The 72,089-nt window shown below is 33.5% G+C and overlaps 3 protein-coding genes across 4 annotated transcripts in view; all 3 read right to left on the bottom strand.

Moving 5' to 3' along the window:
* Nucleotides 1–16,133: 16,133 nt before the first annotated feature.
* On the bottom strand, nt 16,134–18,464 carry LOC133801381 (L-type lectin-domain containing receptor kinase IV.1-like). Its single transcript, XM_062239569.1, has one exon. It carries the CDS (start codon nt 18,428–18,430, stop codon nt 16,361–16,363), a length of 2,070 nt encoding a protein of 689 aa, XP_062095553.1. The 5' UTR covers nt 18,431–18,464; the 3' UTR covers nt 16,134–16,360.
* Nucleotides 18,465–34,633: 16,169 nt separating this feature from the next.
* Nucleotides 34,634–39,267, bottom strand: LOC133800389 (L-type lectin-domain containing receptor kinase IV.1-like). The gene is made up of 2 exons (XM_062238346.1): nt 37,943–39,267; nt 34,634–34,707 (listed from the first exon to the last, which is right to left on the bottom strand). The coding sequence occupies exons 1-2, from the start codon at nt 39,231–39,233 to the stop codon at nt 34,634–34,636; spliced, it is 1,365 nt and encodes a 454-aa protein (XP_062094330.1). The 5' UTR covers nt 39,234–39,267.
* Nucleotides 39,268–66,948: 27,681 nt separating this feature from the next.
* The window catches only part of LOC133801380 (L-type lectin-domain containing receptor kinase IV.1-like), a 22,524-nt gene continuing 17,383 nt past the window's right edge, over nt 66,949–72,089 (bottom strand). Inside the window, exon 2 of one of the 2 annotated variants that reach the window (XM_062239566.1) lies at nt 66,949–67,236. The gene's annotated coding sequence lies outside the window, so the exon portion shown is untranslated. Of the gene's footprint in view, nt 67,237–70,128; nt 70,416–72,089 lie in introns of those variants that run through there. The other variant, XM_062239565.1, reaches the window with a different exon arrangement.

Raw genomic sequence — 72,089 nt, 5'->3', positions numbered from 1 at the left:
CGCCTGTCCAGCTTTCCTTCCAATTTTCGCCATTAGTTTTCTCAGCAATGATAGATCAAGCTCTCAATGAAAGCACCAGAATGTTGACCCAGATTTTGGCCAACTGACACGGAGTCAGAATATGCTTGATGTGAATTAATGGGTTGAGAAGAACGTAATGACAAAAAGTAATAAGAACATGATAGTCTTATAGTGGTTCGGCCCTAGGATTTGGTAATGACCTACGTCCACTTAGACTGTTATTGATATAAGAATCAAATGAGTGATCAAAGAACAAGGGTTCAATGAGTTTCACAAACCTCTGAAGAATAATACAATATTCCAAGGAGAATTACTCTAATCTCGAATAATTCAAAAGCCAAAAGTCCCTTCCTTGAGCTATCTTTTTCTATTTATAGGCTCAAGGGGGATTACAAAAGATTGTTACAGATATTCTCTCCTGAATAATCGGATACTCAGGAGATTGTGTGAGTTAAATTCGGGATTTACAAAGATCTTCACAGTAATGTTACTTTGTATGCGGAACCATCGACCAGACTGGTCGCAGGTAAGACTGGGCTGCTTACTGCTTCTAGTGCGTCCTCTGGTCGATACCCTAGCAGAGTTCTTCCAGGTGTCGGCCACGTGTCCAGAGATCACTTGCCACGTCATCAATGCTAATTTTTTGGATAACAGTACTAAAATTCGTGATTTTGTAATTATTTGAAATATATGAATTTATATAATATAAGTTAGGAGCGTGTGCACTAAATTAGATAATTAGGACAGAAAATTAATTTCTTATTTTTAAATATATAAAATATTTTGCTAATGATTTCTAAATATAAGTTTTACATCTAAAAATAATCTTGAATAGAAATAATTATATGTATGTATTTAATAATCATATCGCTAATTTAAGTAACACTAAAATATATAAAAAAAAATTGTTTTAGCTTTTGTCGATCAAGATTATAAATCATAGTACTAAAATATTAAAAATTGTATTTTTATGGCTCAACAATAACTTTATTACTACTCGAACACCAATTTGATAGTTTATCACGATCTTGCATAAAATGAATATATTATAAAAAATTTTAATCATACCACTAAAGTCTCGAAATGCTAACTTTTAAGGGTCAACATGTAAAATTTGTGACTTTAGTCACTAATCGAATATCAATTTGCTATTGTTTCATGATACCAAATAAAATAGACACATTAGAGAGAAAATTAATCGTATGATTAAGTTCTTGATGATTATGATCCCTAATCGTACCACCAAAGTGTCAAAAAATTGACTTTTAAAGGTCAATAAGTGAAATTAGTGACTTTATTCACAAATTAAACATTGATTTTCTATTTTATCACGAACATGCATAAAATGGACACATTTGAGACAAAATGAACCATATGGATATGCTTTTGTTGATTATGAACATAAATCATACCACTAAAGTGTAAAAAAGAAATTGACTTTTATGAGTATACGAGTACAATTAGTGACTAAAAGCAACTAATAAACATTGATTTTCTATTTTATCGCTGTCTTGAATAAAATAGACACATTAGAGACAAAATCGAATGATTAAGCATTTCATGCACAAAATTAATAATTGTACCACTATATGATCAACAAGTTGACTTTTATGGGTCAACAAGTATGAAATCAACCACCAATTTGTTACATTATCATGATCTTACATAAACTAAACATGTTAGAGAGAAAATCAATATGATTAATAAGCTTTTGATGATCAAGATCACTAAGTGTACCACTAAAATATTATTGATCAACAATTATAATTAGTCACTAATCAAGTACCATTTTGTTAGTTTATCATGATCGTGAATAAAATAGACACATTAGAGACAAAATCAATTGTATGATCAAGCCCTTGATTATCAAGATCACTAATCATCCCACTAAAGTATCAAAAAGTTGACTTTTAATGGTCAACAAGTATAATTAGTAAGTATTATACCCCAAATTTTGAGGCGATTAAGTTCGTCTCTAAATGTAGGCTCGTAGAGATAAAGTTCAAAGGAATAATCTAAATAAATGCATTTATTTAGATGTCATCCAAACTGATGCCACGCCATCTGTCTGGCTCAAAATAAGGAGTTAGCTCGAAAGGAATGGACCGTGCCAAATGTTGACTTCGACAGCTCAAAAGATAGTGGTGTGGATAACACTGCAATTGTTAGCTCGAACTGTGGTGCAGGTTCGAAAGCGTGTATTTCGTTGAACGATAAGCAGTTGTATTTAATTAATAAACGCCTATATTCATGGGCTTAGTTATGTAATTGTTTAATCAACTCTATTCTCATGGGATCTTTTGTATTTCAAATTCAAATTTCATATTGTTGTAAGTTCCCTAAAAATGTGGGAAGGAGTATCAGAATCCAATCTATAAATACTTTGTTTTTTTATTTGTAAAGTACACAGAAATTTCGAACTAAAACTCTGGGAAATTTCATTTAGGCATTAACGTATATTACATTAATAATAGTGACTCGTGGACTAGGCAGATTTAATTATTGTACCACGTAAAAAATCTCTGTATTTTTTCTTTTCTTCTTAATTCTTTGAAAAAGATTAATTGTTCTTATTTATTTTTTTGATTGACGAAAAACATCATCAATAGTGACTACTCGATTTGCTATTTTATCACGATCTTGTATAAAATAGAAAAATTAGAGCAAAATCAATTGTATGGTAAATCTGTTGATGATCAAGATCACTAATCATACCACTAAAGTATCAAAAAGTTGACTTTTATTGACCGACGAGTATGATTAGTGATACTGACATAAAATATACTTATTCGAGAAAAAAATCAATTGTGTATGATGAAAATCTTGATGATCAAGAATACTAACCATACCACTAAAGTATCGGAAAGTGGACTTTTGTCAACATGTGAGATTAATGACTTTAGCCACTATCGAACACCGATTTGCTATTTTATCATGATCTATCATAAAAAAGACATATTAGAGACAATATCAACCATATGATCAAGCTTTTGTGATTGAGATTACTAATTATATACTAAAATATTGAAATGGTGACTTTCATGGGCTAACTATTGAAATTATTAACTCATCAAAAGTGAGGTACAATTATGAAGAAAATGAGAGATCGTAATATTTTCATCAATTTATAATCTCAAAATTAAAATTAAATATTAAATACCATAGTTGTATTACTATTATTATTAAATAAAATGACTATAATAAAAATGATAGTAATAAAATTATGGTTAAATCTATTTTATTGCTTATTTTTTTTTCAAAATCATATTTAATTTTTTATAATAATGTAAAATTAAAACTATATTTGAATTGTTCTTAATTAAATAAAAATATAAAGATTTATTTATCTAAATAAATTTTTTTAAGATTTAATTAATTAAAAAAATACAAAAATTTGATAATATTAAATCTATTGGCAAAATTAATTAATGTTAAACATTCTACAATTTATAAATTTTTTTTAAAAATATAAAAATATAATTAATACTGTTGTCAAATATTTGACAAAAATAATTAATGCTAAACATTCTACTATATATAAATATACGCTAACTCTTTAATCGAGTTCTTAACTCATACTTAACCAAACTATTAAATCAATAAAAAAAATCATAATTTCCTCAACAACCAAGCCTCCAATGTGGTCAACATTTTAATCCTAGGTACCTTATAAGTTATTTCAACTAAATTTAGTATAGTATAGTTAGAATATTTATCAATTAATTTTCTTCATATCACTATCGCAATTGTTTTTCCTTTAATATGCACAAAAAGTATTAAAAAAAATTAGGTGAAAAATATATCAATCACAAAAAAAAAAAAAATTCTCAAACACGATTAATGGTAATTCAATCATCTTAAAATTTAAAAAATAAAACATAATTCAAATTTGTCCAAAGAAATTTAATACAAAACTCATATTCAAAACAAATATAATATATATACGTTTTCGTTACATTTTACTAGTTTTGTGTTACGCAACACAACATTTAAATTACATAGCTCTATACATATTTTTACGTAACTAATATCGTAAATATGTCCCAACTTCATTCTAAATTTACTATACAACCCTCAACTAAATACATTTTTGGGCATTCAATTACACTTTCATCCTTATTTTTTACAATCACATTAAATATTTTTAGTCAACCGGTTCCCATAACCTATTTGAGCAAGTGACAAAAATATTTATTCATATCTCATAATGTGACACATGACCAAAAAAAAGGACCCACATTGAAGGACTTAGCCGTGCGAGGGACTTAAGAATTGGCCTTGATTTAAATAAGTCTAACATAACTTTTTCATTTTCATTTTTTAAATAAATATATAAAATCTATTTTAATGTATTGACAATTTACTTTCCTAATAACTAACATATATAAATTAATGGAAAAAACATCACAACCTAAAAAAAAAGAAAAAAATGAGCAACTGTTATGATTCTATTGGTGTGAAGGGATAGAGAATTTGGGACAACTGATTTTTATTCCCTTTAATCAAGCTATTAATACATACCATATAATTCTTATTATTAAATGGTTTAAGTGACAAGTTTCTTTGCAGAGATTGAAGAAATACTATTTGTTTTGTGTGACTTCATATTAATAAAGAGGAAGTCCATGCTAACTTACGTTATTTATTTTAGGGTTTATATCATTTTGGATCCGGCCTATGTTTTGTTATATTATTTGTTTGGACTCAGTATTTTAATAAATTACTTTTTTGAATTTATGTTTTGTAAAATAATTCAAATAGACCCTTAAACTTAATTTTGATGAACAAAAAATTGAGAATGATTGAGATTTTGTTATGAGTTGCTAGCTTGGTAAATTATTTGTGATTTTAGTTCAATTTTTTTTGATCAAAATCAATTTTAAGGGTTTATTTAAACCATTTTATAAAATAAAGAGTCTAAAAAGTAATTTATCAAAACACTGAGTCCAACACATAGTACAAAATAATATAATCCATTTGTTTTATATATATTTAGTTACTAAAAACTTAATTATATCATAATGCTTGTATTATTAAATGTTACTGCAAGCTGAACAAACACTACACAAAAATCTCAGCTAGAATAAGACGGTAAAAACTGCCAGCCCATTCTCTTCCCATCCCACTTTCACAAAGATTAAATAAAGCTTCAAATTATAAAAGCCACACAAGCATATCCATAATTAATAGCACATGTCAATCGTTGTTGAACAAAAAAAATGAGGTGAAAAAACAGGGCAGCAATAAACATATTTAGTTGTTGCACAAAATGTGTCAACCACAAAAGTTTTCATATATTTTTCAATGAGAAACAAAACAAACCCTATTCATAGTTCGAACAACACTACAAAAATCAGGGCCTATACCGAGAACAAATGTCCTCGGTATAAGCCGTAATGTCCTCGGTATATCTTCTACCGAGACAATGTCGTCGGTATAAAGTTGTCGGTATAGCCGCGTAGGTAAAACAAAACGTCTACCGACGACATTCAAAATGTTCTCGGTATAAGTTTTACCGAGGATAATGTCCTCGGTAGAAAGTGACAAATGTCCTCGGTACAACAAACCCCAATTTCTCATCGTACTGGTATATACCGACATCTTGGTGGTATATACCGAGGACAATGTCCTCGGTATAGACTTGTCCCCAATTTTTTTTTATATTTTTTATTCCCTTATTTATTTATTTTGAATTAAATATAAGAAAATAGAATAAAATTAAAACACTTATATTAAAGATATAAATAAAAACATAAGAGTGTATTCGTTGAATTAAAATAAAGACTTGTCTTAAACATGATAATGTAATAGTCAATTGTAATAAAATTCATACATAAGTCCTACTGAGTCGGTGCTCCAACATCAGGATCATCGGGTGGTGGTGGTGGGGCAGATTGAGATCCCGGGGTGATACAATGAGTCCGGACATGCTCCTCTAACTGTCGAAGACGCTCTCTCATCTCAGACAACTCTTCATCTCTAGTTTGTGAAGGACGAAAATCAAATGGAGTTCGGTCCCTTATGTTAAGGATACGTCCATATCCTTTCTGGTGGCCCCGTCGTTTTCCGAAGACATTTTGTACCAAAGATATGTCTTCATCTTCAGGCGCACTCGAAACTGGTGTGGAACTCTCAATATCAGTTGCCTGTGTCTGCTGTGTGTCGCGGTATGCACGCAATTCCTCCTGTGATACAATGTACAATGTAATTAAAATTTTGAAACAATTAAAATTTTGAAAAATGTTTAAAAAAAACTTAACGTACCCAAGTATTTTTTGCTGTCTCTGTCACCCACCCTGTGCCTGATTTATGGTGAGTATCCATCCAGCTATCCGGGATGGACTCAAGTTGCCCAGTCTCTAAATTGCGCTGTCACGTACATATATTTTTATAAAATTAATAATTAAACGTAAATAAGAAAAATAAACTAAAAAATAATTAATTAACTAACCTTTTTATAGCATAAGGCTGGGATTGACTAAGAACCTCCATAGCTAAGCTCTTTCAGTTTCTTTCTATTTTCCTTGTTGACCACAGAACGTTTCTGCAAAAAGTTATCGTTAGTAATATATTTAATTAAGATAGTTAAGTTTAGCAAGAAATTAATACCGTAATTTCTGGGCTACGGAAAAAATCAATTGCTTTTTGCCACTGCGTATCCGTGCAACCACCATAACGATTTTGTGGCCCATTAATCGTTAAGTGCTCTTTAATATCGTACTTCCAGTCAGAATACTTTTTAGCACACGAAGTATCAATGCCTCTCAAGATCCCAGGCATATGCCCTTCTCCATATCTAGTACGCCCAATATCAAACAAATCATCCTAATTTACAAACATTTATTAGTAAATATCATATATAACATAAAATGAGAATTAACATTTAAATACATAGACTACTTACTTCCAAATGTGCAAGTATTCTTTCTTTCGAGGCATTTGGTACTTTTGACCATTGAGGACAGTCCGGATCTGTGTACTGCCGAACAAGTAATCCGAGCTCTCTTGAGAAATTTGAGCTGTACTCTCCGATCTCTTTATATGTTCTCCCCCGCACATCCCACTCGAGAGGGAGAGGACGCCCCAACTGTTCCCTCTTTTCCCGCGTGTTCAATCCCTTATGGCGTCCACGTTTACTTGGAGGCACTATTGTATGCAAATTCAATATTTTAAAATTAATATGGATTAATTGTTAAATTTTAAGGAGTATATCAATGTGTAAAATATTACCTTGTTCACAATCAGCTGGGATATCTGCCGGTCCACGTGGAGGATCGCATCCTCCACCATCACCCCCGTGAGATTGAGCAATAACATCAGCCATATTTGTCAAATTAATCGATATTAAAATTACATTTATCAGTTAAAAATGACAATATAAAATTATTTATTGTTAAAAATAATTACTTCAACATATTATAAAATTACCACTTAATTATCACTATAATAATCTTCACTATCATCATCGGTTTCTATGTGTTCATCTTCCTCTTCATCATCTTCATATTCAACCTCCTCCTCCTCCTCCTCCTCCTCCACTTCCTCTTCCTCCTCTTCTTCTTCCATTTCCTCCTCCCTCTCCTCCTCAATTGCAACATTATCTATCTCAACAAATTGTAATGGAGCCCCCGTACGTTCAAAGCTGATTTGTGGCAACGGTCCAAGATCAACGAATAATTGGAAATTAGAGGAACTAGTGTCGTGCATAACATCTACTTCTACATCCTCCGCTTGTTCTTCAACTAGTGGGATGTCCCACACATTTCTGTGATGCACTTCTTGGACGACTTTCCAATGAGATTTATTTTTAAGGTCTTCAATGTAGAAAACTTGGTTAGCCTGAGTTGCTAAGATAAATTTATCATCTTTGAAGGCCTCCGAACTGGTTTTGATACTCGTTATGTTTTGCTCAAACTTTAATCCTGAAGACCGATTAGTGTCAAACCATTTGTACTTAAATAATACAACAGAACAACCAGAAAGATAAGACATCACTAAAACTTCTTCCAACTGACCGTAATAAGTACTATTTTCGACACCCGCTACAGAGACTCCACTATTTTGAGTTTTGCGATTCTTGTCCCTGTCATAACACAAAAATCTTACTCCATTTACAACACACCCAGGGTACGACGCAACACGAGTTGAAGAACCGTTTGCTAAAGAGATTAATTCTTCATCTACTTCCAAGGATCCTGTTTGTCGAAGATGATAAATCTTATTATAAAACCAATTAGGAAATTCCTCTCTATGTAATTGGTCTAGGTTTTCAACACCTCTAGTCTGTAGAATTTCCCTATGCTCTCTGCAAAAAACAAAAACAACTAATTTAAGAGCTACTAATAAGTGTTATAATAAACATGCAATGAAATGGTGAACTACTTTAATTACTTACCGAAGATATGGCAAGATCTCATTGCAGTTGTTTAGAATATACCAATCTGCTATTTTCTTCACTTCATCTTCCAAAATTGTCAATGATTTCTTACCAATTGGACGACCCTGAGATCGAAAGACCGACATCTTTTTAAGTGATGGACCAACATCTACATTTCGGTCTGGACGATTGAACTTTGTCTCAACACCTTTCAAGTACATGGAGCAAAATGTTAATGCCTCATCAACCACATATCCTTCTGCTATTGAGCCCTCTGGACGTGCTTTGTTACGGACATAATTCTTCAATTTTTTCATGTACCTTTCAAAAGGATACATCCACCTCATGTGAACCGGTCCTCCAAGTATTGCTTCTTCCGGTAAATGTATTAGTAGATGGACCATGATATTGAAAAAAGCAGGTGGGAAAATATTCTCTAACTTGCAAACAATCTCAACAATTGAAGTTTGGACTTTTTCTAAATCTGAGACTTTTAGAGTTCTCGCACAAATGAGCTTGAAGAAAGTGCATAACTCAATAATAGTTGTACTCATTGATTTCTCTAGGAATGCATGCACACCAACTTGCAAAAGGCGTTGCATAATGATGTGACAATCATGCGATTTCAAACCAGTTATCTTATTGTCATTATCAATCACATTTTTCCTTAGGTTAGATCCAAAATCATCTGGAAACTTCACTGATTTAAGAAATCGACAAAACTTTTGGCGATCTTCAACAGTGAAAGTGAATTTGGCCGCAGGCTTTTGTATCCGACCATTCAACTTCCTCAGCTGTAACTCTGGTCTCAACTTCATCTTCTCCAAGTCTACTCTGGCACTAACTGTGTCTTTGGTCTTATTCTCCAGCCCAACTATTGTGCCTACTAAACTGTCACACACATTTTTCTCAACATGCATAACATCTAGATTGTGTCGCAACATTATGTTGGCCCAATATGGGAGCTCAAAAAATATACTTTTTTTCCGCCAACCAACTTGCTCTTTTGTACGCTTTCTTTTTTGGCCGCCATAACTGACATGCTTACCAGGAAGAGAATCAGGTATAAAACTCAGTTGTGTGAACATTTCTTGCATGGTTAATGGCTGTGGTGGTAATCTCTTTTCAACGACACCATATGTCTTCTTGTCCCTTCTAATGGCATGTTTGATTGGTAAAAAATGTCTATGACCATAAAAAGCAACCTTCTTTTGTAAACGAATAGATGGTGTTGCCACATTGCAAGTAGAGCAAGCATGATAACCTTGAGCAGTCCATCCAGAAAGGCTACTCCTTGCTGGGTAATCGTTTATAGTCCACATCAAAGCTGCCCGAAGAGTGAAGAAACTGCCATCGACTGCATCTCGAGTCTGTACACCAGTCACCCATAATTCTTTTAACTCATCAATCAATGGTCTTAAGAAAACATCAAAATCTTTTCCTGGCGAATGAGGTCCCGGAATTAATAAACTCAACATGAAATTAGTTTCTCTCATGCACAACCATGGTGGCAAGTTATATGTCGTCAACACTACTGGCCACATACTATAAGACAGACTCATATTACCAAAGGGATTGAATCCATCTGCAGCCAATCCAAGCCGCACATTCCTGGGTTCCATTGCAAATGTTGGATTATTTCGGTCAAAGTCCTTCCAAGCTTACCCATCAGCAGGATGACGCAATACACCATCTTCTTTTATACGTTGCTCGTGATGCCATCTCATATGTTGAGCAATGTGCCTCGATGCATATTTTCGCATTAACCTAGGGGTTAAAGGAAAATAACGCATCACTTTATGAGGCACTTTCTTTCCCTTGGTGTTCTTGTCCACCCATCGATCCTCTCCACAAACAGGACATTTGCTTTTTCCAGCATGTTCTTTCCAAAACAGTGCGCAATCATGCTTGCAGACATGGATTGACTCGTAGCCCAATCCAAGTTTCCGCAACAACTTTTTCGCTGCATAGTGCGATTTTGGAAGCTTATTTGGGGCTGGAAATGCATCATGTAACAACTCCAGCATTCCATCAAATATTTTGTTGGGAATTTTTCCCAACGCTTTGAAATGCATTAACTTCACTAGGAAATTCAATGAAGTGTAATTTTGACACCCGGGGAATAATGGAGCCTCGATCTCAGCAAACAAATCGTTATAATGTTGCCCACTCCTGTAGTCAGTTGTAGGTATCTCTTGACCGCGCTCATTCTCCGCTTGCTCGTCATTGTCATTTTGCATAAGATCAGTGAGAACATCCATCATTTCATCTTCATCATTTTGATCTATCTGAGCTCTCATTGGTATTATTTCATCCTCTCCATGCCAATGCCAATTGGTATATTTCCGTAGAAAACCATTTACAAAAAGATGATTTTCTAATACATCAATCGTCTGAAATTCAACGTTGACACACCTCCTACACGGACATTTCACCAATCCCCTTGAGTCAACGCACTGCCGGGCTCTCTGGAGAAAATCCATCACACCCGCCTCATACTCATCGGATAATCGATCTGTCAAATTAATCCAACTCTTGTCGATCGACATTGTATGAATGTAGCACTGCACGGAACACTAATCATCAAACTTACAATCAATTTGTGTGTGTCCTAATTCAGAGAGAGGCAAATGTAAGAGTCTTCAATGACTCACCCTCTCTAAACGGGTCTAAGGCTTCTTGTGATGAACACTAAAAAAATATAATATTATCACTATGTGATAATAACACTATTATATCTTTGGTAATAATTTCTTATTACCAAAGAAAAAAGCAAATATAATTAAATATGTTTTTTTAATGTCTTATGCTTTTTGAAGTTAATTATGTTGTTTTATGATATCTAACTATAATATATTTCAGTGTAAATATTATTAAACTTATTTAAATTTGACATATTAATTTAGTATTTATTAAATTACATATTTTAATTATGCTTTATTGAATAGTTTGATTAATTTAAACAAAATTTCTAAAATTTGTTTAAAATTTATTTAACTACTTTAGGATTAATTTTTATTTTTATTAAAATTTAGTTGCATAATGTTAATGTTAATTTTTTTTAATCTTAATTTTAAAATATATTATTTATATAAAAAAAAATAAATTATTCAAAAATTGAAAAAAAATATTAAAAAAAATACAGAAAAATTAAAAACAACTAACAAATAATATTAAAAACATATTTTTTTAATTTTAATTTTAATAATGATTAAAACTAACAAATATTAAATTTAATTTTTTTAATTTTAATTTTAATAATGGTTTTCTAATAATATATTTGTTAATTTTATTTAATCAGAACTAACACATATTATTTTTTTACATATTAATTTAGTATTTATTAAATTACATATTTTACTTATGCTTTATTGAATAGTTTGATTAATTTAAACAAAATTTCTAAGATTTGTTTAAAATTTATTTAACTACTTTAGGATTTAATTATTACTTAAATTATTTAATTAATGTTTATTTTTATTAAAATTTAGTTGCATAATGTTAATGTTAATTTTTTTAATCTTAATTTTAAAATATATTATTTTACTTATCAATTCACTATTTATTAAATTAGAAATTTTATTGAGTACTTCTACTAATATTCACAATATCTCTAAATTTTACAATTCTAAAAAAATATTAAATATGTTTACTAATATGTTTAATACACATAAAATTCACCAAAACAACATAGAATTTATTTTAAAAAAAATACTAATCAATCATATAACAATTTTCCAATTCCTAATATCATTTTTACTAATACATATTTTGAAAACCTAAAAATAAATACATTCTATCTAATATAATAATTTCATATTTTTATTAAAATTAATATTATATTATTTATATAAAAAAAACATAAATTATTCAAAAATTGAAAAAAAAATTAAAAAAATACAGAAAAATGAAAAAAAAACTTACCAATGCCTTCAATATCTTGCTAGCAATCTCTTTAGTCCAACAAAAACCGAATACCCAACCTTCAAACAAAAATTACAAAATATCATTATACAATTTCATAAATATATATATATATATAATGAATAAATCGTTAGAATTACTTTAAGATTTATTACTTATTTAAATAAAATTTCAGGATTAATGTTTATTTTTATTAAAATTTGGTTGCATAATGTTATTGTTAATTTGATTTAATCATGATTAAAAATATATTATACAACTTATCAATTCACTATTTCTTAAATTATAAATTTTATTGAGTATTTTTAATTCTAAAAAAAAATGGGCAGCATAACGGCTATATTTTCATATATCCCAAAATTTAAAAACCTGCAAATAATACATAAAAAAAATATCTAGTCGCAGAACATACACAAAGCAATACAAATACATTGTAAATGACTATATAATTTATAATTATTACTCTAAATTTTATTAATTATTCAATTTTCTATTTAAAATATCATAATTCTACTAAAAATTAACAACAAAAACAAAGCATCAATATTCATCAACACTAAGAACAAAAAAATTAACAACAACAACAAAATTCAAATTAAATAAACAAAACTCACTCTAATAATCAAAATTTATTAATCAAATCTAATAATCTAAAACTAAAATTATTTAACTCAATCTAAAAAATAAACAATCAAATATTAAATTTTCATATAAACATATATTTATAACTAAAAGTCAAATTATATACCTAAAAAATAAATTATTAAATTAATAAATTTTCATACTAATAAATTAATTATTTATCATAGGATTAAACTAACTAAATCTTAAAACTATATATGTATTTTACAAAAATACTACACAATATATTATTTCCTCTAAATTGGATATCACTAAATTTTTAACTAATTTTCATCACAAATTATTATTTTTACCTATTTTAATTACATAATCAGAAATTATATATATAATATAACAAATAACAATATATTAACAATATTAAACAAATTATAAATAAAACCCTAAATATATTTATGCAAAAAATATAAATAAAACCAAAAAATTACAAAGAAAATGTGAAATACCTCTAAAACCGCTGGTATACAATACAAAACCTGAAAAAAAAATACCACGAAATACTCATTATAAAAAATCAAAACTGAAAAAAAATTTAACAATTTATACAAAAAAAAAAAAACTGAAATATTTGTAAATAATTACCTCAATAAGCCTTATAGCCACTTAAATCGCCTTTGGAAGTGAAACTTTGACCAAAAACAAAGTTTGTGGGGGCCGAAATCCAGGAAAACAGAAATGGGGGGCAGAGAAAACTGGTTTTCGTTTTTTTCCGTTTCAGAGAAATGAGCTCTCTGTTTGGGGAAGATGAAGATTATAAAGACCCTATACCGAGAACATGTTCTCGGTATAGGGTCCTCGGTACACAAACTAAAATGAAATAACCGCGTAAAAAAGGCGGGAGTCTGAATTAACTATACCGAGTACACGTTCTCGATAAAGACCTCGGTAAAGACCCTATACCGAGAATATGTTCTCGGTATAGGGTCATCGGTACACATACTAGAATGAAAAAAACCGCGTAAAGGAGGCGGGTGTGTAAAAGATCTATACCGAGAACTTGTATTCGGTACTATGTTCTCGGTATAGGACGTTTTTTTGTAGTGCAAGCCGTCAGTACTAACAAATAATAATGATCAAATGAAGTATGCAATTGACAATATGAGCACACTTAACCAAGTAAAGTTGTGTAGAGATAGGGAAAACGAAGTTAGGAAGATAAACCTGCCCAAGCACTCAAAAGGGTAGAAGCGGCGGAGGTATCCATCACCACCACCGCCATCGCCACCACCACCCCAGATGCAAATCTTTTTCAGCTCAATATCTTGTTTCACGGAATGTTTCTGTCTTCTCTTATTCAGCTCAATAAAAATAAAAATAACAACTCAAAGAAAAAAGAGATAATTTTAGAGATAGATTAAAACACATGCAAAATGAACCCTATAAAAAAGAGAAGAGTCTTCTTTGGAAGTGTTCAAGCTTGTAATCTTCTTGAGTAATACAGTAAAGAATTCATGCATTTGTTTTCTCTACTATTTCGTTTCACCTTTCAGTCAACTCGTCCTTACATTCTTAAGAAAAACAAAATTCAAAATATTAGATTATAGTTCACGAATTTCTAGCTTTAACATCTTCTAACTAAAAAAAACGAAATATAGTTGCTTTTACATTTTGTCTTATTATGATCATATATAATAATCTATTTTTTTTAGTTATACATTTTCGTCTTATTATGATCATATGTTTGTTGGTGTGTACATATGTGAGAATTGAAGATAAATTTGGAAAATTGATAATATAATACATAAAGCTGAGCTAACTTATTATTAGTTCCTGTCTACTTTCATGGTCGTGATTTCTATTATGCCCTAGCCATTTAGTAGTCTTGCTCACTGTCGGCCTCTCTAATTCATTCATTCATTCATATGTTTAGGGTTTGTTTTTTCAATATGAGCACTTTGATTTTCTTTGTTAATATGAGGCTGATTGGTTGAGCTTTTGAAAATCACTTTTGGGCTTTTGAAATTCTAAAAGTATTTTTGCAGCTAGCTAGTTGTGTTTCTAATATGATTTAACAAAAGTGAAAGCTAAGCCAACAAGCCCTGTGAACGATGAAATACTAAAGACAAGGACCAAGAACAATTTATCAAACAACTGCTCTAATTGAAGCTGATGAATATGTTTTTCTTTTTATTCATGGCAAAGAGCTTAGGATCATAGAAGAAAATCCTCTGATTATAAACTGGGTTACCTCTGTTTTGCCATTTCTCTTTATCTGGCCATGTTTATGAATTTGGATTTATGTGCATGATAAGTTATTTAGGATTTAACCCCTACTCTATATATGATGTAATACAATCCAATAGTAATTGGAATCATCCCAAGTTCCTCTCCATGTACCCACGTTCTGGATTAAGTAGAGATGGCAAAATAAACCCGGCGGATCGGGGCGGGCCGGAGCCCGACCCGATGGGGCGCTCATGATCCGAATATAATCGAGTCAATAATGGGGCAGGTCAAGATCAGACCCGACCCACTAGAATTGATGCGGGCCGGATCACAACTCGACCTGGTTGTTGTTCTTTTTTTTTTGTAATCATCTTTAAAAAAAAATTAATTACTACCACTATTTAGAGAAAATTGATGTTTTACTTTGAAGTATATTAATTTTTTTTATTTTAGTATGCAAGACCCGTATCAAATGCCTTAACAGGGCGGGTCGGGTCGGGGCATAAGCTTAGCGAGGTGGGACCGACCCACTCCATTTACTTAAGCTAAATATAAAACTATATAAATAAATATTTCAATTATATATATATATATATTTATATATATGTTCCTAAATAGATTTCAAGGAAAGACACTGATACCATAATAGATTTCAAAGAAAGAAAGAATTGAATTGAAAGAATGTGTTGTATTAATTAGGCTGATTAAAGAAGGACCAGCTCGAGTTAGTTACAACAGAGTTAATCAGTAGATTTAACAACTTAACAAATTAATACAGCCACTACTAACTAACACATCAACGACTCCTTAACATCATCAGTCAATGAACTTATTTTTATTGAGTTGTATTAATGGGACTACAAAACTATATGTGTGTAAACTCAGTTATAATTATAAGATATTTACGTTTTAGAAGTTAGTTGGGACAAGATGAGGATGAATAAGTACTATAATAAGGCCGGAATTGAAATCAGGGTCAGAACACATATGACATGAATAAAAATAGTTATTTGATCTAGTTTTGTAATTTCCTTTTCTAATTAATGTGTAAAAATAATATTACACAAGACAATACTAAACAAAAATAAAGGTCAATTTGCACTAATTTTGAAAATGTGGCCATGTATATTCTACCATTCGAAAATGGGAAAAAAAAAATTCAAATTTCTCTCTTAAAAAGCTAAAAATATGAAAATGATAAACAAAGGCACAGTTCAGGCGTATGACGCACACTCATCGGCCACAAAAGAGGAGTGATTCGGCCTCAGAAGAAGACGAAGCCTGAGTGAAACCCCTAACAGACGACTGATACGACGCCGTAAAATCACCAGACCCTTCTCTATGCGCGAAGGTCAACCCCGCAGCCGTCAGCCTCAGCGTCGACAAGTCCGGCAAAGGCACATGTCTCTCCAAAAAAGACACCACTTGCTTCATGCTCGGTCTGACCTCCGGTTCCGAATGCGAACACAGTAACCCCAGTTTCAATACCAACTCCACTTCCTCCCCTAATACACTAGAATCTGATTCTATAAGATTCGAATCCATGGCCTCGATAATCCTACCTCTGCTCCAACAAGAGAAAACCCAGTCCACCAAAATCAGCTCCTCCATCTTCGTTCCTCTCCGCTCAATGGGTCGACGTCCGCATGCCACTTCGAGCAAGACAGCTCCGAATGCGAAGACGTCGGAACTTGTTGTGGCCTTTCCGGTTCGGGCATGCTCAGGGGCGAGGTAGCCGATTGTGCCAGCGATTTGGGTTGTTTGTGGATCGCTTTCGTGGTCGTACAGTCTAGCTAAACCAAAGTCTCCTAACCGTCCGTTTAACTCGCCATCAAGTAGGACGTTACTGGCCTTCACGTCACGGTGGATGACGACTTGTTCCCATTGATGGTGGAGGTAGCATAGACCAGAGGCAACTCCCTTTATGACCCTAAATCTTTGGTTCCAATTTAGTGTTGTTTTTGGTTTGTCGTATAGGTATTTTTCTAGGCTGCCATTGGGCATGTACTCGTAGACTAAAAGAAGCTCACCTTTCCGGCGACAATAGCCCAAAAGGGGTACAATATTCCGGTGCCGGAGCCGGCCGAGACTGGCGATTTCAGCAACAAATTCTCTCATACCCTGTTTTGATTCGTGAGCGACTCTTTTCACAGCAATCTCTGTTTTAGAGGGTAATACTCCTTTATACACTATACCAAATCCTCCCCTACCCAATAAATCTTTGTCCTTGAAACCCTCTGTCGCCATATACAAATCTTTGTATTTATACCTATGGGGTCCATATTCGAGTTCCCAATCTTCAATTAGCTCTGCAAATTTTCTCTTTCTTCTGATGAAATAAACTAAACTAAAGATCACTAGAGCTACCAAGCTCGAACAAATCACAGGTAACCCAATTGCCAAAAGCTTTGATATTGGTTCAGGTCCAACCCGAGGAAGCTGTGGGAGTTTGGAGAAGTCGAGCTCTTGAGCTACCCCATTAATCTTAAAGCTCCAACCCAGAACATAATGACTACTAACTACAGTGCCTGTTGCGGAAGAAAAACCTATATACATGGTGTCATTTATGATCGATGAAAGATCTTTGGTCAAAGACAAAAGCGGTTTCTGGGGTTTAACAGCTTCGGCCGGAGCTAAAGTCACGTTCATCTGCTTCTTAACAGCGTCATATTCGACCCATACTTTCATCGGTTTACCACTCATAAGAGATAAGTTCGTAAACCCGCCCCTTTTTTCGTCGAAATAGCTCGCCGATTCAGCTGTAACCGATCTTATATCATTAATGTCAACCCCCACGTGGTTTTTGTCGATGTCTCCGATCTCGCTGTCGTAGACCGTATCGAACTCGACGGCGACAACTTTGTTGGCGGCCTTGTCTTTACTGGCGAACTCGTTAGTAAAGCCAAGATAGTGGCCCCACCGAGCTCCGGGAAGACCTTTTGTCGGAGCGGTCACAAAAGCCATGCCGTGGCCGCCCAGGTCCGCCATCATCGATCTGATGGCAAAGGCGAACGTGGTGGAGAAGGAAGAAATTGTGCCGTTTGGGGTGGCCTTGAAGGTGACTGGATTGGGAAAGAAAGCATGACCCGTTTTGTGTTCCGTGTTGTTTGTGAGCCTGAGGAGGCCATTGGATGTTATTTCAGCAAAGCCGTCGAGGTCCAGGTCACTTGAATTGAATCCATTATTGAATACGAAACTGAGATTACCATGATCATCTTGAGATGAAGCTGGTACTACTGTTATGGTTATGGATAGTAAGAGAAGCAATATCGGAACCTTAGAAAACATGGCTATTATATTCATTCAGTTTTGCCTTGCGATTCTATATATAGATAATTGATGTGTCTTAAAATAACAAATAAAGATAAGTCTATTAGCTTTAAAAATCAACAGTCAGAGATGAACATAACAAATAAAGACATGACTTAGTCCAAATACGTTTATCTATAGAACCAGTAAGATAAGTTGAAAGGCATGAGCCTCTATTCTAGAACACTAAGAACCACCACTTACAATATTCAACAAAAAAAAGACACTAGACACAGTCAGACTGACACTGCCACCAACTTGACACTTAGAAACCAAAGCAATGACAATACCTAAATCACACCGGCATCGCAAACAAGAGTGTTGCTATTTGGCACTTTATGGTGTCCAACACTACATAGAGGTGAAACTCTATAGTTGATTACCAATAGCGATACACTACCTCTTCTTTATGGTGTTGGGTACGAGTGGCAATTCTCGCCCAAATAACCCCTCAACATCTTTATTCACACCACCAACACTCTCAAAGGAATTACCCTTGTTGTTGCAACTCTTGAAAATTCTATCAATGCATTCCAAGCAAGAACAACCAAATAATCAATGCGCGAGGTTGCACCCCAAACAAAACAGAATTTCAATCTCCCCAAATCCACAACAGAGTCACAACGAATAACTAAAATATAGGCTAATCACAACTCTGAAATATGAAAATAAGTAAATCCGTCATCGACCCCTACTTCCAAGATTTCAACACTTTTTTTAATTAATAAATATTCTATTAATATTTTTTATTTCAGAAGCATTTTATTAATAATTTAAATAGTCCAGATTAGTGTAACAAACATTCTCTTTGGCAGATTGGAGACTGAATAGGAATGTTTTAATTTTGGGTATGCATGAAATATTTAAATTCCACCAACTTTTGATAAGCCATAATTAGGGGGCTCTTTTGTAGTTTTGGGTGACTTGTCTTTTATTTGTTTTTTTTTTGGGGGAGCTAGTTCTCATTTCCATGCTATTGACACTCCCAAATTCTTCATAGCACCCAACATCATTGGGTGTTTCTCTGTTGAGTACTTCGAGATCTATAAAAAAAAAACTCTAAAATGTGATTTTATTTTACAGGCTAATTTAAAAAAAAAAAATTATATATCAAGATAGTATCTATATAATTGGAATTAACACATACCATCATTAATTATTAATGCATATCTTCAGTCTCATAAAATTACAAAGAACATCTCGAGAGCCAGTTGGAATGTCTAGGATGATTCAATAGATTACTTCGGTCAATATTCAAAGTCATTAAAAAGGTTTTTCTTTTAAAATTATTCTTGACTTTGTGACAAGTCTTGTATATTTGTCTTCTTGTCAGTATGTATTTTGCTTAAAAAATTATTTACATTTTTGTGACGTAATAATAGTATATTTATGTGTTTTTCAATCATAACAAAGTATTATATCAAGTAGTGTAGTTTCATCGTAATTAATTTTAATACAACAATAATATTATTCTATATTTATTTAAAATTATTCATATATATTTTTAGGTTGTGGTTGACACACTTTTTTTAAGAATAGATTTCTATAATATTTAGGAATAGAAGCTCTTTTTATGGGTGTTTGAGTTTAAAATGCAAAACCGCCTACATTCTAGAATCCACTCTAGAACCTCTCCCAACACCATCCGACAAGGACACTCCCGAGGAGGTGGAGAAAAGAAGGAAGAGGAGGAGGACAATCTCCTTTGTAGGGGTCATATCCTCAACGCCCTATCCGATAGGCTCTATGACCTCTACACCGAGACCAAATCGGCCAAGGAAATATGGGATGCACTTGAGAAAAAGTTCAAGGCGGAAGAGGAAGGTACCAAAAAGTTTTTGATATCTCAATACTTCGATTTCAATTTTTTTGGTGATGAACTTATTCTTCCTCAAATTCATGAATTGCAAATAATTGTTAACAAACTGAAAGTTTTAAAGATTGAGCTTCCCGAGGCCTTTCAAGTTGGTGCTATCACTACAACAAATTCTACTTTCAATGACTCCCTACAATGTCTTACACCATTGGTGTAAGACATTAAAAATTAGAAGGGATTTTAAATGGCTAATGGTGTAAGACATTGAAAGTGCATATTAATGGTTACAATTGGAAGACATTAAAAATAGTGGAAGACGTTGGAAATAGGCTGGTAGTGATTTATGGGTACATCCAACGTCTCCCACTGGGAGACGTGCCACGTGTCCCACGTCTCCCAATGGGAGACGTTGGATGTGCATGGGAGCACATCCAACGTCTCCCATTGGGAGACGTGGGACACGTGGCACGTCTCCCAGTGGGAGACGTTGGATGTCTCCACTTATAAATCACTACCAGCCTTCTTCTTCCTCACACGAACCCGAGAGCAAACTAGAGAGAAGAATTGGGCGATTTGGGGCTGCGTTTTTAGGGTTCTAAGGTAAGTTTTTTTTTTATTTTCTTGATTTTTAGTTAATTATTTTGCAAATAAATTATAGGTTTTGCATTAGGATGAGTAATATACATGATTTTGTGTTAGTTTTACATTTTTATGCATTTTTTTATATACATTGTATGTTTTTGTGGTTTTTCAATGGAAGTTTTTAGGGATTTATGATTTTTTAGTTTTTTTTTTAATTTAACCTATCACATTGTATATATTTCATTAGAGTATATATGTTCATGATTTTTTTAAATTTTTATCAATTTTTATTTCGAAATTTAGATATATTTTTGTATATTTGAATTTTTTTTTAAAATTGTAACTATTTTGTTATATATATAGTTATGTTAAAATAAATTTATTAAATAATTTATAAAATAGAAATATATTAAAATTTTTATGTTTTTGTTTATTATTAAGTTTTTAGGTTATGAAATTTTATATTGATTTTTTGTTGAAGTTATAATTAGCGGCACATTGGGATTTTTTTTATTTGTTTACCAATATCATTTACTATTATTAGATATTTAGTGATATTTGTTTAGTAATGTTTAACATATTAATTAATTTAATTTCATAGGTTGTGATTTTTGTGGTGAGATTTTAGAGAGTATTTTGCATCAAAATTCCAATATCAATCACACATTTGAGGTAATTAAGTTTCTAAAATTACAATAATACGTTATATATTGCTAGATATTTAGTGATGTTTTATTTATTATTTATTAATTTAATTCTATTGGTTTGTGGATTTAATAGCGAATTTGATTACTAAGTGAAGTAACTTTGCTAGCTTTTGGATTAAAGATTGCAAGAGGTACATATATATTCTCTTACTTCTACTTTTAATATTATTAAACAAATGTTAGAGGAGTTTGAATATCTTAAATATTCATCCATAGTGAAATAGGTTATGAGATTAAAATTGTGTGCTGCGGTGATAACGGAAGGTTGAGAACTTGTGTGTATTAGTGAAGTAGGTTCTGATAAATTTTACTGTGTGCTACGGAGCTATAAGGAATAAACTTATTGTGTGTTGTTTGAATTGTTTGTTTTGCTATTCACATGCAGATGGTTAGGTCACTATTATAGGGGAAATGCTGCCCGATTTTATCTAGGATAATAAACAATTAGTTTTATATAGACATTTTATAAGGAAGAAACTTATTGTATGTTGTTTGAATTGTTTGTTTTGATATTCACATGCAGATGGTTAGGTCACTATTATAGGGGAAATGCTGCCCGATTTTATCTAGGATAATAAAAAATTAGTTTTATATAGACATACAACTTTATCACGTGCTTATTTAGTGTTGTTTCTTTTCTTTTCCATAGACATAGAAGAATATATGGATAAACAGTGGATGTCAGCAAATAGGTTATCTGCGGAATTTAGGAACGGGGTTGATTTGTTCTTAAGGTTTTGTTCGGAAAATGTGAAAGACCCAAATTTTACTTATTGTCCATGTCTTAAGTGTGGAAATGTTAAAAAGATGGATCTTAAAAAGATTAAAGAACACTTATATTTCAATGGGATCGACAAGAGTTACAGAATTTGGTATTACCATGGGGAGATAGCTCCGATTGCTCCAACTCTGCCAAGTAGACCAAAAGGAGTGAGGAGGAATATAGTGGAGGAGAACTGGGATCCATTAGATGAAATGATTGACGACGCACATTATGGATCAGGAGTAGACCCAAATAAGTTTGAGACACTCCTTAATGATGCCGAGAAACCAATTTACCCTGGTTGTACAAGATTTACAAAATTATCTGCGCTTCTTAGGTTGTACAGACATTATGCTCATTAGGCATGCAGTACGAAAAAATTCATGCATGTCCTAATGATTGCATATTGTATCGAAATAGTTTTGCAGACGCAAAATCGTGTCCTACTTGTGGTGAGTCACGATGGCAAATGAAAAGAAATGGTGACGATGTCAAGGAAGGAGTACCTGCCAAAGTTTTGTGGTACCTTCCGCCAATTCCTCGTTTCATCCGATTGTTTAGAAATGCCGAACATGCTAAAAGTTTGTCGTGGCATGCTAATGAAAGAATAAAGGATGGTAAATTAAGACATCCAGCTGACACCCTTGCTTGGAAGAGAGTTGATTTGAAGTGGCCTTCTTTTGGAAATGAATCTCGTAATATTCGTCTAGGTCTTTCGACTGATGGGTTTAATCCACACGCATCCCTTAGCAGTAAGTATAGTTGTTGGCCTGTTATGCTTGTTATTTACAATCTACCCCCATGGTTGTGTATGAAGAGAAAGTTTACGATTTTGACCTTGTTGATATCAGGACCTAAACAACCTGGTAATGATATTGACGTCTATCTAGCTCCTCTTATAGATGACTTGAAAACTTTGTGGGATGAAGGGGTTAAGGTTTATGATGCATATAGGCAGGAAGAATTTAATCTTAGAGCGGTCTTATTGTGGACAATTAATGACTTTCCTGCTTATGGAAATTTATCTGGGTTTAGTGTGAAAGGATATAAAGCTTGCCCCGTTTGTCAAGAAAAAACATGTTCTGAATACTTGAAACACTCTCGGAAAATATGTTATATGGGACATAGGAAGTTCTTGCCTAATACGCATAAACTTCGGACTTGGAAGAAGGCATTCAATGGTAAACAAGAGTTTGAAGAGGCTCCTGAGCCATTGAATGGGATCCAAGTACTTGAGAAGATGTCTAAAATTGTGTTCAAGTTAGGGAAGCCCAAAGTTCGTACACCTACAAAGATGAAACGTAGTCGCAAGGCCAAGGTTGTGGAAGAGCCAAAAGGGTGTTATAAAAAGAAATCTGTTTTCTTTGAACTTGAATATTGGCCTTTCTTACTTATACGTCATAATTTAGATGTTATGCACATAGAGAAAAATGTATGTGATAGTTTGATTGGCACTTTGTTGAATATTCCTGGGAAAACTAAGGATGGAATTAAGGCTAGACAAGACTTGGTTGCAATGGGTATAAGGGATGAATTGACTCCAAAACCAGATAAGAGACGAACATATTTACCTCCTGCAGCTTACACTCTTACTAAAGAGGAAAGAATGGAAATTTGCAGATGTTTGTTTAATATAAAAGTTCCAGACGGATATTCCTCAAATATAAGGTCATTGGTAGACATGAAAAGTTGTATTCTGACTGGCATGAAATCTCATGATTGTCATATTCTAATGCAACATTTGCTACCAGTGCCATTCGATCTGTGTTGCCTAGGAGAGTTCGAGATGTAATCACAAGGTTATGCTTGTTTTTCAAGTCACTGTGTTGTAAGGTGATTGATCCGCTAAAGTTACCTAAGTTAAGAGATGAAATTGTTGAGGTATTGTGTGAGTTGGAGAAATATTTCCCGCCGGCATTTTTTGATATAATGATCCATTTGACAGTTCACTTGGTTAGAGAACTAAGATATTGTGGCCCAGTTTATTTAAGATGGATGTATCCATTTGAGCGATATATGAAGATTCTTAAGGGGTATGTTAGGAATAGAAGTCGGTCGGAAGGATGCATCGTCGAATGTTATATTGCAGAAGAGGCAGTTGAATTTTGTTCTGAATACATGACTGGTGTACAGAAAATTGGGTTAAATGATGTTGAAAATGTTGAGATTCAGAGTCGTCGTGGTAGCGTTGTATGCACAGTAAGTCGAGATCTTCTAGATGAAGCGCATCGTCTTGTGTTGCAGAATATAAATGAAATTCAACCTTATATCGAGTGAGTTATACTCATATAATACATTAAGTTTAAGTTGTGTAACTTCGTATATTCAATTGTTTAACAACATATTTATAATTGAAGGGAACATTTTAATTGGATAAAGACCAAATTTCCATCCAAGTCAAGGAACTCAAAATGGTTACAAGACGAACATTATCGAACTTTTAGTAGTTGGATAGAACAAAAGGTAAATTGTGTTGATTATTGAAAGTTGTCATTAATTAGTACTTAATTACAAGGTGACATTTTTTGTTGTTTTTGGTATGTTGATTTGATAGGTTGTGTCAGAATTACAAAACACATCAAATAAGGTTTCAGACATTGTTAAGTGGATTTCTCGAGGACCTTCAGTTAATGTCATCAAGTTTTCATCATACATGATTAACGGTACTCTATTTAACACTAGGGAGCGCGATAACAACAGAAACACACAAAACAGTGGTGTTAGCCTTGTTGCTAAAACCGTGCAAGTCTCTAGTGCAAAAGATAAAAATCCAGTTGAATGTGATATGACTTTTTATGGAGTAGTTAATGAAATTTGGGAGTTAGATTATATCACAACTCGAGTACCTGTTTTCTTTTGTGATTGGGTGAAAAGTGACAGCGGCATAATATATGAAGATTTTGGTTTCACATTAGTTAATCTAAATCGAATTGGGCACAAATCTGATCGATTTATATTAGCTTCACAAGCGAAACAAGTATTTTATGTGAATGATCCTTCAGACAACCAATGGTCAATTGTTCTTCCAACGCAAACAAGAGAATGGAACATTAAAGATGGTGATTTACATGATATACCTCTCGGAGAAGAACTTGTCACATTCACCGCAATAGAAGATAATGACGAAGTTGATGATGATTGTATTTGTTTCCGTGAAAATGGTGAAGGATTGTGGGTTGATGATAATGGGTCTTGAGGTACCATTTAATAGGTTTCATATGTTTATGATATGTGAAATTCTTAGTTGTTATCACAATGTGTTTCATCTTTTGATTATGAGTGTCCAAAATTGTTATAATAATGATATTTATGTTTCACAGATGGAGGCTGATCCTTTTGGTGGTAGTTCTGATGAGGGAGAGCAACGCCCTAATTCTCAGTCAGTGGAGCAAGAAAATAAATCTGTGAGAGGACGTACATGGATGTCTAGAAACACCAAAAAAAGGAGTGAAGGACATCTTACTCCTGTTGAATACAATGAGTATGGTCAACTAGTGGGTGGATCTAGAAGTAATGTTTCATCACAGCTTGGATCAGTTGTTCGAGCAACTGTGTCCATCAACATTAACAGTTGGAAAGATGTTAGTGTGGTGGATAAAAATAAAATATGGGACACAATGAAGGTATATTTTTATTAATTATATTTCATTTAATGTTTTTAAAATATATATTATTTTGATAATATGCTTCTTATTACTTTCAAACTTGCAGAAAACTTATGATTTGGACCCCAAACAAAAGCAACAGATGTTGAAGGATGCGGGAAAGTACTTCCGAAATTGGAAGACTAATCTTACTAGGGTACACGTTTACGACGCTTTGAAAAAATACCCAAATGAGTTCCCGCCAGCTTTGCCATTTGGATTTGAGAATGTCATAACTCCGGATGAATGGTTAGCGTTTGTGAACTCAAGATTAACTCCCGAGTGGCAAAGAAAGAGAGAGGAGATGCAAAATTATCGAGCAATGAATAAATACAATCACAACCTCTCTAGAGGAGGCTATGTGCGTATTGAAGAGATGTTAATGGAACAAAGTGGGAAAAGTCTGACTGAACTTGATAGGGCAGATTTATGGAGCATGGGTCGTCGGAATGCAAAAGGAGAGCTAATTGGAGAGGCCTCTGAGATTCAAAAAAATATTGTAAGTGCTCATATTTAATAATGTTGATATGTCAAATTATTAGCTTATATATATAACTTTCTGTGAATATTGTTTCACAGGATCATTACCAGCAACTCCAAGCTGAGGGTAAATGGGCACCTGATGGCCCTGATGATGTGCTGACGAGGGCGTTGGGCACTCCTGAGCCTCGAGGACGTGTTAGGGCTGGAGGACACGGTGTGTCCCGCTCAGTATATTGGAATACTCCAACACCTACCTCAACGAAAAATAAATCAAAAGCCTCTTCTTCGAATGACGACATTAGAAAGGAATTTGAAGAAAGATTTCGAAAACAAGAAGAAGAGCATCGTCAACAAGCACAACGCCTAGAAGAGCGCCTTCAACAACAAGATGAGCTCTTGAGAAAATTATTGGCCCAACAGAGCGGGTCAGGATCTAACGTTGGAGTCCCACCAGCGCCATCATCATACTATGTGCCCGACCCACCAGTGCCACCAGCGCAGGCGTCCTACTATACTCCGGACCCAGTAGTGCCTCAAGCAGAACACCACATTGTTGCACTACAACCGCCTTTGCAAGAGGTAATTAAACTTTCTTGAATATTCTGAAACCAAATAAATTTCTTTACTGCTTCAACATGATTATTTGTATATAATATGTTTCTTATGCAGGGCCGAGCATGCCAATTAGCAATTGGTTCGGTTTCAAACATTGTTGCATCAGGTACACTCATTGAAAGAGAGGCAGGCAACAACTTCCAAGTTATGATTACGAGTGTTCTTAAGCCAACATGTCCTCTCCCTTTTGCATATCCTGATTTGGACATGTACATAGTTGCTCAGGCCATTGGGACGCCAATAGCGTGGCCTAAGGATTTTGTCATTATATCTGAAGATGTAACTCATGAGGTGATGCCATGTTTTTACATAATTATCTTTACAATTCTATATTTGTTTGTAATTTTTTTAATTGTTGATATAATTGTATACAGACTCCCTCTACAAGTAGGACCAGATCACAACGACCAAGAGCTCCATCAACACAACAACCTCGAGAAAGAAGACGACAACAAACTCCTCCAACACAATTGGCCCAAACTCCATTGGAACGATTACAGAATATCGTATCTCATTGGGATGATGGCGAGTGTGTCAATCTAGGCATAGAGTCTGAAGTTTTTGATCAGGATATGTCTCACTGTTATATATTTAAGGATGACATACTTCAGTTTGCTCGAAAGGAGAAGATTGGACAAGCAGTACTCGTCAGCTACATGAGGTATATATCTGACAAATAAGTTTGTTCATTTAATTTTCTAATTTGATTTATTCATTCATATAACAATTTTTCATATTTTTGTATTAGGTTCATTTACAGATATGTGGTACAACAAGGTCGCCAAAATAAGTTTTTATTTGTCAATCCTAATATCGTCGCCACTCAAGGGAGTTCATTCGACGATCGTGTTCAGAATCTGTTCAGACGTTGCAATGACGTAAAATCAAAAGAACAAGTTATGCTTGTCCCTTGGAACCATGGGTAAGTTTAAAAAGTTGTCATTTTTCCGACCCATATCAATAATTTCATTGTTTAACATTTGAGCTATAATTTTTTTGTTTTTCTTATACAGTGAACATTGGATGTTGCTTATTTTGGCACCATATGCATATCATGTTTATTGTTGTGATCCGGTGAATTCAGAGCTAAATAACCGTGAGGAGATTGTATCAGTGATCGTCAGCGCTTTCAATCTTTTTTTCTCTATGAATCTTCCTGATGTCGAGATCCCTGATACTCTACGCATTAAGCAACCTCAGGTAAGTAACTTTAGCAGAAATTTTTGAACATTTATAATAATTAAGTAGAATAATATGTATGCATTTTTTAAAAAGTTTCAATTTAATAATAAATTACTCATATTTTTAAATAATTAGTGTCCACACCAACCGGACAATGTGGCATGTGGATACTACTTAATGAGGATGTTGAAGGATTTGATTGAGCATGCGAGTCCTGGGCATTACTTGAGAACGGTATTATTAATTAAAATTTACAAATTATTTTTGAAACTATAAATGTAATAAAATAATTAATTAATATATTTTACTTTATATTTCTTGCAGCTAACAAGCACATCATATACAGAGGCACAAATTGATGAGTTGCGACAAGAATGGGCGACATATATGTTGCCGATAATCCAAAGTTACCGACCTCGTTGATAGGTTTTTTTTTTTTAATTTTTTAACTCTTTCTTCATACACAATGCAATATTTGTTCATTTTGAATATTTCTAACAAATATTGTATTTCTTGTATATATCTAACAAATATATTTTTTTCTTCCAATTTAATTGATTATTAAATTAATTTAAATTTAGACTAAAATAATTTAAATTTAAATTAATATTATTTCAATTTAATTAATTATTAAATTAATTTAATAATATTAAATTAATAATATTAAATATTAAATTAATTTAATAATATTAAATTAATAATATTAAATATTAAATTAATTTATAATTAATATTAATTTAATAATTAATTATTTATTAAATTAATTTAATAATATTAAATTAATTAATATTAATTATTCAATTTAAATTAATAATATTAATTATAAATTTATTTAATTTATTTTTTTTAAATGTGGGAGACTTTCAATGTCTCCCATTAGGAGAGGTGGGAGACTTTCAATGTCTCCCAATGGGAGAGGTGGGAGATTTCCCACGTCTCCCAATGGGAGAGGTGGAAAGTCAACATTTGACTTTCCACCTCTCTCATTGGGAGACGTGGGAAATCACTCACCTCTCCCAATGGGAGACGTGGGATGTCTCCTATGGACTTCCCACGTCTCCCATTGGGAGAGGTGAGTGACTTCCCACGTCTCCCAATGGGAGAGGTGGAAAGTCAACATTTGACTTTCCACCTCTCCCAGTGGGAGACGTGGGAAGTGAGGCACGTCTCCCAACGGGAGACGTGGGATATATACCTACAATGACCCCAGCAACAACGTCTCACTAAGTGGGAGACATTGTAGACTTCCAATGTCTCCCCATTAAAGTCATAAAACATCTATTTTGTTGTAGTGTATAGTGGCTAAATTACCACCAACTTGGAAGAGCTATAGGAAAAGAATCCTTCATAAAAATGAAGATTATTCTTTGGAGGAAATCCAAAAGCATATTCGAATCGAAGAGGAATCAATATGTAGAGATAAACTTGTGGAGGGGTCTAATGGAGAGACTTCCAAAGAAAATGCGGTGTCACAACCAAAACATCCCAAAACACAAAGGGAAAAAGGGTAACGAGAAACCTTTGGGTCCAAAAACCAACCCAAACAAGTTTAAGGGCGAGAAAGGTCCTTGCTTTGTGTGTGGGAAAAATGGTCACTATGCTAGAGAGTGTAGGCATAGAAAAGACCAACAAGGACCTAAGGTGAACGCAACTCAAGAGGAAAACATAGTTGCTACCCTTAGTGAGGTGAATGCGGTCCAAGGAAAGGTGAAAGGGTGGTGGTATGATACATGTGCCATCGTCCATGTCACTTATGACAAATCATTGTTCAAGACCTTTGAAGAGTCAAAGGGCAACCATGAGATTCAAATGGGCAATGAGGGCAAATCCAAGGTACTTGGCAAATGTACGATTGAAGTCTTTTTCACCTCCGGCAAAAAAGTTACATTAGTGAATGTACTTTATGTTCCCGAAATGAGTAGAAACTTGGTAAGTGGTGATTTGCTTGGCAAGCCCGGCATTAAAGCCGTTTTTGAGTCCGGTAAACTTATACTTACCAAATCAAATGTATTTTTGGGAAAGGGGTACTCTTGTGAGGGCATGGTTAAATTGTGCACCAATGATGTAACTTTCAATGTTATCAATAAAAATGCTAATTCTGCCTATATTTTTTAGTATGATTCTTTATTTTTGTGGCACCTTAGACTATCGCATATAGGTTTTTCAACCATGAAAAGAGTAGTAAAATGTGGTATGATTGCATGCAATATTAAAAACTATGGTAAATGTGAAACATGTGTTAAGGCGAAAATGATTAAGAAACCATTTCCTAGTGTAGAAAGATCATCTAATTGACTAGATTTAATCCATAGTTATCTTTGTGAATTAAATGGTGTTTTAACTAGAGGTGGTAAAATGTATTTTCTTACTTTTATAGATGATTTTAGTAGATATACCTATGTGTTTCTTTTCAAGCATAAAGATGAAACTTTTGATGCTTTTAAATTGTATAAATTAGAAGTTGAAAATCAACTAAATAAAAAGATTAAGGTGCTAAGAAGTGATAGAGGAGGAGAGTACTTCTCTAATGAATTCAATACATTTTGTGAAGAAAATGGTATAATTTATGAGCACTACAAGAAAATATGCTTTTAATAACACCAAAAATGTGTAATCAAAACATACCATAACACTTTTTGATGTGTTAAGACCGACTACGTTATCGTAGGTCAGGGTACTTTACATAACACTTTATCATTGTTATACAGATGTGTTATTATACTGTCAACGATAACACACTTTCTGTGTTATTTTAATAAATAGATAATTGTTTAATTATATTATTTATAGTCGATTATATAACACATTTCAATACTTATAAATTTGTGTTATACTACACTTTAGTATAACACATTTTTTGTGTTATACTATACTTTAGTATAACACATTATTTGTGTTATATAATGAAGTTTGCATAACAAAATTCTTTACATATAAAGTGTTATTGTAATAGATATTATACCACAATTTTTGTATTATTTTAATATTTAGATAAGTTTAAATTATCATTATATATTCATTTATATAACACTAATTTATTCTATTATATTTTAATTTTTTTTATATAATTAAAATTAACTTTCTAATATATACTAGTATCATCAAATGAACTTGATTTTCAAATAACAAAAAGTAAACACATTCAACATTGTATTAACAATCCACAAATTAGTTTAAAACATTCAACATTGTATTAACAATCCACAAAATAGTTTAAAACACTCAACACTGTTTTCAACAACAAAATGTTCTTTAAGTATTCAAGTAGTCTTAAATATTCAACATGTTGAAAAGTTACTACTTTCAGCACAAAATATTCTATAGCTGCCCAACACAAAACCTTCAAAATTAAGTATCATTTTCTCCTCCAATTGATGGGGAAAGAGACATTTTTCTCCTGCAATAGCAGATAAAAGGTAAGGTATATGCATAAAAAAATTAAATAATATGAATCAAATAATAAAACCGTATACAATATAAGACCTAAGCAAGCAATACCAGGTGAACATACTTCAAAATTCAAAATACTGCTATCACACAGTGAATAGATACATATTATACAGTAAACAAACATTTACATTTTCAGGTTAAAGGGGCCTTAATTTCACCCTAAAGACATCTCTGGTTCAGGTGCTTAATTACTGAGACAGCATGTTAAAAGTTTGGGAGATTTGAGTTACAAAAGCATTTAGAATGATACTATTATTTCTAGGGTAGATCCATCGAATCTCATATCTCTTTTAAAGGAGAGGTGTAATAGAATATGGAGCTCAAACAGGTACTAAACTCTAGACCTTAAGTTATTTGGGCACTAACAAGTAATTACAAAACAGTGATACATATTCGCAAAGGATGTTATTGTTAGGAGTGTGTCCTAAAAGCATGTAAAGACATTTGTTTTTTCTGTGAATAAATAAATACGATGGTTTATTATTATTGTCATATTTAGATTGTTAAATTATTGTTTGAATAATTTTGTAAATATCAGAAAAATTCCATATTCATTATTAAGGATGTGATCTTGTATTAGTACGAGAGAATTAAGATCACATGAATGAATAAAAATAGTCAACAACGACAAATTAAAGTTATGGAATTCTTTAATTGGAGTTGTAAGTACGGTTTACTGAGTATCATAATGATACAAATAATCTAGATTCGGATTATTGATGTGGAAAGACATCTCGGTAAATGTGCTTTATATAATATGATTATATATGACATGGACCGATATGAATTAAAGTCTTTATCCGAAAACCATTTAACAATAAAGACTTGTAATTCATATCATAACTCATAATCATTTATAGATCAACCTAAATCCTGAGTGTTCATGAACTCCTGTTTATGTTTATTAAATCTTTTGATTCATTCGTTAAGGTCTCTTCAAAGAATGAGGCTAATGACTTTTGTTTTGGAGATTTAATATCATGGATGGCTGGGAACATGTATCAACAATACAGAATCTAATCTTTCCTAATGGATCGTATATTAGTTCCCTTAAGGGTTAATTCTGGAACTGAATGATTTTGAGCTCAAATCTATAATTAGATTATAGATTAATTATTCACTAGTGAATTAATGGTACTTAAGGAATAAGAAGTAAATTAGAAAGGTTAAATGGTAATTCTCCCATTCTAATTTATGAACTAATTAATTAGAGGGTTGAACTATTATAAGATGGTTATATCAATGGACGACTTAAGAAAAATATTTCTGTAAAAGTATATCTATAACATAAAGAGTGCAATTCTGAATTTATAGTGGAGTAATATCAGAATTAATAAATTAACTATTATAATTAAAGAGTTTAATTATTTAGTTTCAATTTATTGTAGCTTAATGTTATAAGTCCATGGTCCCCGAAATGGCTCAAACTATCACTGTCAAAGGCAAATACACAAAAATGGGCAAAAAGGACTTATGTGATAGGTAAAATATTTTTCTATGTATCAAACATAATTATTGTTTAATTATGTGTAATTAATTAATTATTTGATTTATCAAAAATATAATTAATTTTGAATTAATTTATTTTTAGGATTTTTGGTATTTAAATAATAATAAAAATTGGGAAAAATCACATGCCTGCACAGGCATGTGGTACACATGTGGCACAGTGCACAGGCACTGTGCTACACGCATAAGAGATGGACTTAGTCTCTTGATTCCACAATTTTAGTTATTTAAATATTAAATAAATAATGAGATATTTTAATATGATTAAAATATTATTATTTAAACAAAAATATGATAACTAATCAGTTATTTTGAATTTGTTTAAAATAACAAATATTTTAATATATTGGATATTATTAAATATTGGATATCAGTTTTCACAGAACGTAACTTTTCAGGAATAGAAAAATATCTAGGAATCTCTCTCAGAGAAAGAGAACAGTGACAAAAACTAAAGTCATTGTTCTTCACAAAACCTAGGTCCAAAACTTTATCAGATCTCATGTGTCGAGAACATCTGATAAATAGTTATTGCCTATTATTTGTATAGCGAGCCCACACTTGTTCTTTGTGTGACTGAGAACATTTTGGAAGATCTTGGTGTGAGATCTCAAGGATTCAGCCATACGAAAAGATAGTAGCTAGGAAGGACCTGAGGTAATTTTTCTATTCTTGTCATTTATTCAATATGTATATGCATGTGAAGAAGTAGATCTAGAAATCTTATGGGATTAATCTAACAATATGATTTTTGTTCCGCTGCGGATAATCTCTGATTTGATCAATAAAAACCAACAGTTATTTCAAAAAGATGGATTTGGCACAGTTATTTTGTGTTAAAAATCAGTCTTTTTGACCCTATATAGGATAGACCAGACCCTAGCTCCTTAAAATTTGTTCTAATCAAGTTTACAGATCTATAAGTGATGATCTCCAATGAAGAACATCTCATTTAGTCAAAGACATGCCTAAGATACAAGCTAGATACTAAAAATCAAACGCAAAATAAGACAAAAAATCTTTCAGATCAAACCACTATATTCACACAAACATATAGAAAAACATAAACAAAATAAAAGAGAGAATTGGTAACTAACAGCTAGCTGGGCATAACTGTGATTAAATTAGCTTTTAGCCAACTAGTACAAGCCATCCCTTAGGTGCCTAAACTCACAACCAGTTAATTCTATCAATCTCACAGTGTCTATACATGCAATTTATGCCATGAAATACTCCCAAACAGACGAGACAACAACAAGCTAATAACAATATATATACCAAATGTGTCATTAAATAGAAATTCTTTTTTCTTCAAAGTAATTAAATTATAGCCCCTGCCAACTGTCTCAATTCATTTAGCATCAAATGCAACTTCAATAGGCCCAATACCAATTTTAATAACAGTACTTACCAATTTAAAATCAAATCCCAAATCCAAATGATAATTTAGATTCTTTGAGAATTATCATCAAAATATAATTTATCAGTCACTTTTTCTGTACAGAATGAAATTTCATTTACTGAGATTGTCAAGCAAGAACACAAAATCAAAAAGAAAAGATATATATAAAAGCCATCCATAAGAGTGCCAAGAAGTAATGTCTCAAGAAGTAATGTTTCAAATGGAAAACACTCATATATGTTAAAAGAATAAACAAATCCTATACTATTGTCTATGACAATTGCATGTTACATTTGTGGGGCATGGGATGAAAAGTTTTATAAATACACATATACAAACTATAAAAAATTGAATTAAATGCAGCCAATATATGCTGAAAAATACAAACCACTACCATGTTAAACACAAGGTAGAATGTACCAAGTTTTAGTCAAAAGCAAGAAATGTAAAATATGGCAAGAATTATGTGACTTGGCAATAACAACATAATGACTGGCCAAAAATAGCTATTATATATGCTTCAAGTACAACCCATCAATACTTGCTCAAACTAAAAGCTCAATGGCTATAGAATGTTTTGTTAAGAAGTCTATTTACACTTATAGATGTTATGATAGTGTTGACCAAGACTTAAAAAGTTCCAACAAAATGAGGCAATGAAAAGAACTAAATCTAAAAGCTTGTCTCCATATGCTACTGTATATTTACAAGCATTTTCCCTAGATCCAAATAAAGTTAAACAATCCAGTGTAGCTAAGAATAAAAAAAAATCCAACTAAGATGCATAAACAATTAAAGCTCAGTAATAAAAGCAAAATTTCCCACTTAAAATAGTTTTCTTGCAAACAAAACTCAATATATAGAATAGAAAACAATAACAAACCATATTTCAAAATAAACAAAAAAAAGTACTATTATTTGCCTCATATAGAATGGTAGTTGTAACACCCTAGTTACCCCAGAACAGTTATGGTGAGCGGTGAACCAGAAATTTGACCCGCTACCCGAGTCATTTGGTTAAAAACGTGCTCTAAGTGTTATTAACAGGCTAAGGTGGAAAACCAATAAAAAAGAAATGATATATTTTATTAAGTATATAACTGCTCATGAGCTCATCAAAATATTTATAAGTTATTTACAACTCAAAACGGTCACTACTGTTTCAAATTTACAAACCCCCCGACCTAAGCAGCAAAAATAGGGAAAACCCCCTAGTTCCTCTGAGAACTCCTTGGCCGTGGTGGTCAAGCGGCCGCATATGTACACATCACCACCTAAGCTCTCCACTCAAGGCTGGGTGAGCTTTTCTTTCCCTTTACCTACACCTCATAGCACCCATGAGCCAAGGCCCAGCAAGAAAACACAATATAGCATGATATAATATCAACAATGATCATAATAATCATTCAGGACTATCAGTCCAAAACAGATAAGTGACAGTCGCAAAAGTCACTAAATTGAGTATAGCTCCCTTTAGCCTGGTGACGATAGGGTCACCGGGGCTTAACGGATAAGTGAACCTTTCACTAGCTTAAATAGGATAGGTACATGATGACTAGTCACCAACATAACCTTCCTCATGACCATAGAGTCATAACCCTGGAACATCGTTGCTTAGCCATGTGACAAACGGTCACCTGGGCCTTAGGCCCTAGCTCTGAGTAACTAGTCTTAGACTAGCCAAGCGCTTATAAGTTTCATCGACCTTAGGGTCAGTCCAGCATTAATGCCTTAGAGCCATTCAATGCTGATATCGATTAGATCTAATCTTCATTCGGTCCTGCGTTCAGGACGCTTATGCCGTTTCTGACTCTTAGGTCAGTGTCCATGACTAGTCAGTACCATATACAAGTAAACAACATTCACTAGCATTTAATATGCAATCCATGTCCACTTTTATCAATCAACATGCCTCAATAACAATCACACATGTCATATATACACAGGGTGCAGTTTTCTTACCTCAGATTCGAGCTAGAATGAATAAAAGAACGACCCTTGAGAACGATAAACTTTTAGTCCTTTAGCGGTCACCTAGTCATAACCAAATACGGGACATCATCAATAAAAATGATCAACATAGGTTCCCAAACCAATATCTAGCCTCCAGGACATCAATCCAAACTAATCCAAGTAGTAGGAATAATCCCGAGGCCTAAAACTATGTTCCCGGGGTCAAAACACACAAACAGGCTCAAACCTGCCCAAGGGCTGCGGCTGTAACGACCCAAATTGGCTATTAAGGCTTAAGGGCCTTGATTGGTGTGCTGGGAGGGCATAACTGGGATTAGAATGAATGTTATTGATTTAAATGCGTAAATGTATGATTAATAGTGTGTTTATGATAATTAGTGATATTATATGATGATATGATATATATGTGAGAACCACATTATGATGTGGATAATTCTGCAGCCGGCGACTCGAGGCGATCCTAGGGCTAGATAGCAGGAAAAGTCACAACGGGGCATTATAATTGACTTTGGACAAGTCAGGGGTATTTTAGGTATCGGGTAGTGATTTAGACTATCGGGTGATAAAAATAAATAATTGGAGATATATCTGAGGTTAGGATGTCTAGGCGGGATTATTGGGGGATTTTACCGTTTTGGCCTCGGGGACATTTCCGGCACCCCGAGCTTTGGGATTAGTCTAGTAATCTAAGGGTATACTTGGAAGACTTAGGAAAATACTAGATAGAAAGGTGTAAACCGACCCTATCTCTATTTCTCTTCTTTCTCTCTCTTAGCAAGGGAAAACTACTGAAACTTGAGAGGGAATTGCTGGATTTAAGCTGTGTCTTGGGGAGTTGAAGGGAATAATCTGGAGGGTTAGCTCAGGAACTGATCAAGGTCTGAGATAGAGCTAAGGTAAGTTCTGATTTTTCATTTCTAAGGTTAGGAATTTAAAGAAAATGGCTGAGTTTTAAATATCTGTGGTTTTGGAATTTTAGGTGGGATTGAGGCTTGAAACTTTGAAGATAGGCAAGGGACTCTTGGAGAATCGATTCTACAGCTGAGGTAAGGTTTAATTTACAGTTTGATGGTTGAATTTGAGAGTTTTCATGGCTGGTTTTGAGTTCTATGAGTTGAAATTTCAGAAGTTGGAATTGGGGTTTTGGTGAGTCTTAGGCTGGATTTTTGGTTGGATTGTGTTGTCTAAATCATTCTAATGTTGTTATTATTAATTGGTTTTGAGTTTGGGGCTTTGGGATGGTTTAAGGTGAGGTTTAGAGTTTGAAAATGGTGGTTTTTTTTGGGTTTGAAGGGTCGGGCCGCGGTCCTTCGAAGATGTTGCATGCTGAAGAAGAAGGGCGGGCCGCGGCATGACCCAAGCAATGCCGCGGCCCTTACCTATTTTTGAGCCTTTGGAGGTTCTGCGACAATAGCCCAAAAGGGGTACAATATTCCGGTGCCGGAGCCGGCCGAGACTGGCGATTTCAGCAACAAATTCTCTCATACCCTGTTTTGATTCGTGAGCGACTCTTTTCACAGCAATCTCTGTTTTAGAGGGTAATACTCCTTTATACACTATACCAAATCCTCCCCTACCCAATAAATCTTTGTCCTTGAAACCCTCTGTCGCCATATACAAATCTTTGTATTTATACCTATGGGGTCCATATTCGAGTTCCCAATCTTCAATTAGCTCTGCAAATTTTCTCTTTCTTCTGATGAAATAAACTAAACTAAAGATCACTAGAGCTACCAAGCTCGAACAAATCACAGGTAACCCAATTGCCAAAAGCTTTGATATTGGTTCAGGTCCAACCCGAGGAAGCTGTGGGAGTTTGGAGAAGTCGAGCTCTTGAGCTACCCCATTAATCTTAAAGCTCCAACCCAGAACATAATGACTACTAACTACAGTGCCTGTTGCGGAAGAAAAACCTATATACATGGTGTCATTTATGATCGATGAAAGATCTTTGGTCAAAGACAAAAGCGGTTTCTGGGGTTTAACAGCTTCGGCCGGAGCTAAAGTCACGTTCATCTGCTTCTTAACAGCGTCATATTCGACCCATACTTTCATCGGTTTACCACTCATAAGAGATAAGTTCGTAAACCCGCCCCTTTTTTCGTCGAAATAGCTCGCCGATTCAGCTGTAACCGATCTTATATCATTAATGTCAACCCCCACGTGGTTTTTGTCGATGTCTCCGATCTCGCTGTCGTAGACCGTATCGAACTCGACGGCGACAACTTTGTTGGCGGCCTTGTCTTTACTGGCGAACTCGTTAGTAAAGCCAAGATAGTGGCCCCACCGAGCTCCGGGAAGACCTTTTGTCGGAGCGGTCACAAAAGCCATGCCGTGGCCGCCCAGGTCCGCCATCATCGATCTGATGGCAAAGGCGAACGTGGTGGAGAAGGAAGAAATTGTGCCGTTTGGGGTGGCCTTGAAGGTGACTGGATTGGGAAAGAAAGCATGACCCGTTTTGTGTTCCGTGTTGTTTGTGAGCCTGAGGAGGCCATTGGATGTTATTTCAGCAAAGCCGTCGAGGTCCAGGTCACTTGAATTGAATCCATTATTGAATACGAAACTGAGATTACCATGATCATCTTGAGATGAAGCTGGTACTACTGTTATGGTTATGGATAGTAAGAGAAGCAATATCGGAACCTTAGAAAACATGGCTATTATATTCATTCAGTTTTGCCTTGCGATTCTATATATAGATAATTGATGTGTCTTAAAATAACAAATAAAGATAAGTCTATTAGCTTTAAAAATCAACAGTCAGAGATGAACATAACAAATAAAGACATGACTTAGTCCAAATACGTTTATCTATAGAACCAGTAAGATAAGTTGAAAGGCATGAGCCTCTATTCTAGAACACTAAGAACCACCACTTACAATATTCAACAAAAAAAAGACACTAGACACAGTCAGACTGACACTGCCACCAACTTGACACTTAGAAACCAAAGCAATGACAATACCTAAATCACACCGGCATCGCAAACAAGAGTGTTGCTATTTGGCACTTTATGGTGTCCAACACTACATAGAGGTGAAACTCTATAGTTGATTACCAATAGCGATACACTACCTCTTCTTTATGGTGTTGGGTACGAGTGGCAATTCTCGCCCAAATAACCCCTCAACATCTTTATTCACACCACCAACACTCTCAAAGGAATTACCCTTGTTGTTGCAACTCTTGAAAATTCTATCAATGCATTCCAAGCAAGAACAACCAAATAATCAATGCGCGAGGTTGCACCCCAAACAAAACAGAATTTCAATCTCCCCAAATCCACAACAGAGTCACAACGAATAACTAAAATATAGGCTAATCACAACTCTGAAATATGAAAATAAGTAAATCCGTCATCGACCCCTACTTCCAAGATTTCAACACTTTTTTTAATTAATAAATATTCTATTAATATTTTTTATTTCAGAAGCATTTTATTAATAATTTAAATAGTCCAGATTAGTGTAACAAACATTCTCTTTGGCAGATTGGAGACTGAATAGGAATGTTTTAATTTTGGGTATGCATGAAATATTTAAATTCCACCAACTTTTGATAAGCCATAATTAGGGGGCTCTTTTGTAGTTTTGGGTGACTTGTCTTTTATTTGTTTTTTTTTTGGGGGAGCTAGTTCTCATTTCCATGCTATTGACACTCCCAAATTCTTCATAGCACCCAACATCATTGGGTGTTTCTCTGTTGAGTACTTCGAGATCTATAAAAAAAAAACTCTAAAATGTGATTTTATTTTACAGGCTAATTTAAAAAAAAAAATTATATATCAAGATAGTATCTATATAATTGGAATTAACACATACCATCATTAATTATTAATGCATATCTTCAGTCTCATAAAATTACAAAGAACATCTCGAGAGCCAGTTGGAATGTCTAGGATGATTCAATAGATTACTTCGGTCAATATTCAAAGTCATTAAAAAGGTTTTTCTTTTAAAATTATTCTTGACTTTGTGACAAGTCTTGTATATTTGTCTTCTTGTCAGTATGTATTTTGCATAAAAAATTATTTACATTTTTGTGACGTAATAATAGTATATTTATGTGTTTTTCAATCATAACAAAGTATTATATCAAGTAGTGTAGTTTCATCGTAATTAATTTTAATACAACAATAATATTATTCTATATTTATTTAAAATTATTCATATATATTTTTAGGTTGTGGTTGACACACTTTTTTTAAGAATAGATTTCTATAATATTTAGGAATAGAAGCTCTTTTTATGGGTGTTTGAGTTTAAAATGCAAAACCGCCTACATTCTAGAATCCACTCTAGAACCTCTCCCAACACCATCCGACAAGGACACTCCCGAGGAGGTGGAGAAAAGAAGGAAGAGGAGGAGGACAATCTCCTTTGTAGGGGTCATATCCTCAACGCCCTATCCGATAGGCTCTATGACCTCTACACCGAGACCAAATCGGCCAAGGAAATATGGGATGCACTTGAGAAAAAGTTCAAGGCGGAAGAGGAAGGTACCAAAAAGTTTTTGATATCTCAATACTTCGATTTCAATTTTTTTGGTGATGAACTTATTCTTCCTCAAATTCATGAATTGCAAATAATTGTTAACAAACTGAAAGTTTTAAAGATTGAGCTTCCCGAGGCCTTTCAAGTTGGTGCTATCACTACAACAAATTCTACTTTCAATGACTCCCTACAATGTCTTACACCATTGGTGTAAGACATTAAAAATTAGAAGGGATTTTAAATGGCTAATGGTGTAAGACATTGAAAGTGCATATTAATGGTTACAATTGGAAGACATTAAAAATAGTGGAAGACGTTGGAAATAGGCTGGTAGTGATTTATGGGTACATCCAACGTCTCCCACTGGGAGACGTGCCACGTGTCCCACGTCTCCCATTGGGAGACGTGGGACACGTGGCACGTCTCCCAGTGGGAGACGTTGGATGTCTCCACTTATAAATCACTACCAGCCTTCTTCTTCCTCACACGAACCCGAGAGCAAACTAGAGAGAAGAATTGGGCGATTTGGGGCTGCGTTTTTAGGGTTCTAAGGTAAGTTTTTTTTTTTATTTTCTTGATTTTTAGTTAATTATTTTGCAAATAAATTATAGGTTTTGCATTAGGATGAGTAATATACATGATTTTGTGTTAGTTTTACATTTTTATGCATTTTTTTATATACATTGTATGTTTTTGTGGTTTTTCAATGGAAGTTTTTAGGGATTTATGATTTTTTAGTTTTTTTTTTAATTTAACCTATCACATTGTATATATTTCATTAGAGTATATATGTTCATGATTTTTTTAAATTTTTATCAATTTTTATTTCGAAATTTAGATATATTTTTGTATATTTGAATTTTTTTTAAAATTGTAACTATTTTGTTATATATATAGTTATGTTAAAATAAATTTATTAAATAATTTATAAAATAGAAATATATTAAAATTTTTATGTTTTTGTTTATTATTAAGTTTTTAGGTTATGAAATTTTATATTGATTTTTTGTTGAAGTTATAATTAGCGGCACATTGGGATTTTTTTTATTTGTTTACCAATATCATTTACTATTATTAGATATTTAGTGATATTTGTTTAGTAATGTTTAACATATTAATTAATTTAATTTCATAGGTTGTGATTTTTGTGGTGAGATTTTAGAGAGTATTTTGCATCAAAATTCCAATATCAATCACACATTTGAGGTAATTAAGTTTCTAAAATTACAATAATACGTTATATATTGCTAGATATTTAGTGATGTTTTATTTATTATTTATTAATTTAATTCTATTGGTTTGTGGATTTAATAGCGAATTTGATTACTAAGTGAAGTAACTTTGCTAGCTTTTGGATTAAAGATTGCAAGAGGTACATATATATTCTCTTACTTCTACTTTTAATATTATTAAACAAATGTTAGAGGAGTTTGAATATCTTAAATATTCATCCATAGTGAAATATGTTCTGAGATTAAAATTGTGTGCTGCGGTGATAACGGAAGGTTGAGAACTTGTGTGTATTAGTGAAGTAGGTTCTGATAAATTTTACTGTGTGCTACGGAGCTATAAGGAATAAACTTATTGTGTGTTGTTTGAATTGTTTGTTTTGCTATTCACATGCAGATGGTTAGGTCACTATTATAGGGGAAATGCTGCCCGATTTTATCTAGGATAATAAACAATTAGTTTTATATAGACATTTTATAAGGAAGAAACTTATTGTATGTTGTTTGCATTGTTTGTTTTGATATTCACATGCAGATGGTTAGGTCACTATTATAGGGGAAATGCTGCCCGATTTTATCTAGGATAATAAAAAATTAGTTTTATATAGACATACAACTTTATCACGTGCTTATTTAGTGTTGTTTCTTTTCTTTTCCATAGACATAGAAGAATATATGGATAAACAGTGGATGTCAGCAAATAGGTTATCTGCGGAATTTAGGAACGGGGTTGATTTGTTCTTAAGGTTTTGTTCGGAAAATGTGAAAGACCCAAATTTTACTTATTGTCCATGTCTTAAGTGTGGAAATGTTAAAAAGATGGATCTTAAAAAGATTAAAGAACACTTATATTTCAATGGGATCGACAAGAGTTACAGAATTTGGTATTACCATGGGGAGATAGCTCCGATTGCTCCAACTCTGCCAAGTAGACCAAAAGGAGTGAGGAGGAATATAGTGGAGGAGAACTGGGATCCATTAGATGAAATGATTGACGACGCACATTATGGATCAGGAGTAGACCCAAATAAGTTTGAGACACTCCTTAATGATGCCGAGAAACCAATTTACCCTGGTTGTACAAGATTTACAAAATTATCTGCGCTTCTTAGGTTGTACAATATAAAAGCTAAACATGGCTGGAGTGATAAAAGCATTACTGAGTTATTTGGTTTCTTGAAGGAGTTATTGCCTGAAGTTAATGAAATTCCAATTTCATTTTATGAGGCAAAGAAGACATTATGCTCATTAGGCATGCAGTACGAAAAAATTCATGCATGTCCTAATGATTGCATATTGTATCGAAATAGTTTTGCAGACGCAAAATCGTGTCCTACTTGTGGTGAGTCACGATGGCAAATGAAAAGAAATGGTGACGATGTCAAGGAAGGAGTACCTGCCAAAGTTTTGTGGTACCTTCCGCCAATTCCTCGTTTCATCCGATTGTTTAGAAATGCCGAACATGCTAAAAGTTTGTCGTGGCATGCTAATGAAAGAATAAAGGATGGTAAATTAAGACATCCAGCTGACACCCTTGCTTGGAAGAGAGTTGATTTGAAGTGGCCTTCTTTTGGAAATGAATCTCGTAATATTCGTCTAGGTCTTTCGACTGATGGGTTTAATCCACACGCATCCCTTAGCAGTAAGTATAGTTGTTGGCCTGTTATGCTTGTTATTTACAATCTACCCCCATGGTTGTGTATGAAGAGAAAGTTTACGATTTTGACCTTGTTGATATCAGGACCTAAACAACCTGGTAATGATATTGACGTCTATCTAGCTCCTCTTATAGATGACTTGAAAACTTTGTGGGATGAAGGGGTTAAGGTTTATGATGCATATAGGCAGGAAGAATTTAATCTTAGAGCGGTCTTATTGTGGACAATTAATGACTTTCCTGCTTATGGAAATTTATCTGGGTTTAGTGTGAAAGGATATAAAGCTTGCCCCGTTTGTCAAGAAAAAACATGTTCTGAATACTTGAAACACTCTCGGAAAATATGTTATATGGGACATAGGAAGTTCTTGCCTAATACGCATAAACTTCGGACTTGGAAGAAGGCATTCAATGGTAAACAAGAGTTTGAAGAGGCTCCTGAGCCATTGAATGGGATCCAAGTACTTGAGAAGATGTCTAAAATTGTGTTCAAGTTAGGGAAGCCCAAAGTTCGTACACCTACAAAGATGAAACGTAGTCGCAAGGCCAAGGTTGTGGAAGAGCCAAAAGGGTGTTATAAAAAGAAATCTGTTTTCTTTGAACTTGAATATTGGCCTTTCTTACTTATACGTCATAATTTAGATGTTATGCACATAGAGAAAAATGTATGTGATAGTTTGATTGGCACTTTGTTGAATATTCCTGGGAAAACTAAGGATGGAATTAAGGCTAGACAAGACTTGGTTGCAATGGGTATAAGGGATGAATTGACTCCAAAACCAGATAAGAGACGAACATATTTACCTCCTGCAGCTTACACTCTTACTAAAGAGGAAAGAATGGAAATTTGCAGATGTTTGTTTAATATAAAAGTTCCAGACGGATATTCCTCAAATATAAGGTCATTGGTAGACATGAAAAGTTGTATTCTGACTGGCATGAAATCTCATGATTGTCATATTCTAATGCAACATTTGCTACCAGTGCCATTCGATCTGTGTTGCCTAGGAGAGTTCGAGATGTAATCACAAGGTTATGCTTGTTTTTCAAGTCACTGTGTTGTAAGGTGATTGATCCGCTAAAGTTACCTAAGTTAAGAGATGAAATTGTTGAGGTATTGTGTGAGTTGGAGAAATATTTCCCGCCGGCATTTTTTGATATAATGATCCATTTGACAGTTCACTTGGTTAGAGAACTAAGATATTGTGGCCCAGTTTATTTAAGATGGATGTATCCATTTGAGCGATATATGAAGATTCTTAAGGGGTATGTTAGGAATAGAAGTCGGTCGGAAGGATGCATCGTCGAATGTTATATTGCAGAAGAGGCAGTTGAATTTTGTTCTGAATACATGACTGGTGTACAGAAAATTGGGTTAAATGATGTTGAAAATGTTGAGATTCAGAGTCGTCGTGGTAGCGTTGTATGCACAGTAAGTCGAGATCTTCTAGATGAAGCGCATCGTCTTGTGTTGCAGAATATAAATGAAATTCAACCTTATATCGAGTGAGTTATACTCATATAATACATTAAGTTTAAGTTGTGTAACTTCGTATATTCAATTGTTTAACAACATATTTATAATTGAAGGGAACATTTTAATTGGATAAAGACCAAATTTCCATCCAAGTCAAGGAACTCAAAATGGTTACAAGACGAACATTATCGAAATTTTAGTAGTTGGATAGAACAAAAGGTAAATTGTGTTGATTATTGAAAGTTGTCATTAATTAGTACTTAATTACAAGGTGACATTTTTTGTTGTTTTTGGTATGTTGATTTGATAGGTTGTGTCAGAATTACAAAACACATCAAATAAGGTTTCAGACATTGTTAAGTGGATTTCTCGAGGACCTTCAGTTAATGTCATCAAGTTTTCATCATACATGATTAACGGTACTCTATTTAACACTAGGGAGCGCGATAACAACAGAAACACACAAAACAGTGGTGTTAGCCTTGTTGCTAAAACTGTGCAAGTCTCTAGTGCAAAAGATAAAAATCCAGTTGAATGTGATATGACTTTTTATGGAGTAGTTAATGAAATTTGGGAGTTAGATTATATCACAACTCGAGTACCTGTTTTCTTTTGTGATTGGGTGAAAAGTGACAGCGGCATAATATATGAAGATTTTGGTTTCACATTAGTTAATCTAAATCGAATTGGGCACAAATCTGATCGATTTATATTAGCTTCACAAGCGAAACAAGTATTTTATGTGAATGATCCTTCAGACAACCAATGGTCAATTGTTCTTCCAACGCAAACAAGAGAATGGAACATTAAAGATGGTGATTTACATGATATACCTCTCGGAGAAGAACTTGTCACATTCACCGCAATAGAAGATAATGACGAAGTTGATGATGATTGTATTTGTTTCCGTGAAAATGGTGAAGGATTGTGGGTTGATGATAATGGGTCTTGAGGTACCATTTAATAGGTTTCATATGTTTATGATATGTGAAATTCTTAGTTGTTATCACAATGTGTTTCATCTTTTGATTATGAGTGTCCAAAATTGTTATAATAATGATATTTATGTTTCACAGATGGAGGCTGATCCTTTTGGTGGTAGTTCTGATGAGGGAGAGCAACGCCCTAATTCTCAGTCAGTGGAGCAAGAAAATAAATCTGTGAGAGGACGTACATGGATGTCTAGAAACACCAAAAAAAGGAGTGAAGGACATCTTACTCCTGTTGAATACAATGAGTATGGTCAACTAGTGGGTGGATCTAGAAGTAATGTTTCATCACAGCTTGGATCAGTTGTTCGAGCAACTGTGTCCATCAACATTAACAGTTGGAAAGATGTTAGTGTGGTGGATAAAAATAAAATATGGGACACAATGAAGGTATATTTTTATTAATTATATTTCATTTAATGTTTTTAAAATATATATTATTTTGATAATATGCTTCTTATTACTTTCAAACTTGCAGAAAACTTATGATTTGGACCCCAAACAAAAGCAACAGATGTTGAAGGATGCGGGAAAGTACTTCCGAAATTGGAAGACTAATCTTACTAGGGTACACGTTTACGACGCTTTGAAAAAAATACCCAAATGAGTTCCCGCCAGCTTTGCCATTTGGATTTGAGAATGTCATAACTCCGGATGAATGGTTAGCGTTTGTGAACTCAAGATTAACTCCCGAGTGGCAAAGAAAGAGAGAGGAGATGCAAAATTATCGAGCAATGAATAAATACAATCACAACCTCTCTAGAGGAGGCTATGTGCGTATTGAAGAGATGTTAATGGAACAAAGTGGGAAAAGTCTGACTGAACTTGATAGGGCAGATTTATGGAGCATGGGTCGTCGGAATGCAAAAGGAGAGCTAATTGGAGAGGCCTCTGAGATTCAAAAAAATATTGTAAGTGCTCATATTTAATAATGTTGATATGTCAAATTATTAGCTTATATATATAACTTTCTGTGAATATTGTTTCACAGGATCATTACCAGCAACTCCAAGCTGAGGGTAAATGGGCACCTGATGGCCCTGATGATGTGCTGACGAGGGCGTTGGGCACTCCTGAGCCTCGAGGACGTGTTAGGGCTGGAGGACACGGTGTGTCCCGCTCAGTATATTGGAATACTCCAACACCTACCTCAACGAAAAATAAATCAAAAGCCTCTTCTTCGAATGACGACATTAGAAAGGAATTTGAAGAAAGATTTCGAAAACAAGAAGAAGAGCATCGTCAACAAGCACAACGCCTAGAAGAGCGCCTTCAACAACAAGATGAGCTCTTGAGAAAATTATTGGCCCAACAGAGCGGGTCAGGATCTAACGTTGGAGTCCCACCAGCGCCATCATCATACTATGTGCCCGACCCACCAGTGCCACCAGCGCAGGCGTCCTACTATACTCCGGACCCAGTAGTGCCTCAAGCAGAACACCACATTGTTGCACTACAACCGCCTTTGCAAGAGGTAATTAAACTTTCTTGAATATTCTGAAACCAAATAAATTTCTTTACTGCTTCAACATGATTATTTGTATATAATATGTTTCTTATGCAGGGCCGAGCATGCCAATTAGCAATTGGTTCGGTTTCAAACATTGTTGCATCAGGTACACTCATTGAAAGAGAGGCAGGCAACAACTTCCAAGTTATGATTACGAGTGTTCTTAAGCCAACATGTCCTCTCCCTTTTGCATATCCTGATTTGGACATGTACATAGTTGCTCAGGCCATTGGGACGCCAATAGCGTGGCCTAAGGATTTTGTCATTATATCTGAAGATGTAACTCATGAGGTGATGCCATGTTTTTACATAATTATCTTTACAATTCTATATTTGTTTGTAATTTTTTTAATTGTTGATATAATTGTATACAGACTCCCTCTACAAGTAGGACCAGATCACAACGACCAAGAGCTCCATCAACACAACAACCTCGAGAAAGAAGACGACAACAAACTCCTCCAACACAATTGGCCCAAACTCCATTGGAACGATTACAGGATATCGTATCTCATTGGGATGATGGCGAGTGTGTCAATCTAGGCATAGAGTCTGAAGTTTTTGATCAGGATATGTCTCACTGTTATATATTTAAGGATGACATACTTCAGTTTGCTCGAAAGGAGAAGATTGGACAAGCAGTACTCGTCAGCTACATGAGGTATATATCTGACAAATAAGTTTGTTCATTTAATTTTCTAATTTGATTTATTCATTCATATAACAATTTTTCATATTTTTGTATTAGGTTCATTTACAGATATGTGGTACAACAAGGTCGCCAAAATAAGTTTTTATTTGTCAATCCTAATATCGTCGCCACTCAAGGGAGTTCATTCGACGATCGTGTTCAGAATCTGTTCAGACGTTGCAATGACGTAAAATCAAAAGAACAAGTTATGCTTGTCCCTTGGAACCATGGGTAAGTTTAAAAAGTTGTCATTTTTCCGACCCATATCAATAATTTCATTGTTTAACATTTGAGCTATAATTTTTTTGTTTTTCTTATACAGTGAACATTGGATGTTGCTTATTTTGGCACCATATGCATATCATGTTTATTGTTGTGATCCGGTGAATTCAGAGCTAAATAACCGTGAGGAGATTGTATCAGTGATCGTCAGCGCTTTCAATCTTTTTTTCTCTATGAATCTTCCTGATGTCGAGATCCCTGATACTCTACGCATTAAGCAACCTCAGGTAAGTAACTTTAGCAGAAATTTTTGAACATTTATAATAATTAAGTAGAATAATATGTATGCATTTTTTAAAAAGTTTCAATTTAATAATAAATTACTCATATTTTTAAATAATTAGTGTCCACACCAACCGGACAATGTGGCATGTGGATACTACTTAATGAGGATGTTGAAGGATTTGATTGAGCATGCGAGTCCTGGGCATTACTTGAGAACGGTATTATTAATTAAAATTTACAAATTATTTTTGAAACTATAAATGTAATAAAATAATTAATTAATATATTTTACTTTATATTTCTTGCAGCTAACAAGCACATCATATACAGAGGCACAAATTGATGAGTTGCGACAAGAATGGGCGACATATATGTTGCCGATAATCCAAAGTTACCGACCTCGTTGATAGGTTTTTTTTTTTTAATTTTTTAACTCTTTCTTCATACACAATGCAATATTTGTTCATTTTGAATATTTCTAACAAATATTGTATTTCTTGTATATATCTAACAAATATATTTTTTTCTTCCAATTTAATTGATTATTAAATTAATTTAAATTTAGACTAAAATAATTTAAATTTAAATTAATATTATTTCAATTTAATTAATTATTAAATTAATTTAATAATATTAAATTAATAATATTAAATATTAAATTAATTTAATAATATTAAATTAATAATATTAAATATTAAATTAATTTATAATTAATATTAATTTAATAATTAATTAATTATTAAATTAATTTAATAATATTAAATTAATTAATATTAATTATTCAATTTAAATTAATAATATTAATTATAAATTTATTTAATTTATTTTTTTTAAATGTGGGAGACTTTCAATGTCTCCCATTAGGAGAGATGGGAGACTTTCAATGTCTCCCAATAGGAGAGGTGGGAGACTTCCCACGTCTCCCAATGGGAGAGGTGGAAAGTCAACATTTGACTTTCCACCTCTCCCATTGGGAGACGTGGGAAATCACTCACCTCTCCCAATGGGAGACGTGGGATGTCTCCTATGGACTTCCCACGTCTCCCATTGGGAGAGGTGAGTGACTTCCCATGTCTCCCAATGGGAGAGGTGGAAAGTCAACATTTGACTTTCCACCTCTCCCAGTGGGAGACGTGGGAAGTGAGGCACGTCTCCCAACGGGAGACGTGGGATATATACCTACAATGACCCCAGCAACAACGTCTCACTAAGTGGGAGACATTGTAGACTTCCAATGTCTCCCCATTAAAGTCATAAAACATCTATTTTGTTGTAGTGTATAGTGGCTAAATTACCACCAACTTGGAAGAGCTATAGGAAAAGAATCCTTCATAAAAATGAAGATTATTCTTTGGAGGAAATCCAAAAGCATATTCGAATCGAAGAGGAATCAATATGTAGAGATAAACTTGTGGAGGGGTCTAATGGAGAGACTTCCAAAGAAAATGCGGTGTCACAACCAAAACATCCCAAAACACAAAGGGAAAAAGGGTAACGAGAAACCTTTGGGTCCAAAAACCAACCCAAACAAGTTTAAGGGCGAGAAAGGTCCTTGCTTTGTGTGTGGGAAAAATGGTCACTATGCTAGAGAGTGTAGGCATAGAAAAGACCAACAAGGACCTAAGGTGAACGCAACTCAAGAGGAAAACATAGTTGCTACCCTTAGTGAGGTGAATGCGGTCCAAGGAAAGGTGAAAGGGTGGTGGTATGATACATGTGCCATCGTCCATGTCACTTATGACAAATCATTGTTCAAGACCTTTGAAGAGTCAAAGGGCAACCATGAGATTCAAATGGGCAATGAGGGCAAATCCAAGGTACTTGGCAAATGTACGATTGAAGTCTTTTTCACCTCCGGCAAAAAAGTTACATTAGTGAATGTACTTTATGTTCCCGAAATGAGTAGAAACTTGGTAAGTGGTGATTTGCTTGGCAAGCCCGGCATTAAAGCCGTTTTTGAGTCCGGTAAACTTATACTTACCAAATCAAATGTATTTTTGGGAAAGGGGTACTCTTGTGAGGGCATGGTTAAATTGTGCACCAATGATGTAACTTTCAATGTTATCAATAAAAATGCTAATTCTGCCTATATTTTTTAGTATGATTCTTTATTTTTGTGGCACCTTAGACTATCGCATACAGGTTTTTCAACCATGAAAAGAGTAGTAAAATGTGGTATGATTGCATGCAATATTAAAAACTATGGTAAATGTGAAACATGTGTTAAGGCGAAAATGATTAAGAAACCATTTCCTAGTGTAGAAAGATCATCTAATTGACTAGATTTAATCCATAGTTATCTTTGTGAATTAAATGGTGTTTTAACTAGAGGTGGTAAAATGTATTTTCTTACTTTTATAGATGATTTTAGTAGATATACCTATGTGTTTCTTTTCAAGCATAAAGATGAAACTTTTGATGCTTTTAAATTGTATAAATTAGAAGTTGAAAATCAACTAAATAAAAAGATTAAGGTGCTAAGAAGTGATAGAGGAGGAGAGTACTTCTCTAATGAATTCAATACATTTTGTGAAGAAAATGGTATAATTTATGAGCACTACAAGAAAATATGCTTTTAATAACACCAAAAATGTGTAATCAAAACATACCATAACACTTTTTGATGTGTTAAGACCGACTACGTTATCGTAGGTTAGGGTACTTTACATAACACTTTATCATTGTTATACAGATGTGTTATTATACTGTCAACGATAACACACTTTCTGTGTTATTTTAATAAATAGATAATTGTTTAATTATATTATTTATAGTCGATTATATAACACATTTCAATACTTGTAAATTTGTGTTATACTACACTTTAGTATAACACATTTTTTGTGTTATACTATACTTTAGTATAACACATTATTTGTGTTATATAATGAAGTTTGCATAACAAAATTCTTTACATATAAAGTGTTATTGTAATAGATATTATACCACAATTTTTGTATTATTTTAATATTTAGATAAGTTTAAATTATCATTATATATTCATTTATATAACACTAATTTATTCTATTATATTTTAATTTTTTTTATATAATTAAAATTAACTTTCTAATATATACTAGTATCATCAAATGAACTTGATTTTCAAATAACAAAAAGTAAACACATTCAACATTGTATTAACAATCCACAAATTAGTTTAAAACATTCAACATTGTATTAACAATCCACAAAATAGTTTAAAACACTCAACACTGTTTTCAACAACAAAATGTTCTTTAAGTATTCAAGTAGTCTTAAATATTCAACATGTTGAAAAGTTACTACTTTCAGCACAAAATATTCTATAGCTGCCCAACACAAAACCTTCAAAATTAAGTATCATTTTCTCCTCCAATTGATGGGGAAAGAGACATTTTTCTCCTGCAATAGCAGATAAAAGGTAAGGTATATGCATAAAAAAATTAAATAATATGAATCAAATAATAAAACCGTATACAATATAAGACCTAAGCAAGCAATACCAGGTGAACATACTTCAAAATTCAAAATACTGCTATCACACAGTGAATAGATACATATTATACAGTAAACAAACATTTACATTTTCAGGTTAAAGGGGCCTTAATTTCACCCTAAAGACATCTCTGGTTCAGGTGCTTAATTACTGAGACAGCATGTTAAAAGTTTGGGAGATTTGAGTTACAAAAGCATTTAGAATGATACTATTATTTCTAGGGTAGATCCATCGAATCTCATATCTCTTTTAAAGGAGAGGTGTAATAGAATATGGAGCTCAAACAGGTACTAAACTCTAGACCTTAAGTTATTTGGGCACTAACAAGTAATTACAAAACAGTGATACATATTCGCAAAGGATGTTATTGTTAGGAGTGTGTCCTAAAAGCATGTAAAGACATTTGTTTTTTCTGTGAATAAATAAATACGATGGTTTATTATTATTGTCATATTTAGATTGTCAAATTATTGTTTGAATAATTTTGTAAATATCAGAAAAATTCCATATTCATTATTAAGGATGTGATCTTGTATTAGTACGAGAGAATTAAGATCACATGAATGAATAAAAATAGTCAACAACGACAAATTAAAGTTATGGAATTCTTTAATTGGAGTTGTAAGTATGGTTTACTGAGTATCATAATGATACAAATAATCTAGATTCGGATTATTGATGTGGAAAGACATCTCGGTAAATGTGCTTTATATAATATGATTATATATGACATGGACCGATATGAATTAAAGTCTTTATCCGAAAACCATTTAACAATAAAGACTTGTAATTCATATCATAACTCATAATCATTTATAGATCAACCTAAATCCTGAGTGTTCATGAACTCCTGTTTATGTTTATTAAATCTTTTGATTCATTCGTTAAGGTCTCTTCAAAGAATGAGGCTAATGACTTTTGTTTTGGAGATTTAATATCATGGATGGCTGGGAACATGTATCAACAATACAGAATCTAATCTTTCCTAATGGATCGTATATTAGTTCCCTTAAGGGTTAATTCTGGAACTGAATGATTTTGAGCTCAAATCTATAATTAGATTATAGATTAATTATTCACTAGTGAATTAATGGTACTTAAGGAATAAGAAGTAAATTAGAAAGGTTAAATGGTAATTCTCCCATTCTAATTTATGAACTAATTAATTAGAGGGTTGAACTATTATAAGATGGTTATATCAATGGACGACTTAAGAAAAATATTTCTGTAAAAGTATATCTATAACATAAAGAGTGCAATTCTGAATTTATAGTGGAGTAATATCAGAATTAATAAATTAACTATTATAATTAAAGAGTTTAATTATTTAGTTTCAATTTATTGTAGCTTAATGTTATAAGTCCATGGTCCCCGAAATGGCTCAAACTATCACTGTCAAAGGCAAATACACAAAAATGGGCAAAAAGGACTTATGTGATAGGTAAAATATTTTTCTATGTATCAAACATAATTATTGTTTAATTATGTGTAATTAATTAATTATTTGATTTATCAAAAATATAATTAATTTTGAATTAATTTATTTTTAGGATTTTTGGTATTTAAATAATAATAAAAATTGGGAAAAATCACATGCCTGCACAGGCATGTGGTACACATGTGGCACAGTGCACAGGCACTGTGCTACACGCATAAGAGATGGACTTAGTCTCTTGATTCCACAATTTTAGTTATTTAAATATTAAATAAATAATGAGATATTTTAATATGATTAAAATATTATTATTTAAACAAAAATATGATAACTAATCAGTTATTTTGAATTTGTTTAAAATAACAAATATTTTAATATATTGGATATTATTAAATATTGGATATCAGTTTTCACAGAACGTAACTTTTCAGGAATAGAAAAATATCTAGGAATCTCTCTCAGAGAAAGAGAACAGTGACAAAAACTAAAGTCATTGTTCTTCACAAAACCTAGGTCCAAAACTTTATCAGATCTCATGTGTCGAGAACATCTGATAAATAGTTATTGCCTATTATTTGTATAGCGAGCCCACACTTGTTCTTTGTGTGACTGAGAACATTTTGGAAGATCTTGGTGTGAGATCTCAAGGATTCAGCCATACGAAAAGATAGTAGCTAGGAAGGACCTGAGGTAATTTTTCTATTCTTGTCATTTATTCAATATGTATATGCATGTGAAGAAGTAGATCTAGAAATCTTATGGGATTAATCTAACAATATGATTTTTGTTCCGCTGCGGATAATCTCTGATTTGATCAATAAAAACCAACAGTTATTTCAAAAAGATGGATTTGGCACAGTTATTTTGTGTTAAAAATCAGTCTTTTTGACCCTATATAGGATAGACCAGACCCTAGCTCCTTAAAATTTGTTCTAATCAAGTTTACAGATCTATAAGTGATGATCTCCAATGAAGAACATCTCATTTAGTCAAAGACATGCCTAAGATACAAGCTAGATACTAAAAATCAAACGCAAAATAAGACAAAAAATCTTTCAGATCAAACCACTATATTCACACAAACATATAGAAAAACATAAACAAAATAAAAGAGAGAATTGGTAACTAACAGCTAGCTGGGCATAACTGTGATTAAATTAGCTTTTAGCCAACTAGTACAAGCCATCCCTTAGGTGCCTAAACTCACAACCAGTTAATTCTATCAATCTCACAGTGTCTATACATGCAATTTATGCCATGAAATACTCCCAAACAGACGAGACAACAACAAGCTAATAACAATATATATACCAAATGTGTCATTAAATAGAAATTCTTTTTTCTTCAAAGTAATTAAATTATAGCCCCTGCCAACTGTCTCAATTCATTTAGCATCAAATGCAACTTCAATAGGCCCAATACCAATTTTAATAACAGTACTTACCAATTTAAAATCAAATCCCAAATCCAAATGATAATTTAGATTCTTTGAGAATTATCATCAAAATATAATTTATCAGTCACTTTTTCTGTACAGAATGAAATTTCATTTACTGAGATTGTCAAGCAAGAACACAAAATCAAAAAGAAAAGATATATATAAAAGCCATCCATAAGAGTGCCAAGAAGTAATGTCTCAAGAAGTAATGTTTCAAATGGAAAACACTCATATATGTTAAAAGAATAAACAAATCCTATACTATTGTCTATGACAATTGCATGTTACATTTGTGGGGCATGGGATGAAAAGTTTTATAAATACACATATACAAACTATAAAAAATTGAATTAAATGCAGCCAATATATGCTGAAAAATACAAACCACTACCATGTTAAACACAAGGTAGAATGTACCAAGTTTTAGTCAAAAGCAAGAAATGTAAAATATGGCAAGAATTATGTGACTTGGCAATAACAACATAATGACTGGCCAAAAATAGCTATTATATATGCTTCAAGTACAACCCATCAATACTTGCTCAAACTAAAAGCTCAATGGCTATAGAATGTTTTGTTAAGAAGTCTATTTACACTTATAGATGTTATGATAGTGTTGACCAAGACTTAAAAAGTTCCAACAAAATGAGGCAATGAAAAGAACTAAATCTAAAAGCTTGTCTCCATATGCTACTGTATATTTACAAGCATTTTCCCTAGATCCAAATAAAGTTAAACAATCCAGTGTAGCTAAGAATAAAAAAAAATCCAACTAAGATGCATAAACAATTAAAGCTCAGTAATAAAAGCAAAATTTCCCACTTAAAATAGTTTTCTTGCAAACAAAACTCAATATATAGAATAGAAAACAATAACAAACCATATTTCAAAATAAACAAAAAAAAGTACTATTATTCGCCTCATATAGAATGGTAGTTGTAACACCCTAGTTACCCCAGAACAGTTATGGTGAGCGGTGAACCAGAAATTTGACCCGCTACCCGAGTCATTTGGTTAAAAACGTGCTCTAAGTGTTATTAACAGGCTAAGGTGGAAAACCAATAAAAAAGAAATGATATATTTTATTAAGTATATAACTGCTCATGAGCTCATCAAAATATTTATAAGTTATTTACAACTCAAAACGGTCACTACTGTTTCAAATTTACAAACCCCCCGACCTAAGCAGCAAAAATAGGGAAAACCCCCTAGTTCCTCTGAGAACTCCTTGGCCGTGGTGGTCAAGCGGCCGCATATGTACACATCACCACCTAAGCTCTCCACTCAAGGCTGGGTGAGCTTTTCTTTCCCTTTACCTACACCTCATAGCACCCATGAGCCAAGGCCCAGCAAGAAAACACAATATAGCATGATATAATATCAACAATGATCATAATAATCATTCAGGACTATCAGTCCAAAACAGATAAGTGACAGTCGCAAAAGTCACTAAATTGAGTATAGCTCCCTTTAGCCTGGTGACGATAGGGTCACCGGGGCTTAACGGATAAGTGAACCTTTCACTAGCTTAAATAGGATAGGTACATGATGACTAGTCACCAACATAACCTTCCTCATGACCATAGAGTCATAACCCTGGAACATCGTTGCTTAGCCATGTGACAAACGGTCACCTGGGCCTTAGGCCCTAGCTCTGAGTAACTAGTCTTAGACTAGCCAAGCGCTTATAAGTTTCATCGACCTTAGGGTCAGTCCAGCATTAATGCCTTAGAGCCATTCAATGCTGATATCGATTAGATCTAATCTTCATTCGGTCCTGCGTTCAAGACGCTTATGCCGTTTCTGACTCTTAGGTCAGTGTCCATGACTAGTCAGTACCATATACAAGTAAACAACATTCACTAGCATTTAATATGCAATCCATGTCCACTTTTATCAATCAACATGCCTCAATAACAATCACACATGTCATATATACACAGGGTGCAGTTTTCTTACCTCAGATTCGAGCTAGAATGAATAAAAGAACGACCCTTGAGAACGATAAACTTTTAGTCCTTTAGCGGTCACCTAGTCATAACCAAATACGGGACATCATCAATAAAAATGATCAACATAGGTTCCCAAACCAATATCTAGCCTCCAGGACATCAATCCAAACTAATCCAAGTAGTAGGAATAATCCCGAGGCCTAAAACTATGTTCCCGGGGTCAAAACACACAAACAGGCTCAAACCTGCCCAAGGGCTGCGGCTGTAACGACCCAAATTGGCTATTAAGGCTTAAGGGCCTTGATTGGTGTGCTGGGAGGGCATAACTGGGATTAGAATGAATGTTATTGATTTAAATGCGTAAATGTATGATTAATAGTGTGTTTATGATAATTAGTGATATTATATGATGATATGATATATATGTGAGAACCACATTATGATGTGGATAATTCTGCAGCCGGCGACTCGAGGCGATCCTAGGGCTAGATAGCAGGAAAAGTCACAACGGGGCATTATAATTGACTTTGGACAAGTCAGGGGTATTTTAGGTATCGGGTAGTGATTTAGACTATCGGGTGATAAAAATAAATAATTGGAGATATATCTGAGGTTAGGATGTCTAGGCGGGATTATTGGGGGATTTTACCGTTTTGGCCTCGGGGACATTTCCGGCACCCCGAGCTTTGGGATTAGTCTAGTAATCTAAGGGTATACTTGGAAGACTTAGGAAAATACTAGATAGAAAGGTGTAAACCGACCCTATCTCTATTTCTCTTCTTTCTCTCTCTTAGCAAGGGAAAACTACTGAAACTTGAGAGGGAATTGCTGGATTTAAGCTGTGTCTTGGGGAGTTGAAGGGAATAATCTGGAGGGTTAGCTCAGGAACTGATCAAGGTCTGAGATAGAGCTAAGGTAAGTTCTGATTTTTCATTTCTAAGGTTAGGAATTTAAAGAAAATGGCTGAGTTTTAAATATCTGTGGTTTTGGAATTTTAGGTGGGATTGAGGCTTGAAACTTTGAAGATAGGCAAGGGACTCTTGGAGAATCGATTCTACAGCTGAGGTAAGGTTTAATTTACAGTTTGATGGTTGAATTTGAGAGTTTTCATGGCTGGTTTTGAGTTCTATGAGTTGAAATTTCAGAAGTTGGAATTGGGGTTTTGGTGAGTCTTAGGCTGGATTTTTGGTTGGATTGTGTTGTCTAAATCATTCTAATGTTGTTATTATTAATTGGTTTTGAGTTTGGGGCTTTGGGATGGTTTAAGGTGAGGTTTAGAGTTTGAAAATGGTGGTTTTTTTTGGGTTTGAAGGGTCGGGCCGCGGCCCTTCGAAGATGTTGCATGCTGAAGAAGAAGGGCGGGCCGCGGCATGACCCAAGCAATGCCGCGGCCCTTACCTATTTTTGAGCCTTTGGAGGTTCTGTTTGGGGGCCATGCCGCGACATGGGTGGCCTATGCCGCGACGTTTAAGGGATTTTGGGATTTTGAGATTTTAGGCTTGGGAATTTAACCTAAGGTGCTCGGGGTTGAGTCTTTTACCATATTTGGTGAAGTTCAATGTTCCGGGTACTAGAACTTGGCTTGGGAACTCATTTAAGATTGTTAATGGTATTCTTTATCATGGTTGTGACTAGGTGTTAAGCTAAGGCTTGAGGATCGGATCGCGCTCAAGGAGTATCGCCCGTAACTAATTCATTTGAAAGCTAAAGGTAAGAAAACTGCACCCGGTTATATGTTTGTGATGGGACTAAGTGCTCCCGAGAATTATATCGTGTCAATGTTGGTATTACGCCATGGGACATGTAAAAGCGGCCTAAGGATGTCGTACATACTATTAGCGCACAGAGCGCGATTTGGCCACTGGGAGCCATGAACACTGGGATAACAGAGGGAGCAGCCTGTGAGCGCTAGCCCTAGTTATCGTTTATAAACTGTACATGTTATGAGTTGATATGCCTAGTATGGGGAATACTTGAATATACTGAATGGTTATTTGACTGAGGCTATGTGATGCAACGTGAGATATTGACTTGTCTGATAATTGCTTATGCTCTGTTGATACTGTGTTTTCTTGCTGGGCCTTGGCTCATGGGTGCTACGTGGTGCAGGTAAAGGCAAGGGCAAGCTGGACCAAGTCTGAGGTGGAGAGCTCCAAGGTGAAATGTACATAGCCAGCTGTTCGATCACCACGATCGAGGAGTGGACCAGGACAGGGACTACCTAACTGCTTATTTTGCCTTAGTATGGCTGGTTAATGTATCTGAGTCTTACAACTTCTAAAAACGATCTTAAAACTTGTATTTTTGGGATCCCGTGTAACCAGATAATGTTTCTTAATGAAAAATGTGGCTTTTGAGACCGAAACGCTTTTAACCCTAGTTCCTTTGTAGCTTCTGCAACACGATTTTAATTAAATGACTTGATTAGCAAGTCTGGCACTTTATAAACACACAGTGTAACGGTCTTGGCTATCCAGGGCGTTACAGCGGCCCTGGCACCTTGTGTCGCGGCACCCAGCCATTCCTGAAGCAAGGGCCGTGGCACCCAGCAAGCACAAACTCAGCCACCTGCTTCTTCGAGCTAGGGCCACGGCACTCCAAGAACAGGGGTGCGACCCCCAACCCAGAACATGCCCAAACTCGTTTTTCTTCATTCCAAACCCTCCACAACATACCTAAACACTTCCAAATCATCAAATTAAAGTTCCCAAGCTTCCCAATGGTCCAAAACCATCAAAACCCAAGGCTCAATCGAACCAAAAACTCAACGATTCACAAAATCCAATTCAAAGCTTAGAAACTCTATAAACTCAAAACTTAAACTTAGATTACCTTCGATTGGGTTGTTTTCCGTCAAATCCTTTGGTTAAGAAGCTTCTAATCTTTCCTAGGATCACTATGCCTCGATCATCGCTTGATTCCGACCCCTAGAACTTGAGATTTCTTCGAATACGCTTCGAACGGTAAAACGAGCTAACGAAGGAGAGAGGAAATATTTTCTAACGTATGTTCTATCTGACAAGCTACTTCAAGCTTAAGTAACCTCAAATAAAACCTAGTGCTCGGGGTCCCAAAAACACTCCCGGGGGTATTATAGTCAAAACTTCCAGAATTTCCTCTTGATCTCAAATACTCCCAATTTATCATCAAATACACATTCTTATTACCCAGTAATTGACCTTGTTATGACAAAACCGCTAACTCATAATATAAGACCGTCTCATGCCGAATAGCTCGAATATATCTCCATAATAATGGAATCTCATTCATAAATCACAATATGCACCAAAATATACAGATATACCCTTAACAGGCCAAATTACCAGAATATCATAATATTCAAATGTGGACCCACATGCATCCATATAACATCATATTATAATATAATTCACATAAACATGCACATAATCATTTAATGGCTTAATTAAACAATTATGGCCCTCCCGGCCTACTAATCCAGCCATTAAACCACATTAGGGGTTTCGAGGCATTACAGTAGTAGTTGTTCAATACCCTAATAAAAATAATTATTCTTATGAAAAAGTAAATAAATAAATAAATAAATAAGTAAAACTTCAGGACCTTAAACAATGAAAAGAGGCAAACCCATATCAACATTATGAAGAAGGAGCCCGAATTACATGCTATAAAGTCTATTTTTTACTTGGTAAATTATTTTATTTTGAAAAATAGACAAATCATAAACTAAGAAAAGTGATAGAAGTCAAAGATAAATTAAAGCATAGTATTTACATCAAGTAATATTTGATAGAAATTGTTCTTTTGTGTTGTTCAGATCAGAAAGCTAATAGCCCAAAAGATAGAATTGTGTTAAACCATCAAAAAACACAAAAGAGAAACAATAAGCTAAGAGATGAACGAAGAGAAAATTCCACTGCCAAACAGAGTATCTACTATCGCTGAATTCCAAGACCACTAACAATAGAGGTACAAAACTAAAAATTAGCTTCCAGGAAAAAAACAAAAATAGAATAGAGCTTCTTCTATTTTTGTAAGCAATTAGTAGATTGAAGCAATACAAAATAGCAAATCAAACTCATAGACACGCTTCAACCATTATCAAATATAACCATTATAAATAAGTAAGCAACAACATGAGCAAATTTAAACTACCTTATGATATATAAATGGAATACTACAAGGCAAACTAGGACATATTAACAGAAAATAAAATAAATGCAAACCTAATTGTTTGTTGCTAGTTAATTAATTAGAGTTTTTGGAGCTCATTGTGGGGTGAAAATTGTAGATATCTATACAAGTCCTTTAATAACATGAAGAGAAACAAAACAAGAATAATACAAAAATATAGAAAGATTTAGTGCAAATCTTATTCCTTGTTGTATCTTAGATCTCATTGTGCCTATTCTAATATCAGAGGATTAGTTTGAATCCTCACAAGTATATAAACATATATATAATTGTAGTAATGGAAGACATGAAAACTAATTTCTTCAAAGGCAGGATTTTTGAGCATGACCTTAGAACATTAAGTATTCTTCTCAATGTATGGAACGATCAATTTTATATGAAATAAAAGATATTAAAAACAGATTTCTAAAACCCTCACCTCATCTATTACGATTATGACCACTTGAAACAACGGAAATAAAAAATAGATAAAAATCTAAATCATACAATTTCTAGGCTAAAGTTGTATATATTAGATAAAAATAGAAAAAGGCTTCCCATTGGTTCAAAAATAGTGTTTTTGTTAACTTTTTTTTATATCTCTTCAACCCAATAGAAAACTAAGTATAACTAAGATAAATCAACGCCAGAGAACTCTATCAATACCTAAAACTTAATGAAAATGAAAGAAACATTCAGCAGCATAAATCTAAAGCACAGCAGAAGACTTTCTTCTCTATACCTTGACAAGGGCTGATGAAAGTCATCTTTTTGTTGGTCGTTCATTTTCTAACATGGTCATATCAGCCTATTAAGAAAGAAAAATCTAAGCATATGAATTTTCCACAAAACAAACAGTTAAATTCAGAAATGAAAGTGAATGAGAAAATCAGAGAGGATAGAGAATGAATGAACTGAACTTTATTGAAATATATAGAAGTGTTAAATAGAAGAAGAGAATACATCACTTATAATGAGCTAAAAATTAGAGTAAGACTAACAGATTTATAGAAAACCATAACAGATCTAGCAGCTACCACTTAATAGATCAATTTTGTAGTAATAAAAGTACTACAATCTTTCCATTAATCATTTATAGTGTGCACAAGGGAAATAAAAAACCCACCTGTTCAGATGATGTTAGAATGCCCTGTATAAAGCCCTGATAGTATATCCATGGAGATCAGAAGCATTGCTTATCTCAACAATAAGGGCAGGCCATACATCATCTTTTACATAATTTCCAGCCTCCTAAGCATGGCATAAAAATAAGAAACTTCTTAGTTAAAACAAAAACTCATCTTATATTAGTCCAATTAAAGTTTATTACATTTATATTAAGAGTCAATACTATTATGCTTAGATTCACCATTGCAATTGCTCAAAAGGGAGCACCATTGTCGGGTTTTATTTGCGTAGAAAAATTATAGTTCTAATTTACATAACTATAAGATAGAAAATGGTACCTTAAGAAGAGAAGTATGAATGGAAAAAATTAGAAAAGCATACATAACAGTTAAACTGTATGATTTGCTAAAAATAAAAGAAATAAAGAAGGAAAGTCATGTCTATAGAAATCAAAAGTTCAAATAGGCTAGTGAGAGACTAGCTAAATATAGTTGGAATTTTGCGTTGATACTTAATTGAATGCTCGTGAGAAAGCAACCAAAATAAAAGGCTTACCATTATTTTGTACCAGCAACTACTATTGATATAGTCAATCATATCATCATATACTTTGACATCCTTATGAGTTCAAAATAGATATTAATAAATCAAAATAACTATTTTACAAGAGCTTCAAACTAATTATAGACCACACTATTTTCCGTTTCCCTGTTTTCAAAATAAAAGAAAAAAGTACTAATAGCCTCAAATTTGATGTTCAATTGTACTTTATAGACCATATTTTTTTTTGGTATGAACCAAGCCTCAAAGAAGAGAGCACTAACACTTCATTATTTAAATAAACATAGTGAACACTACAAGCTCCTGAGAGATTTGGTTATGCAGATTTAATGGCCTTCTCCTTAGTGGTAGCAAGTGAAGTCCTTGATGATGAACCTAAGAGTTTAAAAATTGCTATTGCTTGTAAGGACAGAAAAAATTGGCTTACAGCCATGGATGAGGAGATGAAATCTCTATATGACAATAATACATTGAGTTTAGTAAAAAGGCCTACTGGTTCTAGATTGGTAAGCTGTAAGTGGATTTTCAAGATTAAAAAAGGAATTCCTGGGGTTGAAAAAGGCAGATTCAAGGCTAGGCTTGTCTCATGGGTTCACACAAAGGGAAGGCATTGATTTCAATGATGTTTTTTCTCCAGTTGTGAAGCACAGATCTATGTGGTTGAATACATGGCTCTCACTGAGGCGGTTAAAGAAACTATGTGGCTTGAAGGTATTGCTAAGGAACTGAAGCTACAGAATGATGTCATTACTGTTCACTGTGCTAACCAAAGTGCTATACACTTGTCTAAAAATCAAGTGTACCATGAAAGAACAAAACATGTAGATAAAACTACATTTTGTGAGAGAAGTTATTGCTCAAGGATTGGTGAAAGTTAAGAAGATTCCTACTGAGCATAATCCATCTGATATGATTACTAAAGTACTTCCAGGCAGCAAGTTTTATCACTGCTTGGATCTCATTCAATTAGAAGATGGATAGGCCCTACAAGGCTATTTGGGCAGTCAATAGTTCAAGTTTAGTTTCTGAACCAAGGTGGAATTTTTTTATATTGATCCAGGCAACTAACTTCTAACTGTTTCTGTTAAGTTTGTTAGTTCTATTTCTTAACTTGTAATACTTTGCTATATAAGTTTGTATTACTTTAGTTTTTTCACTGGTCGTGAAAAAGAACAAGTTTTATTCTCTAAAATTGTAACATCTTGAGAGGAACAGAGACAAGAGTGTTGTAAGGTTGTAAAGAGAATTGTATAAGAAAGAATCAATAATAGTGGCTGCCCCTTAGATGTAGACTAGTAGCAATTTTGCTCTAGTTCGAACCAAGTAAATTTTGGTGTGTTGTTTCCTGTTATTTTGTTATTCTTTGTTTTACTGTTATTTATTTGATCAATTTTTTTGGTCTTTAAATTTGTATCTTGATTAAAGCTTATGTTTTGTGGTGTTCTTCTTGATATACTTGGCACAACAAAAACTATCTCTTTTTCAAGTTTCTCTACCAGAATTAGATACTATATGACCAAACCAAAACAACACTCAATATTGATAACCTTATACTAACAAGTCTATGCTCCTTTCTGCCTCAATTCAATATATGACATATCATATTTGACAACCACTGTCTTTTTACATATTGAAACTTAGAATCAATAAAGAGATTGTCAAGCCCTTGGGGCTGGTTTTGGCTGTGGAGTAGAGTGGTGTCTAGCCAACACTCATTTGAACCACGTATGTGTTTGTGTTTGTGCTCCTCTTTATGTTTCATTTCTATTTTGATTTGATTTCTTGATTAAACCAGTTTTGTCTTTAAGATTGATTATTGATCAATTGTTTTCTGGTTTATGGTGTGTTTTCTGGTTTATGGTGTGTTGATTTTTACTACAATTTATCAAATATATATCATCATTAGGACTGTATTATTATTATTTAATTCATTTTCATTGGTGCATTTTTCAAAATTTGATCTCATTCACTAAACAAACAAAAGAAAACACTTTCTTAAATCTTAATTATAAGGAAGATCAATGATCTGGGTTTTGGAAAGACAACAGGAAATCTTCAGGATTACATTGACTAATACCATTTAAATTATGAAAAGAACAGCTAGGGTGTTCAGTTTTCTTTCCGAAATTTGAGACAGCTTCCAAAATCTTTTCACACTAGAATTTTATCCACGCAAAACTCATTCTACATCAATCAGTTGCTAAAATTCGCTGATCGTACTAATAACTCTAACAATATCATGAGAATCCTAAAATCCATAATGGAAAACATCACTGTGCTAATTATGGAAAATTAGTTTACCCATTATAGGCCATATAAATACCAAGTTTAGTATGAATAAAAAAAAATTACACCTTTCCCACAATAGGAAACAAACTTCTTATGTCCAAACCAACCGAGATAGTTTATAAATATACAATCAGAGAAAGGAGTTAAACCTGGTTAGGATTAGCATTCTCAGGTTCAAAATGATACTCATGCATGATATTATTTTGATATAATATAACCAATAATCACATGATTGCATTGCATTATATATCATACAATATGTATAATTTGAGCATATGCATATTCTTATAAGTGTTTTCATGTATAAGTATAAAAGTTGTGTATGTGATGTCTATATGTATGCTCAATATTATTAACTTTGTGGCGTTTGAGTTGTCTTTTATGGGTGTTTTACGTGCTCAAGATATAAGAAAGGATAAAAAATATGGACAAGGCATGAAATTAAGTGAGAAAAGTGAGATATAGAAGGCAAAAGATGTTAAGTGGTGAAAAATAGTACAATGACGATTACTAGTATTTCGGGGTAAAATTGAGTATTAGTGGATTTACCAAATATAATTGAGGTATGATTAAGGTCTCATTGATGAAGTCAAAATGGTTTTAGAACCATTAGATCAATTCTTGATGGGAGGTATACATAATCAGTGGTCTTGATGCAAAGTCAAAACGAGCTTAGCATAAGGGCGCTACGCTCGATCGGGTAAGCATAACTATTGGGTATGAACTCATATGGACCTAAGGTTTGGTGTGGGTGTTTTAAACATAAGGATAATAGGACTAGTAGATGATTAAGTCGAAATTATTGAAGTGATAAGGTTTTCATATGTCAAAAAGTGAAATGATGAGGTGAAAGGTGTCAAATTTTGATACCATAAGGCCAAATCATTGAAAATAAAGAATTTTCATCAACCTTATCACTTTGCACGACCAAGACTCTGAAAAACAGAAGGAAAAGAAAACCAAAAACCATTTCTTGGCTGGTTTGAAGAGATTCTAAGGAAATCCAAGTGAAATCAAAGCCAAAGAAGTGGATTAAGCTTATTTTTGGTCTTTTTATGGTATGTTCTTGTACATGGAAGTTAAACCATGTTTTTGAATTTTGCTGAGAGCTTATCTATGGTGTTTTATGTTTTTTTTAAGATATTTCTTGGTGGTTTCCAAGTGGTTTGAGGTTTAGAAAAGCTTGAAGAGATTGTTTTCGTCGAAAAGTTGCTTGGTAAGTGAAATTTTGTGTTTTATGAGGTTTTTTGGGTTCTTGGAGTACAAGCTGATTTTTGGTTATTTTATTGAGTTTATAAGAGGGTAGATATGTTTATAAATGTTTGAATAGACGTGGAGACTGTAATGACCCAACTATTTCTATGACCTTGGACCATTAGATCTACTATACATAACTACTATTTTGGGAAAGATACATAAGAAATAATATAACTTTATTAAATCTCAAAATATTGTATCAAATACATAATAATAGAAAATATGGCATGGGTACCCATTGTTTAAAAGAAAAACATAAACTTTAATTCAATTGTTTAAAAAAACTAAATGCGGAAAAACATGATCTAAAAGACTAAATATAAATAACTTCATCCTCGATCGACACGCAGTCCACTCAGTCCGTTCATCCTCAATACACATGCCAAGCTTCCAAGAATCCTTCCGCCTCCGTATCTAGTTTCCTGCATCACACTAAAAAATAAAGGAATGAGCCTAATGCCCAGCAAGGAAAACCTAACACATAACTCATATACATAAAATTCATAACGTAGCATATAATAAAACATATCATAAACATATGTCACACATACTATAATGGTCATTATTACTTGGGGTCCCATAACTAAACAAGTCATATGCCCATTTGATTTGTGGGGCTTGCTAGCTAAGCAAGTCATATGCCCATAAATTTATTGGGGCATGTTAGTGTACAGGTCATATGCCCAAGTCTACAAACATACACAATATAACATTTCATAACACAACATAACATAAGATAACATATCACATATCATATAACATATAAAATCCTATTCCATTTTCCTTACCAATATACCGGGATGATGAGAACAAAGTCGGGATATTGGAACACTCCTAAAAACCATAATATAGAGGTGAGTATACTAAAGAAAAGAGATGGAAAGAATAAACTACACCATCGAAACGATACTTACCAATAAAAACCTTAAGTTCGAAGAACTTAGATGCCTAACCAAGAATAGAAAAGACTGAGTTAGGATTTGAGTAGAGAAGAACTATAAGAATCAATACAGAAAGGAACTAGAATTAGGAATACCTTGAATGCTTCTATGACCAAAATATACCTCGAAACCGAAATACACTATAACCTTACTTCCCAAGTGTTTATTAAGCTTATAATGATTAAGCTTATAACCCCAATCCAAGTGTTTATCACTCTATAATCTCACTAGCACATGGAAGGCTCTGATCAATGCTTGAAGAATGAATGAAAAGACTTGGTGCTAGGTCCTATTTATAGAGTTCTAGGAATAAAAATCTTCTTTTTGGCTTTGAATAAAAATAATAAATTTAATTGAAAATATTTGAATATCCTTCAGCCAAAGGCTTAGGAATTGGTCAAATTTTTAAGAGAGATTTAAAGATTCAAAGCTTGATTTTTAAAATAATAAAAACAAATAGAATCCTAACTTCTAACTCCCTAAATCTCGTAACTCTAAACTCCCCTGCAGTAAAATCAACATATCTGGAGCTGTAGAACTTTGATTTGGACTCTCTTTATACCGTTAGAAAGATAATTAAATTATCTACAACTTTTTAGAAATAATATTTTTTGAAATTCATAACATAACTGGGTCAAAAACAGGTCAGAAGTTACAGTACCCTAAAGTTACGAAAAATCTATTTACATCCTAATCCACAAATAAATAAAATTGTGACAAATATCATGCTCCTATCAGATTTTGGCGAATACTAAGTCTTATATTTTTCTTATTTTATCATTAAAATAATAATTCCTTAATAATCATAACCTTAGGAATAACCATGCTCATGACAAGTGTCATATTCTTATTAGCTCTATCTAAACCTTAGGTTATAATAATTATCATATTAATAACCAGCAATATTAATCAAACCTTATGTTATAATTAATATTCTTAAACTATAGGTTAAACTTATAAAAATTGCTAGGAGTTTCCAACTAAGTCCCGGCTTGAACCAAAATCCATAGTAATGAACATACTATAACTACTATTAGCTATTACTATTACTACTACTATCTAACTAGCTAAGTAAAGTTCTTGGACTTGGAAATTAGAATTTTATCAAAATCGGTATATGATAACTTTGCGATGAATTATGTTGGTAATTGGGATATATGGTTATGGAAGGTTATTTGATGTTGATTACTGATTGATTTTGATATTTGGGGATAGCTAAAATTAAGGGGAAACTCTGTCAAAATTTCTCTAAGTGACTAAGATAAATCTAACGCTCGATCTAGGTGGTTTAAGGCATTTTATGCATGATTTGGATATGAAAGTTGATATGATGTTTTATGGGTATTTTTAAATGATAGTTCAATGTCTTACTTCCATCATTATTATGAGAAATCCATGCCATTGTCAGGATAAGCACATCAACACCTAAGACACCACTTGTTACACGGTGAAATATATTTTGGACAGAAGGTAAGTAAAGTACTCAATTGCAACACAAGAATTACATGTTATGTGAAAGTATGCATTATATGAATATTTTGTGAGTAAGTGGTATTAACATACATTGACACTTCATCATAAATTTGTATGCATGACATAATAGTGATATGGTAAATTATTATATGATATAAGACCATGCATGAAATTGTGATGATTATTTATATGATGCCTTAGCAAGTTTGGTGCAACATAAAAGAGAGTTGTAATAAGAAGTTTAAGTTCAGTGCCACTGTTTTCAAAAGGCAAATGAAAGTGTTAATAAGTGTAAACAGAGGCCTATAGTAGGCTTATAGTGGCAGCCCAATAATTTGGGCTAGGTTTTAGTGAACCAATTATATTGTTTGCCATGTTTCCGTTTTTATTTATCCTCCATATGAGTTATTGTTATATGTATTGACACCACAGTGTGTGGCCGCCTTAACTCTTGAGCCCGACGGGCCAATGATGGAATAAGGTTTATAATGTGCCCTACTGTGGTGATGGCTAGCTGGAGGAGAACTCATGGGATTTTATATTATATGAGTAACAAGCCCGGCAGGCATTGACCAATTCAAACAGTGTGCACAATATTAAAGGGCCCAAAATTTAAAAAGAAGTTGTGTATGTCCTTTGACATTGAGTAATCATTAGCATTGCATGCATTACTTTGCTTACTGAGCTTTAGGCTCACAGTTGTCTTGTGTTGCAGGTAGAGAAAGAAATGAGTGAATGACATAAGGAGAACTGACGCATGGTCCTGACCCTGATTTGTACATATGAACACATCAACCTTTTGTGGGTTATTTCAGTTTACCAATGTGATATTTGTAATAAAGTGTGAAGTTATGTTTTGAAAACAAATTGGGTTATTTAATACTTATGTATAATATGTGTTGAGACACACTTTATGTTTAATGTAAATAATGTGAAATAAGTTTTAAAAAAAATATGTCCAGACTTCCGCAGTAATAAATTATGATATAGTTTTAAAACGTAACACCTCAGATATGGTTTTAATTAAAATAAGTGAGGGTGTTACACATTCAGTCCCTTGGCTAGGGCAAGGGCCTCTATAAAATACCGAAATCCTCTTCCCCCCTATGACACCTTTGGTTGATTTGAGTCTTCTGAATTCTCTAAAGCCTGCCTCACCTCTGCCATTCGCTTCCTTCTAGCTCCTCAAACCTAGCCCTGAAGTGAAATTGCAACAAAATGAACATAAAACAAAGGAGGCATTTTGCCAAGAATTTGACCAGATAAAAATCCACTTTAATCATATCCCAGAAAGACAAAACACATAAAACTCAACCAAAGATTTTAATTTTGAAATATGCAAAATCTGATTTTATAGATTCTATGAGACCGTACCAAAACAAATGTCCCAGCAATATGCAAAATCAATATGTAAAATTGAAAACACATATGAAAAATAGAAAATTAATTTTGAAAACCACAGATTTTATAGATTCTATGAGATTCAAGCTGATAAATCTAACATCTACAACTAATTACTTACTTGGCTTTGCAAGACCGAAGAGAAGAACAAATTTGAGAAGCCCAACGACTGGAAATCGAAGGTTGACAGAGAGCTAGAGAAAGACGAGAGAGAGAGAATGAGGAGTTCGGAGACTGTACGACCAAGCCGAAGAAATGGGTCTCTTCTTTGTGTCGATATGTTGAAGGAAATGGGCAGAAATGTTGAAGGAAAGCTCAGAAATGGGTATCTCGAGTCTCAAAAATGTGGAAGAGAAAGGAGATGGGTGTCTTGGGATTCTCTTGTCTCAAAAATGGAAAAAAAATTCTAAGTGGCGGGATGGTGAAATATATTACCGCCCTTTTTACATAAAAAGTTGCCCAATATAATACTCTAACATAATACTTTGCTATTAGTATTATATTGATGTGTTATGGAAATGAGTATTTGGTGTAGTGGAGTGCACTACACCATATACACCACAACATAATGGTGTTGCCGAAAGGAAAAATAAGACTTATTTAGAGATGATAAATTCTATATTGGTGTTTTCTAAGTTGAACTTCAACTTATGGGGTGAAGCGCTTTTAACCGCTTGTCACATTCTTAATCGAATACTGATGAAGAAAAATGAGATATCTCCATATGAGTTATGGAAAGGAAGAAAACCCAACATAGGGCACTTCAAAGTGTGGGGGTGTCTTGCATATTGCAAGAAAAACGAACCTGATAGAACAAAGTTAGGTTCAAGAGCCATAAAGTGTGCTTTTGTTGGTTACGCCAACAATAGTAAAGTTTATAGGTTGTTAGACTTAGAGTCTAATATTGTGATTGAATCTAGAGAAGTTGAATTTTTTGAGAATATGTTATGTGACAACAATTCTCAAGCTTCAACATCTCTAAAGGAGAATTTGTTATATGAGAACAATTCTCAAGCATCTACATCCAAAGTTGATTCTCAAGAGGAGAATTCTCAAAAGGATGTAAAGCAACCCTTTGAACCTATAAGAAGTCAAGGGCTTAAAAATCATAAAAGTCTAGTAGTGGATAAGATAGATTCTCAACGAATTTTGTTCTACATGGTAGAAGGAAATAGAGAGGAAGTTATTAGGAAGATTCTTATTGTACTTCTCGTTTAGGATGATCCTAAGACTTTTAGAGAAGTTATGCAATTGAGAGATAGTGAATTTTGGAAAGAAGCCATCAATGATGAGGTGGATTCCATTCTTTCCAATAACACTTGGGAATTGGTAGACCTCCCATCGGGGTCTAAGCCAATTGGGTGTAAGTGGGTATTTAGGAGAAAATACCACACTGACGGCACTATCCAAACCTTTAAAGCTAGATTAGTAGCTAAAGGGTTTAGTCAAAAAGAGGGTATCGATTATTTC

The sequence above is a fragment of the Humulus lupulus genome, chromosome 9 (assembly GCF_963169125.1).
Source record: "Humulus lupulus chromosome 9, drHumLupu1.1, whole genome shotgun sequence".
Taxonomy (NCBI): domain Eukaryota; kingdom Viridiplantae; phylum Streptophyta; class Magnoliopsida; order Rosales; family Cannabaceae; genus Humulus; species Humulus lupulus.
The sequence above is the reverse complement of the archived record's forward strand: the minus strand, read 5'-3'. Positions and strand labels throughout refer to the sequence as shown.

Bases quoted from the DNA above. Each gene is read 5' to 3' on its own strand.
- LOC133800389 (XM_062238346.1), bottom strand. From the start codon at position 39,233: ATGAATATAATAGCCATGTTTTCTAAGGTTCCGATATTGCTTCTCTTA. The intron at 34,708-37,942 runs GTAAGGGCCGCG...TGACAATCTCAG, and splicing joins CTCCAAAGGCTCAAAAATAG to TAAATGAAATTTCATTCTGT.
- LOC133801381 (XM_062239569.1), bottom strand. From the start codon at position 18,430: ATGAATATAATAGCCATGTTTTCTAAGGTTCCGATATTGCTTCTCTTA.